Genomic DNA, 63,559 nt, shown 5'->3' on the forward strand with positions numbered 1-63,559 from the left:
TTTTGTATTTTGCTGTGAACAGGAACTCTGGAGGAGATGTCTTTGGCAACATGTATGTCAGGTGTTAGCCTCCCGCTGTCATCAGTCACAACTTCAACCTACAGCTAACAACCTGCAAAGTCACACATCAGGAATTAAAATACTTGAGCACAAAAGCTAATAATTATTATCATAATGATATATATAGAGGTCTAAAATGAGTAAACCTGCCTGAATGTTCCTTCAACATTGCATGTTATATTAACCTTAAACTCCCATCCTGAATTTGGTTTTAAACTGATTAAATGCTACATTATTTAAAGGTATATGAGATTTATCATAACATCAACTGAAGGGCTGAAGAGCCTGAAAATAAGAAAATAGGTACAATTGTACTTCTGCTTTAGTTAATATTAACTAGTAAATCAAAAGAATAGACACTGCCTCACAGTGACCTGGGGAAATACAGTTATCTGGCTTTGCAATTGTCGGCACCTCTAAGCCTCAGTAATTAACACATCTGGTTGGTTTAATCTGTACAAAAATTGAGCTGTGGAAAAGATGTAGACATGTAAATTTGTGAGCTTTAGAGGTGCTGCTGGGTATATTTTCTTACCTTCAGACAGACTTTCTGTTTCCAGTCTTTATGCTGAGCAAAGCTAACCATCTCTTTTCAAAAGATTCATATTTGCTATACTTAATTGATTGTTTTTCCTGCATAGAAGGCTATTTGGCATCCCATAAAGATGGTTTATCCATCACCAAAGGAAACTCACCATCACCAAAATGGTGAGAATTCAGAATAATACATATGTTTTGTTTGTTTTGATAATTGGGGTTTCATTACTGAAGCATAATAAACATTTTTGTGAATGAAATGTTCAGAAATACCAGCAAAGTGCACAGATTTCTGTCAAATAAGGTAACACAGATGAATTGACTTTACTGTGTTTGGGTAGATCATGCTCATTGTCCTTTGTTGTAATTCTCTAAAGGATCATTGAGTCTGGAATCATTAGCAGAGCCAGACAGTTTTTATAGGGGTGGCCAAGCTGAGACCATTACTCACATTCAGGTGGCACAATAAAAGGACAAATTGTCTTTTTTTTTTTTTTTTGGTCACTGCTCATTTGGTCATAATAAGCTTCTCTGTTTAACCTTCAACTGATTATAACCTGGAACAGTGCCTAAAGTTATTATTTTTTAAATTAATACATCAAAAACACATATAAAGAAATTCTTTATTTTAACATATAAGTAAAAACAGATGCATTTTAATCCTGTCTACTCAATTACATGAAATCTTGGAATTGCTACTAAATCAGTGTAATTTTTTTGGATTGATCAGAACTATTTACTTGTGTGTGGTTCACTGGGCGGTGGTTGTGCTGTTAAAATGCATCTGTATGGGAACAAGTGTAGAGAAATGGCTCCAGACCAAGTTCTGCAACTCTAGTTCATGTGTACCTGCTAACAGGCTTCACTGTTGGCTATGTGGGGTGGTCACACTTTAGTCAGTGGTGGCTCCGCTCCTGCCATGGAAACCCTGGGATGAAACTCAAATGAACTTGGGGCAAGAAGAAATATGAAACTATTCCTTTAAAATTCTCCTTGAAACACCACACAACTTCTAATAATTATTTCCAGTTTTTCTATTTACTGTTTTACTATTTCATGTTTCTTTCCTATTATTATATTTACTATTATTATATTTCAAGCTCAACCCCACTGTTCTGTTCTCTGTGTATAGCAGCTATTAGATTCCTCAACAGCCTGGTTCTTCCTGGATCACTGAGCACTGAGTCAGTCCCTGCTTGGTGGTCAGTTAGGCTTCGATGCCGCCTTCTCCAGCTCTTGATACGACCTCCTACTTTGCCTGCAGAGCCCCTGAGGATTCACAAATCTTGTAGGAGGCAGAGGATAATTGGATTAGTGTGTATTAATGAACTCAATATGAAATAAGGTTCATTATGCCAATTAAAAGCCTTCACCTCTCCACACTCCACGCTCCGCCCTGTTGTCTCCTCTGACAGTCTGCTGTAGCTGTGCCTCGTTGCCTGTTGGTAATTATCCCTCTCTATTCCTGTGCTTTATCACCAGCAGTTGGCCACCACAGGATGTGCAGAGAAAATGAAGAATCTGCATTTGTTTGCTCAGTCATGCCGGTGAACATTTGTGTACTAACACAGTGGTTATTTGCTCGGCCACTCGTGGCCACAACAGAGGCACAGTGGGTACATTTCCAACACACATAATCATATTGTAGTGCATAAACAATGTAAGCACGAAAACAAACACGTACGTCGCAGTGACACACTCAGCACAAACAAGGAGGCCTTATTAACACACAAAACACACATACCACAAACACCTGCTGCCATAGAGCCACATTAAAATAAGTGCACTGTGTCTGTTCTGCAGTCACTGCAGTACAACTTAACCTTCAGTAGATTCTTCCCAGAAAACTATTTTAGCCTTCTTTAAATAGAGATGATGAGGGTTTAGATGGACACACAGTGTTCAGGACGGGAGGATAATTGAGAGGAAAATTGCAGGACCAAAGGATGCAGAGGAAGCAGAGTCACAAACAAATTCACTGCTGCCTCTACCTGAATACATAAACTGGCAGCAGCATCAGCTAATCCTGCTGTGTCTTTGTGTTTGGGATGAAGCTAATAATTTGTTATTCCTTTTAACACCTACTTTGTGTAGGTGTTAAAAGGAAAAGATTAGTGTTTTGGCTTTGGTAATCTTGCAGATTAATTTGTTGACAGTGTGTAATTGTCTATGCTTTTTTGTTTGCAGTGGACTGAATTCAGAACGGCATAATTTCAGTAATTAAGTGCTTTGATAAAATGCTTTGAAGCTTTTTCATATGATAAAATGTGAAGTGATACAAAGAGGATATTGACATATGAGGCTTAGTAGAACAAGCTCAAAAAAAGACAAGCTTTTTATCACCTTGTTCATACACTTTCTGTGTATGAACCATGGAGGTGGAGTTGGGGGCGGATTAGCTTATCTTAGCATGAAGAGCAGAAGCAAGAATTCAAGGACTTCAAGAGCATTAAATTCCACAGTGAAGAAAGCACAACAACGCCTTCACTTCCTGAGGAGACTGAAGAGAGCCAGCCTTCCAGCTCCCACCCTGACCACCTTCTACAGGGCCACTGTGGAAAGCGTCCTGACTGGCTGTTTCACCACATGGTTTGGAAGCTTCACAGAAGTGGATTGCAGATCTCTGCAGCGTGTGGTCGAGACAGCGGAGAGGATCTTCAGTGCCTCCCTCCCGGCTCTCCAGGACCTCTACAAGGAACGCAGCATACACAGGGCCACCTCCATCATGAAGGACCTCTCCCACCCCTCACATGGACTGTTTGTTGTCCTCCTATCAGGAAAGAGACTGCATGGCTTCAAAACCCACACATCAAGGTTCTGCAGCAGCTTCTTCCCAGAGGCAGTCAGACTGTTGAACACCCTGCGGCTACAACACACGTAGACCTGCACCCATCACCCCCATATCCAAAAATGCAGTCACATTAATCTCACCCATTATCACCCCAGTAGCATGTTTGATTGTGTTCGATGTGTGCTTGTGTTTTCTTTTTTTGTTTATTTAGTCTTTTTTAATTTATCTTGTATTTATTTTTACCTTATATTTATTCTTAATTTTTTGTAGTATTATTTTCATTTCTGCACTGCAAATGGATGTGAGAAATGATGAATGACAATAAAGGTGAAGTTGATGGACGACTGGGCTGGCTGACCAAAGGAGGAATATTCTTGATGCTAATGCTCCAGTATAGACGTGCACATAGACAGCTGATTACAGCTGCAGACTTTCACGGACTTGTAGCTGTTGTTATTATACTATTTTTCTAGTCCACAGAAGTCCGCCTGGAAGACTTTCTTGCATACATGTGCAGTAGGTTGCTTCTACATATTCAGTGCATACATGACTTGAGCGGATGTGCAATGTTGCCCTTGTAGGGAAGAAATGTACATCATTTTGATATTAGTAGAAAGTGTAAGGCCAATTGCTGTCCACTTTGCATGTGCAGGCCGATTTGGACTTGGATTTGAAAACAGATAGTGTAGATGCATCATCAAGTAAATGACATGTAAGCACACAAAAGCATGTACAACAGCATAAAGCCTGCTCAAAATTTGTGTTGTCAGCCAGGAGCAGCAAATAACCAGCTGCAGACAACATTCCCTTTGCTTTGAAGTCAGAGCTGCAGGAACTTGCTACTGTGGTTACTGTGTCAGGAGGCACAGGTGTCTCGGATTGTGTCTGTGGCCAAAGAAAGAGAGTCTGGTGGTGCTAAAACCAGCTTCTTAGGAGCAGGAAGAAGTGGTCGGTAGTGTCTTTCACACCTCCTCTACAAGCTCCTGCTGCACAATAACCATCCTATGAATTTGTCCTGTCCTCCTGAAAACGTGCAGGGATTGACAGAGCAGGACTGGCCTGCTCACAGTCTTGGCATGTCCACAGGCATAAACATCCTCTTTTGCTGACTGCCTGGACTAGTGCTGTGTGGATTGGTCCGAGCCATTTTGTCTCAGCCAAGGCTATGTATGAACACAAAATCATTTTCAGCTCACGTACAGAACGGATAGCGGGCAGATGGTGAGGAGATATTCACTGAGTTTAACAGAAAGCAGACTGGATTAGAATCACGTACTCTACATTTATTCTATGTAGCCCCTTTAAAACAGTTTATGGTATATTTATGTATGCTATAACAGTAATTGTGCCATTTGCATACGTTTGGGAACCCTATTGTTAGTGTGTGATAACGTGTGAATGCTTTTGGCAGCCAGATAAGAGTCTTTCTCTTCTTCATTTTCACAATTCAAGAATTTTCACACACTCTTTCTTGTAGTAAATGAAATCAGTCAGTTTGCATTACAAGCTATTCATAAATCTATTACCAAGCTTGTATGTGAAATTCCTCCTAAGTTCATATTGAAGACTAGCATGAATTACTAATTGTTAAGACTTAATATTGTCTTAGCTTTTAAAAACCTAATTAATGTGTAAATCTGTTGCTAGGAAACATCTCAATCAAAAGCATTTAAATCCAGCTGTAACAGAAACTTGCAAATCCATGTTAAGCCCCATTCAGTCAGTATTAACTTTCCACGGGGAGGAGGGGGATTGAAAATTCATTTATTCCTCATAATTTGACTCATCGTTCCGGAGGCCATTTTGAACACTGTGAAATTACAGGATGTGGTCTGACATTACAACAGCACATCGGAGGGCTCTTGCTCTCCTGATAGCTTTAATTGCGCTTTGGATGTCCTATTGGCTTCTTCCTCTCGCTGTTAGTGTGAACACATTTCTGTCCATCAGATCAGCAAAAACTATTTCCGACTAAACCTCCATTTTCCTCTTCAGCTCCTCCCAGAGATTCACTCTAAATCACAAGGAAGTTGCTCCGGATTGGATTTAAATTACATAAAAACCTGCCAATACACAGAACGAAGAGCACATAATTGCATTTGTAATTATTCTTGGAAGGCTGAGAACACATGTATGCACTCCAGGCGAGATTAAAACCATGACCCGGACAGGCAATGTTTAAATGTCTCCACCATCCCAAGAGAAATAAATTTAGTCTTGGGGCAATGCGACTTGACAGGGGCATGTAATATATTACTTTTAAGTGCTAATGCTTTGTAAATATATAGATTGAGTAATAAGGCCATACTCATGTCCTGAAGGAGGGGAGGCAATAACAGGAGGTTCCCATGTGTACGACTTCACAACATGATCGTTCATCGGTGGAGCTGCCGGTCTCTTCCAGCATTCGACACATAGACATAGTTTACATTTCTTCTTGCAAGCTAATTATAATGTTGAGTGATGGTTGTGTTGCTGCAGAGTTCTGCTTGTTTAGGATGGTGTTGTATCCAGTACATGATGACCCAATGAGGACACTCCTCTGTTCCTACACCTCAAACACACACACCTAATGTACACTTGCTAAAGGACATTGTTGTTGGATGTCTTAGCCCTAACTGTGACATTCCTCTTTTACAGCTCTTCATTTTCTCCAGTTACTTTTATTCTCTCCCTTCAACAACTGTCTTTATACAACAGCGAAATAAAGTAAATACACCTTTAAATTTTATGCAGCAGACAGAGTTTGTTCAGGCTCACATTTTCTTATGTTTCCCTCAAAACAGTGTCTTTAAAATGCCACTTTCACTGAAAAAAAAGAAGGAGGCTTTGCACAGAGTAACATGCAGTTAGCAAAAGTGGAGGAGAAAGCCGCATGAAAAGTGCAGAAAATTGGGCAGCCCAGAATCCACATCCGGTTAGTCAGATATAACAGATGGGTTTAAAATGGTGACTTTCTCTGTAGTAATTACAACTTGGACACTGCTGTGGATGCTATTTACAAGTGGGAATTCGGTGACTACTTTGCAGTTATACCACTGATATGAAGTGAACATGCCGTGTTTCTGAGTCACATTGTTTGAGAAATATTAGATTAATCATCTGAAATGTCTATTTAACCTGATCTTATTTGCAAACTCCTCACAGAAGGACCAACCAGCAGGCATGAGCTCTTCTTGCTGTGCAGCATCAGTGTAGCCATTGGGAAAATTTTAAATTACATATCATAAAATAAAACTATACCACAAATCATCATTGCCTTGCTATCACATTGCGGCTATGATTAATTAATTACTGAATTCATTATTATGATTATTGAACCTTCTGATCAAGTTTATGTGTGTCAACCACAACTACTCTTCAGTTAAAGGCCATACTGCTAATATTATCTGTGTCAGCTAACTGGTTTCATTTTGCTACAGAACTAAAGCTGCAGGTAACTAGCAGTGGTTTGTGCAGTGCAACCTGCTTATTGATACTAAAGCTCCATTTAGAAAATGTTAAAACTATTTGTAACTCCAAAATACCAGTCAGCAGACGCTTTAGTGCAACCTTCACTTCCTGCTTCTTTGCAGGATGTTTTTGTCATTGAGTTTGGTCTTATGCAACTGATAAATCACCATCATTTCACTGTTTGGCTCCTAAAACACCTGTAATGGTCTGATGTTGACGAGTACATTAATGTGGAGGGTGAATAGTTTCAGTTAATTCTGTTTAGATGGTTTGTGTTTCTTTGGTGTTCTTTTTTAAGGTCGACTGGATTGAGTGAAGCGGGACCTCACTTGTTTTTCTGCTTCCAGCAGTTCATTCTGGCAGTTTTATTGTTTAAAGGCTTTGGCCCTGTTTGCTCCAGAACATCATTACATGAACTGGTTTAACACCAAGAGCACACACTGTGGCACCCACTGTTACTCCCAGAGTTATAAATTATATAATCAGCTTTCTGTTTGGTATAATTTGGTTGTCATGGAAAACACCTGCAAAATTCAAGTTGTCATGGAGATAAATCAGTCTGAGTCTGCATGAAAGTTGCATCAAATTACACAATGAAGCAATAATCATGACCCAGAAGGTGTTATTTACTGCAACATCAAATATATTTTACATATTTGTCATGACAGAAGTGTTTCAGAGACTCGCAGGTGCTGATGTTTAATTTAGTTTCACAAACAAAGAGACAAAGCCTAACAACCTGTAAATCACTGTGCTTTATGGGAATTATCGCTTTATATTGGAACTGAAACATTATATCTAATATTAGTTCCTGAATATCCAGATAACTGAAAAATCTTTCCAGTTAGTTTTTCACATGCACTCTCCTCACTGATATGACTGCTTTGAATTATTGTCTAATAGACGGTGATGTTAAAAGCAGCACTCAGGCAGACAGAAGCAGTGATTACAGAGTCTACTTTGAAGCAGAGCAGCAAAAACCCACATTTCATCTTTCTGGTGAAAAAGTGCAGCACTGGTGAGAGTAATCACTCATGAGTCAGTTTCAACTTTTAAAGTGTGCAATATTAAAAGAGCTCTTTTAAATTTGGAAATGGACCAGATCAGCTGCATTTGTCTCTCACTTAAATGTTTTGTTACAAGAAATTTATACATTCCAGCTTTACTAAAATAAAGGTGTTACTATACCAATGATAACTGTATATATCAGATTTTTTAAATAAATTGCTCTGAAAATGTTGAACTGCCACCATGAATGAAAAGTAGATTTGGAGCTTTTTAAGGAGGCTTTTATAATCTGTAATTATAGCTTAAAGGAGCATTGTTATCATGTATTTTTAAATCAGTACCAATAAGCAGCTCCTGCTGCAGTGTCTTCTTCATATTCTTCATCTATTTTAATTATCAACTGCTGAACAACAGAGAACAGTTTTACCTGTGATTGACCTGCATTGCAGGATAATGTTCCCTCAGCTGGTTCTTCTCTCTCTGCCATAGTGCAGCCCAGCAAAGCTCACATTTTCAGCCACTGTCAGTAAACAGCATCCACACAGAAGATGGGATCAAAGCTCACAGGTATGAGTCACCCAGTGACATGGAGACAATGGGAGCTAATGCTGACCCGCATGTCTGGACAGTAAATGTGGGATTCACAGAACTCCACTGACCAAATCTGTTGTCCTGCTGTCTGTGACATGTGGCTTAAAACCTCAAAGACAGTTCAGAGACCAGCCACTGAATTGGCCCAAAGGATGAGATGAAATATTTACTCGTGACCTCAGAAACAGTGTTTGACACAGACTGTCTCACCCCGAGATTCACCCACCAGCTGATCTGGAGCTTTTGAACTGTATCACAATCTTCGTGTGCAGATGATGAATTCTTCAGGGTGACATTGCTGTTGTTGTGCTTTGTGCTGTTGAGCTAAAGTTTGTGTCTCTCTCTGTCCTCATAAAAAGCCACATTACAAAAAGATGCATCCAAATGTTCAGTTTCTTTGACTCTTTTATTACTGGCAATTACTACAACTGGTATTATAATTTTACAGCAGAAGTTTACATATTCAGGTTAAGAGTCTACAGAGTTGAATAAAGGACACATTTATCTGACTAAATAATTTTCTTGTTTAACCAAGAAGTCAAAATTTGCAAATAACCAGCCACACGAGATCTTTACCTCAATATTATAGACTACGTAGTCAATTGAAACCATGAACTATCTCCAATATATATATATATATATATATATATATATATATATATATATATATATATATATATATATATATATATATATATATATATATATATATATATATATATATATATATATATATATATGGCATATTCAGTGACTCATTGCAATCTATCTATATGTTGTTAAGAGAATTCAGGCTGGAGTTAACAGGCTAATGGGGAACTTTAAAACCATGCCACTGACATTGTCACGGACTTGCTTTTGTGATTCATCCATGTGTTTTCCTTCTGTGCTACTCATGTCTATGTGTAGGTTTCATGTCCATTTTCAGTTACAATTTTCAGTTTCTTTTCCCTCCTTTTCATTGCCTGGATGAGTTTCACCTATGTCTTGTCTCCACAATTAGTTCTCAGTGTTTAAATAGTCTGGTCTGTCCCTGCCTCTGGTTTGCATATGCAGTTTTTTTGAGGCTTTTTGTGTTTCTTCATTTCTTGTTTCAGTTTACGCCATGCTTTTGCTACCTTAATTGGATTTTTGGTTAATTTCCACCGTGCATTCGATTTATCTGGACTGCGGTTTGTTTTTTGTATCAGCTTTTGATTTAAGTTGGCTTTTTGTCCCTTTAATACCTGCCATTAGTGTCTGCATTTGAGTTCTTAACTCACTCATAAACCGGTGAGTTCTTAACTCACCGGTTTATGCCAAACATAGCTGAAAAGGTACTAGGATGCTTTAACCGGCCCTGACCTTTTTTTCTGATGTGTCCTCCAGGCAACCAGAATCACTTCCTTTATACTGAGAAGAGCTTTTACACATTGCAAGGTCAACATGGCCATCCTGCTGCAGGCTGCTACTGAGAGCCCACAGTGATGATGTATCTATCAAGATGAACGGTGCTACATACATCATCAGGACAGATTGCACGACTGCATAAACAGACGAAACATTTTCCTCTAATTAGCTAATTTACTCAGCAGCACTTCACAGATGTGACCACAGTGACAGAGGGTAAACTGAGGGTCAGCAGTCAGGCTTCGTGAAAAGATTTTTCTTATTGTTTTGTTTTGAAACTAAGGTCATAGTGTCCTTAGCAGTGCATTTTTGAGTGCATATGCCTGTATGTTTGGAAGAGAACGTCAGAAGTGTACATCCTGACATTGCTTTAATCATGAAAGCTTTTCAACTTTCAGAAATAGGTCACACCACAAAAGAGACAAGCTGAGAAAAAAAGATGCTCTGTTTGTTGATGGAAGGTCAGTACATGCTGTTTTGTTCATGCTGAACTGAAAAGCTGAAAAAAACCCAAACTCGATTCGCCGATGCAATTTTTTCCAATATTAGGTGTAATATATGCTGGGTTACGACCTAGTGAAAATGAAAAGAAACACATTTCACCCATTTTCCTGCACAGTTCTCTGAATTACTGTAATAAAGAGTGTTTCATTATTGTAAGCAAAAAAATAACACACACAGGCAGTCGCTGTGCATATAACTGGACTGATGTAATCAAGAAGTCATGCCTCCACTCACCTCACCATCAGGATGTAGCTGCCACTGTCTGATTCAGAAAATCTCCAAGCTGAAAGGGATAATGTCCATCCCGAGCTAAGCCCAAAGCTTTGGCCTCCTCCACTCCGAGCCTGGAAGAGCCGTGGACTCTGACTCATAAGGGTAAGCAAGATGTGAAACTCACCTGTTCCCCCCTTTCACCTGAGGCCCTCCAGCTAAACAACAAATTTGCAAACTTGGACGACGAGGACCTCCCTCCTCTCGCTGGTCATCACTCCTCCTCATTATCCCCAGAGTCCGATGGTCACTTCCCCTCGGCTATGTCCAAACCGTCAGTACAACCTGGTAACCACCGTTATTTATTGGAGATTCTATAATTAGGAAAGTCCACTTCTTCAATGCTATTATGCATTACTGGGCCTGGGATCTTTCAGTGTAGTTTGTATGTTCTTCCTGCATGTGTGGGTTTTCTCCCGGTACTCTGGTTTCTTTTCACAGCATCCAAAAGCATGCTGAGGTTAATTGGTAATTCTAAACTGTCCCTCGGTGTGAATGTGAGTGTACTTTGTTGTCTCTCTGTGTTGCCATATTAGACGGGCGACCTGTCCAGGGTGTCCAAGATCTTATTTTGATGATGGGAGAGTCGGACCACTGCACAAAGTCTTCTCCAGCACATCCTAAAGATTCTCAGTGGGGCTGAAGTGTGGACTCTATGGAGGCCAATCCACGTGATGTCTCATGCTCCCTGATCCACTCATTCTCAATGTGAGCATCATGAATCCTGGCATCGTCATCTTGGAACATGCCCGTGCCATCAGGGAAGAAAAACTCCATTGATGGAAAGACCTGGTCATTCAGTATATTCAGGTAGTCAGCTGACCTCATTCTTTGGGCACATAATGTTGCTGAACCTGACCAACCCCAGATCAGAACCCAAACCCCCACAGGCTGGTAGGAACTAGCCATGATGAGTGCATCACTTCATCCACCTCTCTTCTTACCTTGATGTGCCCATCACTTTGGAACAGGGTAAATCTGGACTCATCAGACCACATGACCTTCTTTCTATAGCAAACTGAAGCCGTTTTTTTCTGCTCAGCCTCACTGATCAGTGGTTTTCCCGGCGCTACACAGCTGTTTAGTTCCAGTCCTTTGAGTTCCCTTCGTATTGTGTGTGTGGAAACGCTCTTACTTTCACTATTTAACATAGCCCTGAGTTCTATTGTTGATTTCCTGCAATCATCTAAGAGTTTGTTCCGACCACTTTTGTTTCTTGAAGACAACGGTTCACCACTATCCCTCAGGTTTTAATGACGCATTGGGCGGTTCTTAACCCGATTTTAGTAGTTTCAGACATCTCTTTCGTTTTCTTTGCTTGATGCAGGCCAATAACTTGATCCTTCTGAAACTGATTAACATCTTTTCCATGACCACAAGATATGTCTTCCGACATGGTTGTTTAAGAAATGAGAAGCTACTCTTTGCATCAGCTAGGGTTAAATTGTAATTGCAGCTGAAATGTATTCATCACTGTAGTAATTATCCAGTGGAAGGCTATTACCTGTTTGCTTAGTTAAATCCAAGTGGTGACTGTTTTTTGGACAGGCAGTATATATATATTATTGTTATAAAGCACTTTGATATTTTGTATCTGTAAAAGGTGCTACAGAAGTAAACTCTACTGTACTACATAATAAGAGGCACAAAGCACAAATAAATATATTTCAATTTAATAATGGTGGCACAGGACAAGTGATACCTGCTTGTTATGAAATATGGTTCATTTCTTTCCTCTAACAAATGAAACTGCAGAACTGAACACTTAATTACAGAGCGAGGACGCAGATAAAAAGGGTGTGCAGTGCATTTGTCACTGATGAATTGAAATGACCTGAAAGCAAAGAGGCAGCAGAAGAGCCCCTGATCCGATGATTCAAATCCCTCTTTAACACCTGGCTACCACTAAACAGCCATTATATTGTCATGCTGTCATGTTGTGTTCATAATGAAGGGTGTTTTTATGACACAATGTGATCTAGAAGATGTACTAAAATGAAATATATTTCATATACTCCCTCCAGCAAGATACGACTGTTAGTGATGCTACATCAGGTAAACTGTAGTACAAACATCATTGTCCATTTAATTCACCTCACAGACAACATCAAAGTCCCAGCATGCTGCTTTATATCACACATTTTTCAGTCTTCACCTTGTTTTCCAGGGTGTTTGAAGGCCCCACTGAGCACAACAAACTGGACCAAGTTAAACTCAAAAAAGTGCTTCGAGTTTTTGCCAGAACTCTTATGTCCAACCAGAAATACTGTTGCATTTCTGAGAAAATCCCTCAGGTAGCCATGTCAACAGAACACCAAATCACAAAAATGTTACTTTTATATACAGATCCTAGTAAATACTGTTTTCAAAAACCAGTTTGTGATGCATCCTCAAAAGAAAATTAGAATTCTTTGAGTACAACAACCAATTTAAGTTTGTCTGGAAACCTATATTTATTATTTACATCCCACAAATATTCTTCATTTCTCTTCCGACTATCTCGCGTTGCATTTTATTCCCTCAACAGAATGAGAGCAGAATATGTTGTGTAATCTTTATGCTGCTTGTATGTAAACTTGACATAAAAAAAACAACCTCTATATAACACAAAAAACATTTTAAATTTCTAGTTCAAAGCCAATTAAGACTGTGTGGAAACTGCTACTAGTAACTTAAGTACAATCTTATTTTTTTCAAGAAAACCACAGACACCCAAAATGTGCAGAAGGTAGACAAAATAATGAAAACTGTGAAGCAGACAGTATGATATTTGTGAAAAATACATGTATTTGCTTTCTTTCTGAAAGTTTAATGACAAGGGCATAGAACTCAGACATGCACATGGACAACTATTTACTCCACGGGTGCATAGTTGTCGCTTTTACTACTTTCTTGTTCATTTGCAGTCTGTTGGTACAACTTTGCTCCATGCATAATGTGTTTTCCATAAATATGTATTCTACGCATACACATTAGTGCCGAGCCTGTGCACCGCTGCCCTTGTAGCGTCTGCCCAGACACAAATTTTGGCCGGCATACAGAGGTGTCTGCATGGATTCTAGGGGACTTGAGTGGATGCAAAATATTTGTAGCACAGAACTTTGTGTACAAATGGATATAAAGTATAACATTATTGATACCAACTACACGTCCTGTGGTGCCTGCAGCTGCCCATGTCTGCATAAGAGCATAATCAGGACTTAAGGCCGAAGCCAGGAGAAACTTAGCTTAGCTTAGCTTAGCATAGAACCAGGGACCAGGCCTTGTACAAAGAACAAATAGCACTTCTAAATCTCACTATTTAATACATGACATATAAATATATGTGTTTTGTGTTTTATTAACCTTAATCTAACTGTTGGACAGAGCTCAGCTGTTTGCCCATTTCCTGTCTTTATGCTAAGCTAAGCTAAGCTAATCAACGGCTGGTTGTAGATTCATTCTTGAGCAAACAATTGAGAGAGTGATGCTGATCTGCCCACCAAACTGTCATCAAGAAAGCCGGTTTGTTGAAGGCAACACTTGTGACTCAATCTCGACAAAACAGATCACAACAACAAAGAGATTTGTTGTCACATTGATTAAACTGTGAGGTGTTTCTGTTATTTTGTCTACCCTCTGTGTCTTCCTGCTTCATTTTACACAGATTTGACTTTCTGTTCTCTCCTTCCACATGACCCTCAGGAGCTGTTCTCTGATCAGACCCAGGCGTGGACGCTGCCCGCCCAGTCCAGCAGCCTCCCCCTGTACCAGGCTCGTGTGATCGGCTGAATGAAGAGCAGAAGTCGGAACCTCCGGAGCAGGCCGCAGAAAACTGCAGCGGCCACGACCACGAGCGGAGACATCATCACAAAGCCCAGGATGATGAGGGCAGAGCAGCTGTTGTCGTCAAGGTAACGGCAGATGGCAGAGGGGGCATCAAGGACCTACGAGGGCAAACACAGAGGGAGAACGTCAGACTCAACAAAATTGGTCCACAGACAGTTTGGCCTCAGCTGGAGCTGCTTCTCTTCTGCTAAAAAGCAAATAGATGGGATTTGTCATTCATTAAATATGATTACTGTGTGGATGTGAGCTCAGGGTGCAGGAGGGACTGTGAAGGTGGTGAAGTGTGACAGAGTTTCTCCCTGCTTCCCTCCACGTAAGATAAGAAATGGCTCAGTGCTGTCAGTCAGAGAGAGGAGGGGGGGCAGCAGGAGGCCAGAAAAGCAAGAAAATGAAACAATGAATGAGAAAAAAGAGCATGGAGTGAGATCAATCCACAGCTAATACACACTGACGTAGTCACAAGAACCCACCAGCACATGAAGCACATCATCTCCTTCTCTTTCACAAACTCACTCAGATGCACTCGAAATCCTTTGGCTACATCTGAAGCCCCTTCACTAAAACAGTTTCCTATTGTAAGCTTGTTCAAAAAGGAACTTTGCCTCCTACAAATGCACCCTAGCAACAGTAGCTTAATAGGCAAACACACCTCTGGGAAGTGCACACTGCTCTCACAGAGTACATTTTCCTCCTGCTGTCAGTGTGTTTGTGCACAGCTGGTGCTGGCACCAAATCAGACAGTCTTGTCTTCTCGCTGCGTCCCTCTCCGCATGTTCAGTCTGTCATCACAATAGCAACAACTCTGACTAAAAATGTCTGTAATTATTTGCACCGAATTGACATTTTTGCTCACTTGTCTACACTTCCAGAGGAGATAAAGGAGATGGAGCGGGCAGGAACAGCGCTGATCCCTCCCTGTAAATGATTTGTGAACATATTTCTGCAGTTGTGTGCAAACACCGGGGCAGCTCCGGGCAAACATTTTGTTGATTTTTGAAGTGAGAAGAAGTAAATACAAGCCCTGCAGCAAAGAGAGCTTTTCTTTGAATGTCAGCGCACTTGTGTTACATTTAAAAGGTTACTTTATAGTGTGTAAAAGCTTGGGCAAACTTCCCAAGCACCCTGGCAAGCAAGCACACAAAAGTTTTTCAAAGTACAAAAGGCAAAGGTCAAAAATCAAAATGTGCTAGAAACAATAGGAAATACAAAACAATACAATGACTTTAAAGCATACAAAATGAATAAAATGCACAACAGTTTTACTTAATAATTGAAGCTTATTGACCAACAGTGAAAATAGACAAAAGACAAGAAAAATAAAAACATGAAGATAAAGTATACAGTAAATAAGAAAAAAAAAAAAAAAAAAAAAAAAAAAAAAATATATATATATATATATATATATATATATATATATATAAAAAAATTACTAAATAAATGTTTTTTAAAAAAAAAAAAGTACAGGCAGTTTAAATTAGACTTCATCAAAGCATGAATGAGTTTTTCTAAATCTTGCTTCAAAACAAAGTTTCTCTGGTTGTTTTTCGATGCCAGAAAGACAATTTAGTTCTTCAGCTTTAATATGGCAACTGAAATTTAGACCCTAATCAATAATTACATTGAGATTCATGACCTGGGTGTTCGTTTTTAGAGGCCTGGATTCGAGTGATAGCCTTCTTTCTTTAATGCCAAACGGAGTTAATGCAACCTTTGATTATTTAGTTGAAGGTTTTGTTAACTTCCTCAGGACAAAGACAAAGTAGGTCTACATGACCGTATCACAGCCTGCAAATTCTTTTTGTAGCAGTTAAGAGTCTTTCCATTCTGGGTTTAGAAGTTTCACCCACTCGTCTTGCAGATTGTTCCAAATTCAATCAGCATGGTTGAGACGTCCCCACAGATTTTTAATGATGTTCACATCAGAGGACTGACAGTGACACTCCAGAACCTTCAGCTGCTGTTTCTTGCAGTAGCTCATGGTGGATTCTGACAATTCCTTTGGATCTTTATCTGTGCTAGTTTCTTGACTGATTTAAAGACTAATTCTACATCTAGAATTTGCTAAATTCATGTGCTGCTGACTGTCACACAACCCCAAAGCAGAATATTTGATTTTCAACGTGAGCAGGGTGTTCTTTTCATCAAATACTGCTCCTTTTTCCAAACATGCCTTTGGTGAGGGCTCAGTTTAAACTCCAGAATTTTAGTTTTCATACTTCCAGCTGTGATGAGTTTGCAGGTAGTTTCCCTCTGATGACTCTTCCATGTCAGCCTGGTTTGTGCATCAACTTCCTGCAGACGTTTTACCTCGAAGCCTTTTCACTCTTCCAGATCTTGTCTTGACTTCCACAGTTCTCCTTAACTGCCATTTCTTAAAAGTTCAGAAAGTGGAAATTGCAAGCTGGAAGCTGTTTGATATCGTTTTACAGCCTTCATCCAGCTTTCCAGGAATAAATTGGTTTCATTGTCAGATCCTCAGATCAGCAGCTCAGTGGAGCTAATGGTTACTGAGGTCAAAAGCATCAGAGAAGTTATCAAACTGTGGAGCTGGACAGTAGTTGTTGGCCTTATCAGTTAATTAAACAGGAGGGTGCCCAAACTTTTACACTTGTTGCAATTACTATTTATTTGTTCCTATTTCTTTAGGTTGGTAAAATCAAAACTTAGTAAAAGTAAAAACAAATTTTTAATGTCTGTTCACTGCAGCGGTTGTACTTACCTTTTAGAATAGAGATACTTTATTAATCCCCGAGGAGAATTTCGGTTGTATAAAATATAAAATTCAAAACATACAAAAAGTGTAATATACACTCTTACTTCAAAAACCAACTAAATCTATCATTTGTGTTGATCAAACTGTTGCACACACTGACCGTATTAAAGAACTTGGAGGCAGCAGAAAGGAGCAGTAAACATACCACTGATAGGGCATCAGCAAGATGCTTATTTATGCATCAACTGGATATGGAGCAACATTAGCATTTATTTGAAGCCGTTGCCACCTGATAAATGGAAATCCAATATGCACTGTCCATTTATTGCTCTCCACCAACTCCCTATGGGAATACCTGTCTCTCTATATGCTAAATGCTCCACTATGTTCACCAGCTAGCCGCTAATGCAGGAAATTTATTGCAGTATTCCACTAGACAGAACTGTATGGCCTCAGGGATCTTCCAGATCATTAACATGTTACTGATAATGTTCATTAACTCTCATTTCAAATATAAAAAGCAGTACTGTGAGAGAATGCACACTGGACACTATGTATATTTGCATCCAGTAAATCAGGGCAGTGTAGAGGTTTGTTTACTTGACATGTAAATTTACTAAGAGACAGAAAACTATCCTAACAGATGAAACAGGCACATTTTGTTGTGAAACATGTAGAGTATTCCATATTTTATTGCAAAACGCAGCGATTTCAAATCTTTATACAGCTATGTTGCTTTGTAAAAAATACCCTACTGTTGGGTCCACTGTGGATCCTGCTAGAGGTAAACAAGAGTTTCTACCCTTTGCAACTGAATCTCTGTTTATCTCTGCTCAATATTCTTTAAATCATCATCTAGATGCAACTTTACAGCCTAAATCTGGGGGTTACAGTGATTCCAGTGGTTAAGCTGTAATTTAAAAGTCTACTTTTCAACTCAGTTTGTCCCTGCTGCAGAGACAGCAAACAGCAGAGTCAGATCTCCTACTTTTGACACCACGCTGCTTCAGGCTACTCACCCTGGAGTGACAGAGGAAACCAGCGTAGAGCAGCAGCACTGCAGGCAGCAGCACCACAGAGAAGACCACAGCCAGGAGCAGAGCGCTGGCCAAGACCACGCTCAGGTTCCAGAGGATCAGAACTGCCCCGCAGGCCACGCAGCCACACCTGCCCCTGCGGCTGCCCCACGCACTGCCCCCGCTGTGGGCCACGGGAGGAGGCAGCATCTTCACTCCCTCCCCCATCCAGAACTCCTCCTCTTTCTCCTCCTCAGCTGAGCCTCCGTCTTCCAGGTCCACATCCACGCCGCACATCCTGAGAGACAGAAGGCTTCGTTTAGATTGACACTGTAGGAGGGTTCCTTGATGTGATTAGCTTTTAATTTACTGATTACAAACGGATGAGCTGCAAAATGACGCTGTGCTGCTGCTGCTGTTGCGAGTCTTTAACATCCTGCAAAACGTGACTGAGCTTGATTAAATTGTCTGCATTGTGAACGTTAAACACTTGCATATTTAGTCAGTCTATTCCTCTGTTTGCCACCAATCCTATGGTGAGTCCAGCAGCAGAAAGTATCCTCTTTGCTTCAGGTGTATCCAACATTTGCCCAATTGCTGAATTTAAAACCTTAAGTAAAAACAGAAAAACACACTGCATGTCCTGCTCTTCTGTCCCCACAGGCAGCCAGTAAGTTATTAGAATATGTAAATGAGGAACCTATAGGCTGGATTGACTTTACCTACACACACATGCACACTTTTAAGCTGTCTATCACTCCTCCAGTCGATTTCTTCGATCAGGGCTCTGTCACTGATGGCTGGATTGCATGCCATTTTAAACCTTTTAACCTGGATAACCTGCTGCTGAGCTGCAGACACAAAGCGCATGTGGACATACTGTTCTGTTCATCTCATTCAATTCATAACATTAACTGTGTTTTAGGAGAAATCTTGTTCTTTGTTTTTTTTTTTTTTTAAATACAATTAGATATAATAATGCATACTTTGTGTTTCAAATTACTTATTTCAACCCAAGATATTTGCTTTTTCTCAAAACTGGAACTAGACATTCGCTACATGCAGGATATAATAGGACAGCTTTATTGTGCATTTAAATAAGAAGAATTTAATTGCTTACCTCGAAGTAGCAGTAAATCCCGGTTATTCCTCTGTCTGCTGTATTTCTCTCCCAACAACTGACCCGCAGCTTTGAGTTTCTGTACAAAAGACAAAACAAAACAGTTGCGATGCCGGTTCACGAAGAGACAGCGGGAGAGAAAATCACCTGTGAGTTGAACCCTGCGCTGCTGAACTGATGCTGCCGTCAGGATCCTCTGTGCGTCTGCGGGAGCGAGCGGCTCCGGGCCACGCGCTCTGCCGACAAATGCGCGCTCACGCGGTGGCAAGAACATTCACCTGCCCCCATGAAAAATATTCTCCTTTTGTTGCTTTTCAACATTGAATCATGGTCAATCCTATGCACTTTTTTTTAAAACAAGAATTTACAAAGAAGAATCTTACATGTCAAATTGAAAGCAGATTTCTACAAAGTAATGTCAGTTCATTAAAAATCGAAATAGGAAAGAAGTGACTGCAAAAATATCAACCCCCCACCCCCTTAAAGTGACTCACCTAATTCAACACAGGTACGTTCCAGTTGATGCTAGAAGTCACACAATTAGTGAAATAAAGATCAAGAGTGCTGCAGATGTGTGTCAGGTGATTGTAGCATGAAGACTCCTGTATCTGAAAGGTCCAGTCACTGGTGAATCAGTACTGCTGGTTATAACTACAAAATGAAGACAAAAGGAAATGATGCAAGAGCATTTCCAAGTTACTGAATATGTCTTAAAGTACAGTTAAATCCATCGTTAACAAATGGAGGGAATGTGGCACATGTGTAAATCTGCCCAGAGGAGGCTGTCCTCAAAAAAATGAGTGAGAGTGAAGCAAGAAAGACACACGTGAGGGAGGCCACCAAGACACTTATGACACCTCTGAAGGAGTTATAAGCTTCAGGAGCTGAGATGGGAGAGACTGAACATACAACAGCCTGTTTTTCACCAGTGAAAGGATTATTAAGTCAACTGGAAGAAGATTCTTTGATCTGAAGAGAACAAAAGTGAGCTTTTTGACACCAGACGAACACGTATGTTATCACAAACACACCATCTCCTTCAGAGGAGTCACATGGTGGGTGAGCAGGGGGATGAATACTTTTTATTTACTGTAAGCCTCTATAGAGGATTTATACATTTTAGCTCATGGCTTAATCTACTATTATTCACCGGCTGTCTCGAATGGGCTGGCTGCTAGATTGTGGAAAATCCTCCTCCACCTAAAAGCTACTTTTAATCTTTCTTTAAAACAACAATGCACTGTTAGACTATTTAGGCTGCATTTCAGTTGGAGTGCTGCAGAAAATCTGGTCCAAAAAGCATTTATTGGGAAACTATTAAACACTGACAACTGCAGATTTGATGGATTGTGGTGAAAAAGACTTGCGAATATTTATATATTTACTGCTGATTTGATGCTCATCAGAAGCATAGAATAGAATAGAATAGAATAGAATAGAATAGAATAGAATAGAATAGAATAGAATAGAATAGAATAGAATAGAATAGAATAGAATAGAATAGAATAGAATAGAATAGAATAGAATAGAATAGAATAGAATAGAATAGAAGACAGTGAAGTTTACCAAAGGTTTGGTGATCATTCTTCTGAAAGCCCAGTATTTATGATAAATGACTGTTGTGTGGAGTCATCAGACAGGAAATCACCATCCAAGCAAACAGCAGATAGATAAGAGAAACCAGTAGGCACCACAATAATTACACATTCATGTAGTAATCACATTAGTGGTTTACTGGCATTCAGACCTGCCCTATGTAAAATAGAAACTATAAACACCAATCAGCCGAGGCGGTTGCTCTTAGAACTGTCTTATGAATGCTTTGTGAAATGTTACTTAGTGCTGTGAAGTAGGCTGTTAGCTGCAACTTATAGAAAATTGTGTTTCTACCACCTTAGTTTATTAAGCCCTTTTTAAGCGCAACGTTTAAGTTCTGAACTACTGATCCGAAGGTCAGAGGTTCAAACCACGATGCGGTCACTATCGGGCCTTTGTGCAAGGCCCTTAACCCTTCCTGCTCCAGGGGCATTGTACCATGGCTGACTGCACTCTGACCCCCCTAATTGGGGGGATATGCAAAAACAGAATTTCCCTCTGGGGATTAATACATGTAAGGAAAAAAAATGGTAGTAAAAGCTTTAAAATGATGGTAAAGGCAAATCTCTCCATAAAAGCACTGATACATCTTTGTTGGTCTGCTTGTTTGGACTTTTAACCATCAAAGAGCAACTGAAAATGTCATTTTTAACTACCTCACTTTGCTCCAGTGATGTAGAAATGTCATCCAGGAAGTTGTCAGCACACTGAGACATTACTGCAACGTGCTGAGGTCAGATATGTAACTTTCAAACAGATACAGGAATAAAAACTGTTCTTAGCGGATATTATATATTATTGTTTCAGATCTAACACATTATATAGTGATAGATAATAATAAATAATACTTGATCAATAGACAATGATACAGGTCTGGCATTGTCTGCATCAATGTGTTTTTCCCCTGAAATTTTGATTTAAATAGGTTGCACAAAATTACTGTAAAGGCTGCTCTCGACCTAGACCTGTTTATCTTGGTATCTGTTCAATCAAGTGACCTTTGTTGAGCTTTAAATAAGTAAATTTGTGTCAGTTTTGTAAGATAATCAGATAACATCTCAAGAAAATTAGATCAGTGTGCACTTAATTTCATACAGGGAGCAGATGTTGTGAAGCAGTGGGCCTGAAAATTCTGAGAAATGCTGCTATAAAGAGCTAAAGAAATAAAATGTTGTACCAGTCACCTTGTGCAACTAAATTAGATCAGAAAATGTGTGTCGCAAGAGAAAAAACAGGCGTTTGTTGTGCCAGGAGCACAAGGGTGAAACTCAAAGAAAGCAGACGAGTTAAAGTTTCTAATGGAGAAACCAAATCAAAGGTTGACAAACAAGTTAACATATGACAATAAGTCGTGATATGTGAGTTTCTCCCTCTGCAGTCTTTTATGAACCTCAGAACATTGTCAGCTGTGTGGCTCAGAGATAAGGGGATGATCGATTTGTTTTCCAGCACAGGCAGACAGTCAACCTTTTGCTGTTCAAATTTAATTACACAGAACAAGAGAAAAAGATGGGAGGATATGGGACGGAGCTGGCGAGTAATGGCAGAAAAGATAATGCCTGGATATATAGAGAGAGAGATGAAGGGTTGATTGATGAAGGAGAGACGCTGCAGAGCGTCTGTGAGAAGATATTGTAAGTAACTAAGTGAGGAGCTGTGCAGTCAATGTTGCCTTTTTAGATTGTACCAGCAACATCTGCTGACATCTGCTGGACATCTGTGAAACTGTAAATGCAGCACAGACATGTTTTGGTTGGCAGTCACTTCCAACAATGTTCTTCAATAATGTCCTCCAGCTTGTCTTTATTGACTGGACTCTGTTTGTTTTAACTGTAGTCTTTGTTTTGTGTGAGGTTCAGCTTATTTAACCTGGCAGACCATGAACTGAATATCTTCCTTTGTTTTCACTTTGGACTGCCGAGCTTTGTGTGTTTGCAACTCTGACTCTTGCAATCTGTACCTTGAACTGTCTATGAGGCCATGCAATAACCGAACAACATCCTGGTCGCCATGGCAATTCATCTCAGTCCAGACAAACAGCAGGCCAGTGAACCCTGATAACAGGACACCATCCATCCATCCATCCATCCATCCATCTATCCATCCATAAAAGTTTGGGGTCACCAAGGCAATTTCATGTTTTCTGTGATAACTTACACTTATATTCATGTGCTAATTAGTCTTTCACCATGATTAGCTAACACAATGTAGCATTAGAACACAGGAGTGATGGTTGCTGGAAATTGCTGGAAATGTTCCTCTGTACCCCTAAAACCAGCCATTTCCACCTAGAATAGTCATTTACCACATTAACAATGTCTACACTGTATTTCTGATTAATTTAATGCTATTTTCAATGAGAGAACTGCTTTTCTTTCCCCCTTTTCTTACTTTGCAGTTACATTATAGAGGGAGGAGCCACCCAAATCCTTTAAATAAAAAGTACAAATTCTAGACTGTAAAAATACTCCATTGCAAGTAAAAGTGCTTTGAAAAGTTAAAGTATGTATGTACATTGAGAAAAAAAAATGTTAGTGTTTAAAGTTAAAGTACTCTATTCAGAAGAATGTTTACAATTATATATGTGTAGTTAGATTTATTTTCATTGTGGATACGTCTGTTGACTATTTTATCAACTAAATGACTGATTATTCTGTTCTAATGTGACCTAGAGGAAACAACTTCACAATGGTCAGATTGACTCACAAGGAAAAAAAGCAATTAAAATTGTCAAGAAAAAGAAATGTTTGGAAGTTTTGTATGAAAAAATAGTTTTGATATCTTGTTAGTGGCAAAAAGTTGATGTGTAACACTATTTGATAAATGTAGTGGAGCATAAGTATGAAGTGGCATACAAAAAAACACTAAAGTACCTCAAATTTGTGCTTATTTGTAGTACATGAGTAAGTATACTTGGTTATATTCCACAACTGACTGTCGGTATGAAGTATGCTAAACAATAACACTGTTATTGTTATTATTCTGATCATTTATTTAAGTAAAAGCCCCGATACATAATGCAAAACGTGAAAAATCCAACTTGAGTAGAAAATGCTGCAAATGGGTCCGTGTACGGATCTGGTAATTGGATTTTCCGTTCTGAAACGGGTATCGAAAAACAAAAAACGAGTGGTTATTTGATTTTCGTTTTAAAATACAAAAATTAAAATTGAAATACAAGGCGTTTTTCCGTTTCATGATCAAAAAGGGATATACGATTTTTTTTTTTAATGCTTTGATTTTCGTTTTATATTTAGAATAACAAGAAAGTAAAATCAGGAAGAGACAGAAACGAAAAAAGGTCCGTTTTTTTCATTTTCTGAGACCGGAAGTGGTCATCAGCAAGTGTGGAGCCAAACGACAACAAGATTCTCAGAGGGCGGAGCCAGAGAGCAGTGATTGTTTAGACCATAGATAATATAGAAGACAGCGCGCTAGCGGATCTAGTCTGTGTTTATCTATGGTCGGCACGTCTGGTAGCATCTCTGGCTGCTGTTGACCTTGTTTTTGGAGTAAAACACGGTAAGAAGATAAATACTTCTAACTTGTGGCGTTATTTTATTGTACGTTAAGTCAGCGACTTGTGAAGAGTTGTGTTTTGTCGTGTTTGAGCAGCTGGTCCGGACGCGTTAGCTAGCTAAGCGGCTAAGTTAGCTAGCGGGCTAATTAACACAGGTGGCTAACTTACCGCTGAACACCTGTTAGTTGCTGCCACAGCTGTCCGTCATTATTAGAATGACATTCTCAACCTGTATTTCTCTGCTGTGTATTTTAGCTTTTAAAAAAGTTATTTTACTTTAAGGTTAACTGAAACCCGTTCAGCTGCACTGGAGTTTAACATTCAGCTGGTTTGAATTAAAACGCGCTTAACTTAACATTGCGCAACGTTACCTCTCTGAATCTCCATAATTTCATTAAATTCCTTCTCTCTTCCACTGCTCAAGTTCAATCCAGTATATAAAATGACATTAATAGTGAATAAACTAACAACCAGCCATTGTGTTTATTTATTACTGTATGTATTTGTAGTAAAACATGAGTTGAAACATCCTACTTTTGGATCTAGAACTGTACAAGCCGTTCATTTTCAGTCACCTGACGAGTTAAACTCCCCTTTTTCTGTGAGGTTGAAGCAGAAAGTCTGAGTTAACAAAGAAAGTTGTTTATAATTTGCGATACCTGTTATCTCTGACTGAGGCTTTAGTTTTTGTTGAGCCGATTTACACGTAGAAACTTTGTTCAGGAAAATTTCTCAGTAGCTCAGAGGACAGGCTGCTTTTTACACAACCTCGTAAGAGAATGTCTGTCAATGCTTTCAGCAGAATTTAGAAACACAACACTTCCTAAACAGATATTTTGAGGCTGTGAGGTTGAACATTTGAGAGTCTCTCAGTGTGTTTGTTTGTGGTCTTTCTGTTTCTAGGTGGAAGCTGAATTAGTGAGGATGACTCCTGCTCCTGTCATCTCTAAGCTCCTCCCACATCTTTACCTGCACATGAGGAAAATCACTCCTGTAGAATGCAGGTATGTTTGTCATTATTACAAAAAGATGTTGCCTGGTGACCTGTCAGAAACCCATTATACAGAGTCACCCAAAATAATGTTTACACACATCAGGAAAAGAAAAACTTGCATAAATATTTCAATACCAAATTTATTCAGACATCACGAGATTAATAAAAGTTATCTTCGTCCTCTACAATTACAAGAGGTGCTCAAAGTGGTGGCCACTGGCTTCCAGACATTTCTGTTGTGTTGTAGACATCACTTGTTGATGCTCCATTCATGAGGGTAGCGCCATCTGTTGGGAAAACATCGTTCAACAGGACACAGAGTTATCGTGATTTGATCAAACTTAGAAAGAGGAATCTATATGTATAGAAGTACTTATACAAATGAAATATTTATAAAAGTTTTTCTTTTCCTGATGTGTGTACATTATTTTGGCTGACTGAACTTAATGAGACCAAAACTGTCATTTAATTGTTGCTTTGAAAGCTTCTTTAGTGAAAACCAGCTGGTGTTCTGCTTTGAAACAAACTGCTGTTGAGGTCTGTGTTTTTAGGTTTAACCCCACAGTTTCTGAATGAACTGATAGTTTGTTTTTTTTTCCCTGATCATTGTGGACGTTATAATTGATGGTAACATTTACTGATCATATAATAAGCATGACAATATAACAGTATAACATTCTGACCACCTGACTAATACTGTGTTGGTCCCTTTATGCTGCTAAAACTCCTCTGACCCAGTGGTTCATCAGAACCTCTGGGGATGTCCTATGGATTCTGTGGGTTGCACATTAACGTTCCTGTTTTAATCACATTTAAGTTTCCTGAATGTTACATTAATGTCAACCAGCCACAGTTTTATGAACTTAATGAACCACATTACAGTAACACAACACACTTCAGCTGTTTACATGAAACTCAACACATTAGCTTGATGCTACGTTAGCTTTAATCAGACTACGACTGAGCAGCTAGCTCGGTTAGCATCGCTAACATTAAAGCTAATATTTACTATGCTAACTTTCTTCTCTGGTCAACACACACTGAAATAAACTCCACCAACATCTGGAGTGCATGGCACACATTACATCTGACACTAAAGCTGCATATAAAGTGCATTAAAAGCGGCACCGATACGAAAATAAACATTTACTTACCGAACTGTCAGAGTCCTTTCAGTGTCTGCTGGTAGAATCAGCCAAAGGTAGAAAACTGGTTAAAACAAGCCAACGGGCAGGAAAACTGTCTGTGGAAAATGTTCTGCTGCTCCACCGATAAATAAACCAACAGTTATTATATCAGAATTAATCCAAACGAGGAGAGCAGAGGGTCTGCTTCCTCCCCCATAGGACCTGTCAATCATTCCAGACCGGACTGTCAATCAAGTAGTCCCACCCCATGGCTTCGCAAAACTTTGACGCTCTATAAAAAAAAAAAATCAGTATTGATTTATTTTAAGATCAGCCACCTGATCTCTCATTTTGACCATGAAAACTAACGAAAAAATAATTATGTACAGTCTATGTACCGTACTCTGTTTGGCTCCACACTTGCTGATGACCACTTCCGGTCTCAGAAAATGAAAAAACGGACCTTTTTTTGTTTCTGTCTCTTACTGATTTTACTTTCTTGTTATTCTAAATATAAAACGAAAATCAAAGCATTTAAAAAAAAAAAAAAAAAAATCGTATATCCCTTTTTGATCATGAAACGGAAAAACGCCTTGTATTTCAATTTTAATTTTTGTATTTTTAAACGAAAATCAAAGAACCATTTTTTTGTGACAATGAAATAAATGTTGGGACAGAATGGCAGAGAGATTATATGAATACAAAACACAGACAGGTACCACAACAACAGGATTTATTGCATTCAAAGCAGATTAAAAGACTACAGCTTGTTAACAGACTATAGTCATGTCTGGATGCACACATGTGCACGTGTTAATCAGCAAACAAAAGAGTGCAAAGACTGGTGTGTGTTTGAGTTTATATACAAAAGAGTGTATTCTGATAGCATGACTGTGAATGTGTGTGCGCCCTTAGAGAAACATTTTAACACAAAGTGAAGTCTTCAAAGTGCCTTTACAATACTACACATCGGTACAGAGGAAGACAGGGCGGCAGAGATGAGCAAAGTCACAGAAGCGTTGACACGGATGACGGATCTACCCTCCGTCTGATGTGTGTGGCAGCGTGTGGTGGTGTGTTTGCGGCTGAGCGGGTTTATCAGAGTGTTTATCTGAGTAGGGCAGAGGGTGAGACTGGATGCTGCTCAGGGTGTCGGATAAAGACGGAGCTGCGTCCACCACGTTGTCTGCGGGGTACAGCTGCATCACCGCCCCCTCCTGGGCGCCTTCCTTACTGCATGACTGGCAGCTGCAGTGGAAGATCCTCTCCACCAGTTTATCCACTCGAGGAGAGTCTTCACTGCCCGGACAGTCCAGAGTCACCTGTGTGCGCATAGATGCATTCATACATTAGGGCTGACGTGATGCCAGATTCTTACTACATGACTGATGCCACCAAAAGAACTCATGATAACAATATTTTTGCTGCATCAGTAGAAAGCAAAGTACTGCCAACTGTCAACTTCTTCTTTAACCCTTTGATGCACAACATGGGTGAAAAGTGACCCATATTCAATGGAATATGGCTATTTTTTGATCTGTGTTGTGCATCAAAGGGTTAAGTTGGTTTATTGTATGTTTTGTTGCTTTTTTTGGCAAATAAATTACACTCAAAATACAAGTGCAAGGAGGTAGGCAGATAATCTGTAACCATAACTGCACTTTATGATGTTCCTCTGTGTCAATCAGATATTTACTGCTGCTGGATTATTTACACACCTATGTGTATTCCTGACATGATATCAATATTTCATTTCACTCATAGTTGCAAATAACAGTTCTCATGAGTACTCTGCTGCACTGAGAGCAAAAAAGTAGACATTAAATTAATCAGAAGAGCTGTTTCAAAAGTTTTATAAATGTATCTTTACTCTATTTACATTTACAGTATAGGTTTATTTAAAAATAATGTAATTTCATCGTGTACTGACACATTTAGTGAGATGTGTGACTGTGGTTTTCCTTATTCTCCTAACAAAATATGCTTGTTAGTAGGAACACTTTTATAAATCCAAGTCCTTCACAATGCAGCCAAATAAAACAGACAAGTCCTAAAGTGATGAGAATTTAAAAGACAGCTTAAAAAAACTCAACTTGGTGCAGAAAAAACAATACAGTGTTAGAAAAAGTAAGAAATGCTATCGAAAGAAATAAATGACAGCTCAAGCTAAATTAAAAATTAACAAAAATTAGGAAAGGCTCTTCAATAAAAGTGTTTTAAGAAGAGATCACTGTTTAATGATTTCCTGAGCAGATTGTTCCAGAACAAAAAGCCGAGCTGTCAGAGTGTATATCTAAAAAGTTATGTAACTAGGAGAGAGGCCTTACAAGTAATTGGAAAAATGTTAAAACCTCTCCTAAAACATATTGGGGGTCAGAGCAAAGAGACTAAAACTGGAGTGATGTGATTGCGCCTCTTGGTTCTGGTTAAAATCCAGGCAGCTGAAATCTGTCCAGTCTGGAGTTGATGGATAGTTTTCTGGTTCAAGCAGGTCAAATTATAATATGTGCATGTGAAGTTTTACTCCTTAGTGTTATGTTTTGCTTTGTGTATGTTGTGTTTTCATACTTAGAAAATATTTGTGCCATGAATGTGTGATGTGAAGTGGAAAAAATGGGAAACCCCTCAATATAAAGTCAAGTGAAAATACACAATTCTCCCCCTGCAGACCTCAGCGTTGCACAAGCTCAGTCTGCTCTCCAGACCTCACACAACTTCCCCTCACTGTTTCTATTATCCATTGAAAATGATCATTCAGCAATTTTATCAAGAGCCCGAGCAGCGAGGAGCGGTATCCTCTTTCATGAGAGCTCACTCTGTTTTGCTTCAAACTGAATCTTGTTTAAAGTCCTGAAACAACAATCACAGCCACAGACATAAACGCCCATTTCCAGATAATTAAAAGTAAGGTGAGAGTAGAAATGCACTTTATCTGGCCTTCTCATACAGCACAAATACTTTGAAAATTAATTAAACTGCCTGGTAACAATGATCTGCTCCAAGAGGTACAATATTTTCCAGTGAAACATGAGGTGACCTCACCTGTGGTCCCCACCCGCTTAGTCTACCTGGCTGCTGTCCAAACTACATACACCTCACCACAGAGCCTTTGTTGTCACAGGAGTGGATTCCTTCTGGCTACGACGGACAATGAACTTTAAAAGAATATAACATACAGGCTTAACGTTCACATGGAACCGGAGAAATTGTGATCTCTTCCATTCCTCCTCTATTTAATATCCTCTGTGTTTTGTTTCGGTAGCGCGCCGTGCATGCCTGCCATGCTGGAAACTTGCGGTCTGTGTGTGTGAGTTTGACAAGTCGGTGTTGGTGTGTGCCTGCTACATGAGCTAATGTGCAATAACTCTTACCACTTCCCACTGTGTCTGGGCAGGCATGCAGGAGTCACAGTGCACCAGAGACTCGGTTGACTGTGGGAACGTGTTGGGGACGCTGTAGCTGAAACACTGGCCCAGACAAGCTCTGCAACAAGGAGAGAAGGAAGGATATTTTTATTGTCCAGAAAGACACAGTGTGCTTTATTCAACACTCAACCACAGCGTTCATGTCTGTGTAAGCAAGAGCTGCAGGTAAGAAACAAACAAAACAGTCTGAAATGTGAACTGATTAGCCAAGTCTGAGGACGCCCGGAAGCCTCAGGCCAAATGCACAGCCAAAACGGAGACCTGCTATTCATAAATGTTGGATGAATCAGTGGCTGGCTTATGATTAAGAAAGAAAATTATGATTAAGATGATGAGTATGTGTCCCTCCCCGAACACCACTCCAATAGCCATGGGAAGCAGTGGGCACAGACATGAGGAAAAACACGTTAAGTTTTGTGAGTGAGCTTAACAAGAAGAACTACTGAACCGAGCTGTGCTCCGTAACATGTAACCAGAGAAGAAACTGCTTTTCCCATAATATTCACCAGTGTGTGAAATCCTTGGCTGAGAATAGTCCACATTAAATACAGCATTTACTCCTGTGTGAACCTTGTCAATCATTTACCTTTTCTTTCAAATTAAAGTATATTCGTGACCTTTGTTTTTAAAGATTTGAGGCTAAAGCGGCGGGCTTGGGCCTGAGTGTGAGAAGTCAGAAAGAGAGATGGAACGTTGGTTTTGGTCTTTTAATGGGATTTGTTGAGAACAGGAAAAATATGAATATCTCTCAACCTTACCCAATAATATCAATGCCTGTGGTTTTCTAAGGAGCACCTATGATTAAATGGATTTTTGAAAAGCGTTTTCCCACCATGCAGGCAGCCACGGTTCACATGGATGGAGAAACAGTAGTGTAAAACCAGGGTGTCTATTTTCTTTAAAATACATATACACTACCGTTCAAAAGTTTGGGGTCACTTAGAAATGTCCATATTTTTTAAATGAAGATGGCATTAAATTAATCAGAAATACAGTCTAGACATTGTTAATGTGGTTGGACTATTCCAAGAGGAAACAAATGATTTTTAATGGAATATCTGCATAGGGGTACAGAGGAACATTTCCAGCAACCATCACTCCTGTGTTCTAATGCTACATTGTGTTAGCTAATGGTGTTGAAAGGCTAACTGATGATTAGAAAACCCTTGAGCAATTATGTTACCACATGAATACTTAAAGTTACCTGGGTGACCCCAAACTTTTGAACGGTAGTGTACTTTCAACATTAACACACCATGCGCACAAGAAGGATCCTTAAGTGAACAAACTTAAAGAATAAATAAATCATACGTGTCTACAATGGTGTTACTATCAAACTAAAAGGGGCACGGGAACAATCTTACCTCACGATTCATTTAGATCCATACAAAGCAGTTCCTTATGCATAAGTTTAGCTTGATTTTCAAATTTTGAAGTAATTTCTAACTTGAAACACACACATATTATTTCCTCACTCTGCATTTAGTACTTTAGGTGTCTAGTTAAACGTTTTAACTTCTAGTATGGTGAGAATAAAAAATATATCTGTGTAAAGTAGGCAAATCCAACATATTGCTTCAGATTGTGGCATGGAAAAAAATAAATATGTTTGAAACAAATTGATTTCTATGCAACACACAAAATCGCTATAGTCTGGTGCTTTTTTTTTTTTTTTGCAGTACAAATACTTTAAATCAATGCCAACCTTACGGTGCCCTCCGCACTGAAGGAAATGTGATTCTGAATGTGTAACTTATTGATTTCTAGATATTTCTGCATTGTTAATTTTTCCTCCAGCGGCACTGACAGATTGTGAGACAGACAGAGAGGGCCTTCATCCTGACCTGTTTTGAATAGAGCGAGGCTGACATCCCGTGTGCCCGACTATCTGCGTGATGTTCTTGGCTTCGCACCAGGCGCTTTTGTCAGGGAACAGCGCCAGGCGGTTGATGTGTGCAGGCGGTGCCGCTGAATACAGTGCAAACAGTGCGCAGCATATCTGAATCCTCTGCCACATGACTGCACCTAAAGGAGCAGAAAACACACAGCATGTTGCCTCTCTGGTTCGAGACACGTCCTCCCCAGTCTGCTGCTTAAAACGCCGTCTGCTTTCACAGTTAAAACTTGCCATCTGAACTTTGCATATCCCTGCTGATGTGGATTGACAACTTCCTAGTGATTAGCAGCTTGAAACCCCCAGAGGTCCCCGTGTATCTGATTTTTGTCCACTTTTGCGGGTTGGCTCACATGAATGATTAGAAGAGACAACTTCAGCAGCTGCAGAGTGAACAACGTTACGCTGAGTTCTTAAAACGAGATAAAGCAAGAGGCACATGTCCGCTCCATACCTCCTGACTCTAACAGTGTGGCCGTCCCCTGCTCTGGATCACTCTCTTCTTTAAAAATGCCTCAACCAGTCACGTCATTTACAACCTACAAAATCGTTTTCCCCTGCTGCTCATAAAAAAAAAAAAAAAAAAAGCGTCTGGTGGTCACCCACATCCACTGGTTTACACACTTTTCAGCACTTCTCTGTGGCTCTGACATTCTCAGTGAGAACTGAGACATAAAAGGCAGAATTAAGTTATGATACATTTTTAAAAAGCGACTTTTTTGACGGATATTAAGAGTCCAGGTTTGGATTAAAATGTCTTTAAACACACCACACAGAGGCAGCATCCGTAGTGTTTAAATGGTAACGCGTTACAATAACTAAATACTCCTTCAAATACAGTGTTGACGCATTTCCATTTTTTTTAAAATTTCCTACATATTAAACAGTTCAGAAGACTGAATCTGAGTTTGGATATAGTGCCATAATCTCCCGCTACGGAGCGCATGCGTTACATTAGGTTAGTTGCCTTTAATGGCTATAGTGAGGTTAGGAAATCGCACTTACCAAAGTAACTAAGTATTTTTTGAGTAGCGTAGGTTAGCTGAGGAACTTACCACCGCTCACAAACGCCGGGGAACAGCCAGTTGAGCTCTGCGCCGTGCGCCCTCACCGAAACCTGGACTCCAAAATAAGGCAGAGGATGCGGCTGGTCGTCGGATATAAGTCCTGGTAATTAAAGGAAAACACTTCGGAGTCTGTCTTAAAGCAGTTCAGTTACATCATCCGGAAAGAAAAAGAAGCTCCGTCAGTCCGAGTCCGGGGAAGGATGGAGGAGGTGGAGTAGGTTATGGACGCTATCTCATCTCCGAGTCCATCAGCTCAGACCGTCCCTCCCCTTTGTTCTCTCCTCGTCCGGTGTTAAACTGCCATCTAACTGCACTGAACAACTCTCTGCAAGTTGTTGTCTTTTGTTGCAGGACTGTGCAGCACGGTGTAGGCGCGGCTGAGCCCTCAGACAGGAGTCCTGCTGTGCCGTTTCTGGACGAAAAAGAAAAATGGGGAGGGAGTTGTTGGAGAGGTTTCAAATGTTCCCCCCAAGCAGGACAAATCATATTTACTGAACAAATACGCAAATATGTGAAGATTTACACAAACAGGGCATGTTTACAGTCATGCACGTACATCTGTCATTGCTTTAATAACGTGATTTCTGGGTTTCAAAATTGAAACATTATTAACACTGTAGTAATGCAGAACAACTGGAGCACAGATGTGAATCAGGGCTCTGCTCTCTTTTTTTTTCTGCAAGTTTTTCCTCAGTAGGCACATTAAAAGCAGCTTTAGGATGTTGGAATGACACGAATAGCTGGTTACTAACCAGAAGCTCATGACAGTTTGATTTAGTTGAGGTTCCTTAACATGTTTGGAGTGGAACCACAGACAGACCCATGAGCACATGAGTGACTGAGAGGCATTAGGATCTCTGGTTTTGCTGACCTGTGAGTCAGTGAGCTCCTTTCACATCTTATTTAAATGGGAATATGGAGAGAATAAGTCTACATTTTTGGGCTTTGGAGTATGAAACCCTTGCATATGAAACCCTTGCAAGTCAGTCATGCCTGTGTAATTTCTGAGAAAACCACTGACAATAGCCTACAGCAGCATTCAGCCGAGAATAAAGTCATCAGATTCTCAAGGAACTGACACATGTAAACCACAATATTAGAATACACTCCATTTATACATTCTGCATTGCAAAAATCACTTGCTGTAAGAAAAACCTCAAAAGCAATATAAGAAAACTACACTAAGATGCCAAAAAATAACACAAGTATAAAATAAATTGAACTAATGTTTAGGTACATTTACCCAAATACTGTACTTAAGTATAAATTAAAGGTACTTGCATTTTACTTTTGCTACTTTATACTTCTGTATCACTACATTTCACAGTAGTGACATTTATGTGACACTTAAATTTCCTAATAGTACTTTACAAATCAGTGTTTTACAAATAAGACATATGATGAAATATTTTTTTAAAAACAGATGCATTACTATAGATAACTACCCAAGAGTTAAAAACTGTTTAATGTGAACATTGATATAATATAGTGTAACTCTTGCAGGGTTGATTTTTCTGCATTGCATAGTTATTTAGAGTATCCGTTCAGTTTTGTAAAACATCATGAAGGAATTTAATGAAATCAGCTCATTTTTTTTCTAAGCTTACTTCATGTAAATATAGAACTTTTGCTCATTTCTAGGTAATTGAACTTAAATGTCTAATTTATATTTTCTGGAAACTTTAGAACAAACATGAATTTTTAAAACTTGAGGAATTTAACTTAAAATGATGAATGAATGACCAGCTGAACCTATTCAATTTATAAGAAATAAAATAAGCAGACTTTCCAGGATACATTGTTAGAGAGTTAGAGATTTATCACAATAACCAAAACTATTTTAACCACGATACAGCTTATTACTGAATTCTACATTGGTATACAATTTATTTCACTGTAACCAGGAGCAGCTTTAGACTGTGTTCCTGCTGACTCTGGTCAAAAATGGTTTCAGCAGCTGTGGCTGTAAATTCTCAGTGTCAAATGAGAACGAAACTCTTTAAACTTTGAAAATGTGAGAGGAAAGCAAATCTGTCTAAAGCTGTTGTCTATGTGAGTAATTGATTCAACTTAATATCTTACATTTATTTAACTTGTATTATGAAGTTTGGATGGTTTTGCATTTGCACAATTCATAAGCGTGCAGTTAACTGACATTTTTAAAGCAAATGATTGTCAGTGTACTTTTACTTCAATCAATCAACGTTTATTTGTATAGCCCTTTACAACAGCCTAAAGTGTGACCAAAGTGCTTCACAGTAAAAACAAACAAGAAAATAACTTAAAAACTTAAATGAAAGATCGGATTACTTCTGTCACTAAAAGCTGTTATAGGTGGTATCAAGTCAGAATATGGATTCTATTAATGTATAACTGAGAAACAATGGCAAAGTTGCTCAACCGTAGTTTCATTGTTAGGTTTCATATATCAAATTTTTAAGTCATACCCACAGATATAAAAGTGCTCTAGCGTAGCATAAATGACAATATTTCCATCTGATCATTTTAAAGCTGCACAAAAAACGGTAAATTCCACAACTCAAAATTCCCCTGAACTAATTTTCATTTTCACCTCTGGCTCATTGAATTTTTACGGTAACACCATCAACAGCTCTGAGCTAGAGTCACGCAGCAGCACCAACATGACATGTCTCATCTTATATTTCATTCCAGAAATTCATCAATACCGGCTTGACTCTTTTTAACCATTAGATGAACAATTGTGACTACGCTGTGTTACTGAACTTGTAATTATGACTCATCACAGATTTGCAGACAGGTACAGCCTCTGGGCTTTGGCAGCTCCACTGAGCGTCAGCTGCGTCACCAAACCTTTTTTCACACACACACCCCATTCCTCCTTCCAACCAGCGTACCTTTGCAGGTGTTCAGCCTGGCTTGTGTCCATAGGCACCCGTATCGGTTTCACGCTTCACTTGCAAACAAATATTTTAATGGACAGGGGACGAGTGACATGGCTTAATTTCTGACAGGGTTACTCTGTGCCTGATGCATTACAGCGTAGCAGCCCTGAAGAAACAGGCCTTTGAACATACTGGAATGAATTTGATTCTATTGTGTGCAGGAATGTATGTGCTTACACTCCTGAGAAAACTGTGCGATGAAAAGGGAAAATATGAGCGTATGTAATAAAGCGTGTGCATGCACCAGTGTTTTCTTTGATGTCGAAGTGTGCAACATGTGTTATGTTCAGATGTGCAAAGTGCAGAACTCACCTGTTAGTAATAAGACCAAGCTCCAGTCCAGAAATGGCATTTCTCTGCATTCCACAGATTCTGCTTCACCAGGGGGCTGGATAAACGTGTGCGCTTGCACACACTCACACCAACAATCCCTCTTCTCTGCTCGCAGGCCCATGCAGCCACACGTAAGTGATCAATCACACTCAAAACAATCTTGCCAAACAGACACAGCCAATGAATACACAGGACGTAAGAGATTCCTCCTGGTATGTAGATGCGTGCTTTTCAACTCCGTGATGAACACAGTCACAGTTAGTGCAAACACTCTTGTTCTGCTCGCACAGCCTAAAATAGGACTACAAAGCATGCGGTACCATGTTTGGTCTACTGTGAATTAAACCAGACTCAGTTTCTGTCCTGTCTTGATATCAGAAAGGGATCTTCCCATTCATGGCGTACATTCCAGGAAACCAGAATCTATTCATAGGAGGACTGGTGTACGAGAGTTCACGCCACACAAATGAATGCAAAGAAAACTTTCTTTTCTTTAAAATGTGTCTTTCAACACTAGCTTTGTTCTTCTACCAACTTCATTTTCTTTATTCCATCATTCAGTTGAACTTTTTAATCCTCCCACTCGCTAAGAGAGCAGCAGATGCTGAACCTGGCCCTCATTCCAAAACAGCAGGAGTTCGAGTCTCCCAGCTCATTAACACACAAAATTACCTCCCACCCCTAAACCACATTTCATTCTTCTCAAACATTCACACAGAAAAACAGAGAAGAAAGACAAAAAACAGAAAGAGTTTTCCACAATGACTTTATTAAATATACATTTATTGCCCTTTGCTAAACACAATTAGTGCCAGGACATAACCAAGCTGTGAAAGAACAAGGAACACAAAAACAGATGAGAAACTCCTCGTCATCTTCAGTCCTTCATTACTGGTCCTGAGAACGAACACAGAGAAATCACGTAGAATGGTGTCTCTGTGTGTCATAAACCTCTTATAAACAACACATTTCACACCGTGTACTCACCTTAACCATGCGGCCGTGAATCAGATACGGCAACCTGAAGTCATTCTGGCAGTTGGTGTATCCCATGCCCACTCCCAAACCTGAACCAAATGCAACAGGCCAAGTACGACCTGATGGAGAAAGCAATCACTCTTGCACGTTTTTAAAATTACAAAAAAAAACCTCTTTCCTTATTACTTACGTTTAAAGAGAAGGACAGAGAACACGATGCCAACACCGAGGCCTGTTACTGCAAAGAGAAAGGAAAAAAAAGTATGAGTTGCACATCGAAATGATTTGACTTCAGTGCTGAGGTAATGCAATCATGTCTGATCCAGGGTGAAAACTGGCCGGCTTAGATGTAAATCTGCAGTAATGAGGTCAGTGGGGTGCTGCTCCAATGTTTGGTGCAAAAGTTGGTAAGTAGCACCGCTTTGCAAGAGTTTGCTCATTACAGAAAACAACCATAAAAGAAAGAAAACGGTAAAAGGGGTGCAGGATGGGGGGCGGTGGGGAGTGAGTCAAATAGGAGCAATGACAGTGTCCACCAGGCAGAGGGCAGGAGAGGTGATAGGTCAGTGAGTGCATGCATTCAGGTAAGTAACGTCTCTGACCCAGTTTGATCAGGCCGACTCAGTTAGCGGCGCAGAGATTGCCAAAGTTGTGAAAAGTCCTGAGACCGGAGCGGGATCTTTAGGAGGAATGTGTTTGTGCGCTTAACTTCACCTCGCTGCAGGCCACACCACACCCAACAGCAGGCCAGCCAGCACAGAAAACACATAAAAACAGCCATTTGGGCCCCTCCGACTCCTAATTGGATTCAGAGAGCTATGCAGCATGACCAACGTGCCTGAACCAGAACCCTCAGACTGTTCCCTATTACACAACTTACAAATGTCAAACAAGACCGCAGAAGAGTCGGCACATCCTCATTATCAGCACATATCAACAGTAAATCATTTTCCTCTGCTTCCATTTTGAGCAAAGGTTTACTTGAATGTAAGATTCTTCGTCTGTTGCAGCCCCAGTCTTTCTTTGCTCTTCTGCCAGAGCATTTCTGAAGCCTCTGATTTTCTGCTGACAGTAACACAATAAAAGCACTGGCAAAAATTGAGGGCAGAACAACATTACAATTCTGGCATCTTTTCATTTTTGTCTGGACATCTCCAAGGGGGATGGAATATAATCAAAACATTTGTGCTGGAGTAGATGAAATGTTTAACCCACAGGCCTGAAAATACTCCAGCAAATGAAGTCCAGAGTCAGTTAATTGTATTGGCATTCTTCTACTCAATATTTCATGTATTTTCTGCAAATGGTATCAATAAGACAGTCACTTTCAATCACGGAGTCACTTTCTCATAATTGAGTGAATTTACTTAAAATTACAACTCAAGATGTACAACTCTGGCAAAAGTTAGGGGTTTTTTTTGTTAAAAAGAATTCTATTTTAAAATGACATGATTTTCTTTTTAACATGACAACAAAAGTGCTTACAGGTGAAGTCTATAACAATGATAATCTCGTTAGGATGCAATGTTCTGCTGGTAAACTTTGCTTCCTGGCATTTAGTTGGGTGTTATTTCGACATGTATCACCCACTAAACATTAACGCAGACCAAACACACCCCATGACAACACCAGTACCAGCTGCATCCCCCAGTAGGACAATGCATCCCGCCACACCACAAAAACTACTTGGGAACACCATAAAGAGCCCTAGGTATTGATCCAGCCACCATTCTCCTAAGATCTCAACCTAATCAAGCAACCTCACCAGACCCAAAGGACATGCTGCCAACGTCCTGGTGCCAGATAGTAAAGAACACACCCAGAGATCTCATGTTAATGCCCTGACCGTTTGGGAGCTCTTTTGGCGGCACAAGGGGGACCTACTCAATACTAGATGGGTGGTTTTAATGTTGTGGCTAACTGGTGTAAATATTTGGTTTTAACTGTGCAGCTCTACCTAGAACTGCCCATTATTATTTCCAGATTTCCAGTTTTAAGTCTACTTAGCCAGATAGCTGTACGCATTGCAGTTAACTTTTGGCCCATATGTCAACAACTACTTGATGGATTAAACCTACAGACTTTGGTGAAACCCTTACTATACAGTAGCATTTGTATGTTAAAATGTGTGTTTCTGAGTGTAATGCCCAAACAGTCATGGTAATCTATCAAAGGCATTTACAGGACAAGGCATAGATTTCTGTCTGATAAGGTAACTCATTGCCTGTATTGTACACAGACTTGTTACTGACGTCCACAGTCACCCCCTCAAGGGCTAGCCTGCGCCAGGAAAAACCCTGTTTTACATATGAACAATCGGTTTGTTGGTCCAGTCCAGTTATAATACGCTGTCACAGTGTATGGAAACAGTCTGCAGATACTACGAGAGCTGATGTGATGCATTTATTGGTCATTACTCATTTAAAAAAATGTCTGACAGAATACAGCTGCTGGTTGTGAGCACAGCTCCAGTTGCCCTGTCTGGCTGTTGTAGTGAACCTGTGGTTGAATCTATGATGGTATGGATATATCTAAATTTACTATAACTAACTACATGAACCTGCAGTGCTTCTATGACAGACATTATCAGCTAGTACCAATATATCATATTTTTATCATTGCGATATGAACATGCCGAATAAAGACTGAAACATGAAGAGTAACAAAAATCATTTTGTTTTTAAAACCCATGATTCACTCTTTGGATGCAAACATTTGCCCTACTCAAACCATTTTCCCAATCAGATGAAACTCTAGCTAACCTTTAGCTACCTTCAAATTAACTGGTGTCAATTCTGTGACTGCAAGGAAAATGGCGAGAGATTATTTTAAAACATTTTAAAGGGAGCATCAGATAAAATTAAAGTTTAATTAAAAAATAATTGTGTCATGTATAAATTAATGTTTAAAATTAGTTTATTTCGGAGGGTCTTTATGTGGAACTTCAATAAAAATCCAAATCAGGATCTTTGGTTCAAAATTGGCTAAAAAGGGTTAGCCAATGTTTGGGATCAATGTCAGTGGTGTACTATTAAAACAGAAAGATAATAAAACTGCATGGCTAATTTAAACACTTCAGTATCTGTTGATTTATAGCAAGTCATATAATCATCACGGTAATAAAAAATGTTACCCTACATTGCAGATTTTCCTCATCTAATGCGGCCTACTACCAACATACCACAGAAACCCAGAATACAGTAGTTTCAATACAATACTTAACACAAGCAAAACCATTACTGTATGCATGCAACCACGTAGAGAGTGTTATACCAGTTATAAACATATAATTTGGGCAACTACACAGCACAGTCATAGCTACAGTTTATCACAATCAGTCACAGAAGTGGTCAGTGAGAGAACTGGTGAAACAGTTCCTCTAGGAATGCAGTGGTATAGATATGTTGACTGTGCAGCCACAGTCGAGTGGCCACAACCAGTCTCAGTCTACGATGCAATATTATATCACAACACAGCTCAATCGTTCTCGGTGAATCACAGGAAATACAAACATTATTGAAAGGAAACATAAAATGTACTTTCAGAGAACATGACATATACTACGATCAAACACTTATGCAGAGCAAAGAAAATGACAGCAGTGTAACGTTTTGAGGACTCAACATGCAAATTGAAGTGAATAACTAAGATTTTTTAAAGTATATGATTTTTACGATGCCTTGAGTGTTTTTCAGTTCTTAAAAGACAACATCACTGGATTAAAGACAGTTACAGCTTGCTACATAAATGCCTTATTTCATCTGTAGGACTGACAAGGATATTGACTATTAACAGTCTGCCTAACCAGCATTGTTTACCACTTCCTCAAATTAAATACCACATTTCCAATAAACACAGTTGTTTCTTGTTATAAAAAGGATGTTGTTGGTTGCCTCCCTCTGTAGCCTCATTCCACATCCAATTGGCTTCTCATTCCTTTTACAAAAAAGAAGTTGAATTTGACCTCTCTCACGGTCTTTTTATTTTTATCACCGGCCATAAGACAACTGTGTAAAATTCTGACCTTTACGTATGTTTAGTGGGCTATTACAGAAGCTACGATTGTCTTGTTTGACTGTGTGCCATTTGGAAGATACCCAAACATTTTGCCACATAATCTGATCCTGTGGCACCAAATGTAAAAATATACTGTATAGGCATCACACCTTTCTGTGGTAGTGTTACATCTCATTTGATATTTATAAGAATGTCTAAAAACAAATGATTTATATCAGTAAAATGCTAGGAGTCCTTAACACACTCACACAATGCTACGCAAAAAAGTTAGGACCAATACAGTGACTTTTCTTATCCAGCCCCTCAGCAGAACACATGCTACACAATTTCTCTGGCTACCAGGGACACCTTGGCACAGCTGGCAGTGTGTTACACTGAGCTCAATGCAGATGTTTTTCCTCACAGCAAGAAGCGTGTTTTATTCTGCCAAAGTTTACATCATTAAGTGTCTTTTGAGACTAATAGTTTGCCAGTCTAAGCAACACTGAACCAAATACCACAGATAAAGTAAAACTGTAATACCACTCTGCAAAAAGAACTCATGATGATCTGCTCAAAGCTCATTGCTGACCGGTTAAGTGTGGGAAACTAAGAAATTGATGATTTTAATTTTACCTCCTTACAAAATTTAACTGATGGTTTTGGCATGTCAAACATGTCTGTTGTGAAATGTTAAGTACTGTGTTTTGTTCTTTTGCCATGAAGTTTAGCAATACTCTGTAGTTAAAGTAAATATTGTTCAAAGTTTGCTGTTTTCAGTGTGAAGCAACAGCAGACCAGCAAAAGAAGTGATACTGTTGTTGTCAACAAGCAGAAGAGAGACGTGTAATATTACTAGTCAGTTTGTTCTCTCACTTCTTCTCCTCCCTCTGATAATGGGCCAAGTTCAGCCAAATAGTTCATATATAACTATGGTGTCGAGTTGATTCATTACTTAGGTTTGTGAGTAAAGTTCATGCCTGAATTGCCAGTGCATCAGCTGCAAAGATGTACTTACTGAAAAGGTCTCAAAAAACATGACAAGAAATGCCTAACACAAGAAAAAAAAACAATACTGACGGGGAATGTTAGTCACTAGGGGACCACCAACATGACAGAGTACAATGCAATACAAAAAGAATACAACTTTTTCTTCCATCCTACATGGTTAGTGAGTCTGTGATTTCTACAAAATGGAGGAATCTTACACCTCATTTTTTTGTATAGACAACGAAATAATTCACACAGGCGTGGAGACTATTACCCATTTTAAATTTGTATCCATATAACATCTATGTAAAAGAAAAGTTGCATGTTAATACCTAGTTTAAGTACAATCTGTAACAGCAAGTCCCCTTTCTATAAACAAACAAACAAAAAAAATCTGTCCCATGAATTAAAATGTCATCTCACCTAAAAGCAAGCAAAAGCTGCAGGTAATAGCAACAGTGTCAACCCAGCAGGGGAATAAAACAAAGCCCAGACCGCAATGTTGCATCACACGACATAGGACACTCCACGTGGGCACAGTTAAGATGACAAGAGCGCATTATAATACCAGAGGAAGACCCATGGATCAGATGTGTGTCTCCAGATTTAGATCACATGTTCTTAACAGGGACAAATGTCACAAGGGCAATTATCTGTTGCCTCTAATGTTCCCTTTTCTTTCCTGTTTAAATGCCAGTGCAGACAATGATGTCATTAAGGTGCTTGGTTAACATTGGCACATACAAGAAAATTTAATAAACCTCTATTTTATGCCTACTCTGTGTGAAAACAGTCAGTCAAAGTGTATGTGGCATTTTTAGACTTAGTCAGCTAAGACTGGGTGTAATCTGACTGGAGAATGCTCCTCTCTTTATCTTGACTAAACAGGTACTTCTGTTGTTTGGTATATCTCATTTATGCCTCAGAAAAACTCACTGGAGACATGGTGTAGCTGTAAGAACTAGATGATTTATGAAGTCATAATGCTCCCTCCTGCTGCCATTCAACTGTAAAATTAAGATTCAGGCTGTGGGTGAGGGAGAAAGTGGTTAAAGATAAAAGAATATGGAAAATCTCAGACTGGATGTAGCCAGAATTAGCCTTTGAGGGTGTGATACAACCTTCCACTCCCACAGTCCACTCCACGGGTGACTTTGTCCATACAGTCTGCTCAGAACACGAGTACTAACGTTTGTCCCAAAGAATGTGAGCCTTTTCTATCAGACATTTCACCACAACTGACGAATATATAGTTTTATTCATTCAGTGTCCAACTTTGACCTCAGTAACGTTGAACTGTCCCGGCTAGCCAGATTAATGTCACGTTAGAAAAGCACTTCGACCTGCAGCACACCTTATTTAGCTGGTATAATATACTACTGAAAGCCTAAAGACACCACCTGTTAGTTACATTACATGTATGAACAGATATTAACCTGTCTTCACCGCTGTATCAGCGAGGCAGCGGTCCCACTTCCGTCCGTGTTCCTCCGCCATGTTTCCTGCTGTCACCGACACAAATATCGCGAGAACTCAAACTCTACCGTCACAGTGCTTCTTCGTTCACTGTTTCCGTGTGATTGAGAACATTTTGCTTTTGTGCCTATGATTTTCTTTAAATAATATTCAGAGTAAGTGACCTTTACTTTTTGGTATCTTATTAATTTTTTTTTATAACATTTGGATTCATATTTAATAGGCAGTAGGTATCATACTTTGGAAATATTTGCCACATAGTTTAAACTAGTTTTTGAGACTGTAGCTGAATTTCTCTTTGTCTCATGAAATCCCAGCAGAGACAGAGTGCTGCTTCCCACACACAGTCAATAATATACAGATGTTGGTGTAGTTTACAGACAGGTTTCCCATTTACAAACAGTCCAGGATGTAAGCACAGCCTCAGGGCAGAGGGCACATTTGTATAATGTCATTTTTTGACATGGGATTTTTTATTTAAAATGCAAAAAAGAAAAAAAAAACACACGGAAGCACATTTGTACATTTGTAGGGGTTGCTATGTCTTTTTTCCACACTATAAATAACACTTGAAAAATGTCAGCTTGGGGTTTTAGGGACAATTATACATTAACTCACAATATTCAAAGTCAGGATTATCCCAGGTTGCTCTCTTACCTTTACAGCATTTCATAATTAGCACAAAATAAATACTTATAGTAAGTAAAAATATTAGTAGTAAGTAAAATTAAAAGATTTTTTGTTGAAAGAGCAGAATGCATGTTGCAGTTTTTTTTTCCGAAAAAGGATCTGAATCAGAATACAATATATAAAAGTTTTTTTTTTTTAAATTGCAAAATCAAAGCTGTTATAGGGTAATAATAATAATAATAATAATAATAGTAACACTTTTATTTATATATATATATATATATATATATATATATATATATATATATATATATATATATATATATATATATATATATATATATATATATATATATATATATATAGTGTTCTCTAAATGAGACAGCTCAGAAAACAGAAGTGAAAATCTCACCATCAAACACATGAAATAAGAAATCAAGATGTGCATCATTTACCACAAGAAAGTGTTTTTTTTTTAGACAGAAGAAGGCAGTTTTTATTCATTATTTTTTTAGGCATTGTAAACGTCAGATTCAAACTTTTTTCCAGCTATCGTTGAGGAAATGATTGCTTTTTTTCCTTTTCTTTATAACTCCATCGGTACATTTGTGAGTCTACTGCCCTCTCTGCTTGCATATTTGCTGCACCACTCCTCTCTTTCCATACTTGGCAATGCCTTTCTTGCTTCTTCGCCATTGGCTGCTGCAGAGAAAGCCCGGAGTGACCCGGACATGTTACCGCGGCCTGTTTTCTCACTGCAGCCTCCTTCCTGTAGCCCGGTTGAGGAAGTGAATTTCGCTGACAGGGCTGGGTTCAGAGGGAGAGGCGAACAAAACATCTTCCGCGGGGGACTAAAACGACAACAAAACAACAAGAGACGAGAGGAGCGATTTGTTAAGTCACAGTAAACCCAAGGTGTACACTCGTCGGTGAAATCGTGCTCCCCTGCCCCGCTGAGACCGCCGCAGACATGGTAAGGGCCGCGGTGGGGATGCTGGGAGAGACGGGGACGGGGTACGAGGGTTTTGGTGGGGCTGCTGGCTACTGCTAACGGAGCGTCAGCGGCTAGGGGTGCTAAGCTAGGCTAGCGCTGGCTGGAGGGGCTGGGTGGTAACCCGAGAGGGGCAGCAGCGGAGGGAATAAATCACCGTCCAACCTGCACTGTTAGCAAAACTTCTCCGCTGCTCTCCGATACCAATGAATTAGCTTCGCGGCTAAACTAGCTGTTGTTTCTTCCTGCTAGTTAGCTAGCAGCTAGCTGTTTGTCATGTTGCATGCCCCGTTGGCATACAGTTAGCACAGGATGTTTTGGATTTGACACAAGTTTAATAGTAATGGCGAGCAGTCCTAATATGACACACGGTCGTACACACACACTTACACACAGGCAAAAATAGTCAAGCGCCAGGTTGCCTGTAGCTAAAATAAGACTGCTTGCTCCTCCTATTCCCAACAAGCTGACAAGCTGTCAGTCTTTTCCCTGCCTTATGGGTTTGAGCGTGTCTTTGCCAGTGTTTTCTCTTGGGGAAATCTTTCACTCGGTCAAATCAATACCAGCAATAAGTATTTTCTTATTCCTCGTGTTTTCAAATATACCTTCCTGCTCTTAAAGCTTGTATGGCAGTACTCTTGCTTAGCCAGACATTCTACATTACAGAATAGTCACCACTCTGCGTAAGGAAAAAAACCCTTAGGCTTATTTGTATTTCCTTAAACCAATAAAAGTTTAGTTGTGCAGAGCTAAGCAAGATATGCATCAACATTGTCCTCTGCAAATAGTGATGTTGGAGTTGTTTTGGTGGAATATTTACATGCGTAGAGGTGATAACTGATCAAAATGTCTAATAGTCGTCTAACTGGATTTAGATTGTAACTATAAGCTTGCCATTGGCTGCACTTTTTAAATGGCTTCATCCCCTCTATCTGCAACAACAACCTCCAAACAGCAACATACCACAATGAAAACTTCAAGTTTTGCTGGAGATTTGGATGATACAGTAAAGGAATCCTGTTACTTTTTTGCAGTGATGGTCACTTTATTTACAGTTCTGCAAATGTTACACCAAAACAATCCCCCCTCCTATAATAAGAGAACACCAAAACTGCATACTTCGCTTAGCCCAACCTAATATGATTATGATTGGGTTATAGAAATACAATAAACCAAATTTTCTCTCTAATAGCTGACAAAATGCACGGCCAATGGCAGGTTTGTACCCAAAGTCTGTCTTGTGAGTCAGACTAATATGGCAGTAACGCTACCCTAACTGGACAAGTATTTATGCTTATCATAAAAATAATATTCGACTTGAACAGTTTCAGCATAATTGAGCACTGTTTATATAAAAGTAGTGACTATAGTTCTTACACATGACTCAAATCGTCCTGTGGCTGAAATGGGAAGAGCAGCTGGTTTTTCTCCTCAGTCGCCCACTCTCCTCGGCCTCACCTCATCCATCCTGCTGGCTCAGCCTCACCGCTCTCTGCTGACCCTGGCGGTTGTTGGTCTGAGCTAGTGTTTACATGGAGACAGGAGTACTGGTAAACACAGCGTCAACTAGCGCAGGTGTCTGATGGAGCAGACTGATTCATCAGCTGAGAGAGATTTTAAGACAGGGAGAAAGAAACTCGGTAGAAAATAAATGACATGAGAGACATTGCGTAGAAACTTTTGTTATGTTCAGGGTCGCCCTCCTGAAAAATGTTTATGGGTAGAAGGTTCTCTACTTTATAACATGTCAGTATCCTAGGATCAGATCGTAGATACATGAGTGTGCTTTGTTAGGTTTACACAATTCAGAAGTTACTTCATAGATAAGCCGAGGCAGATGTCTTTGTTAATATCCAAAGGAGAGGTGAATTAAATGGGTTTAACAGCCAAATCGTGGCAAAGCAGAAGGCTGTTGCTGTTGTAGTGTTGTCGTTGAAGCATCTATTTTCTCTTTAGATTTGGAACAGCATTGCACAGGGCTATTTGTATTAATATTTTGAGCTGCCTTTCTTCAGACGCACAGCGATGTTTGCTTGTACTCCTAGAAATGAGTGCATTTATCATTTCAGGATAGGAGAATTTTAGATAAATTCAGAAACTTTGATGTCTTTGAAACACCTGAATCATTAAAAGGTGACTTTGATGACACTGTCTCATAATGCCCAGATATAAAAATGTGTTCATAGCCAATAAGCTGTAAGGGTGTTTTGTCCAACTCCTATTCCACACTCGCATACATCTTCCTACACATTCCCCAGAGTTTCGTGTCGTGGCTGGTCGGTCGTCCCCGCTCACTAATATCCTGTTGCTCACTGCTTATTTAAGGGAAAGAAACCCTTGGGGGAAGGCTATGCTATGCAGTCATGTTTGTACTGTGTGCTCCGTGGGAATCATTAATAAACTCTTAATGTAGATGTAAATAATTTGCCTGCATAAAGGTAAGTGGATTTCTTTACATTTTTATCATTCTAAAGCTGCAGCACAACGACACCATGGAAAATGAAGAGACTTCCTTTATAGGATGTTACAGTCAGGATACAGCTTATAAAAATGCTAGTCTGCAGGAAACAAAAGGATCTGCTGCTTCACAAATGGTGGATTATTTGAAACACATTATCAAACATGTTGAATGAACAAGTGTCAGTAAACACCTCAAATATGTAGCTGAAAAAGAAGGTGACCTCAGGCAATGCCAGGCTGTACTGAAGACTCAGAATTGCCAGAATTGATTTTGGGACCGTTGGTCTTGTGGACTGCGATGACTATGCATCATTGAGTGATATTTTGTTAGACAACACACATTAACCTTGATCATTCTACAAAGCCTGTCGTCACCTCTTGCATGGATTTAACGTTTCTATGGTATTTTAGCCGTCATTTTATTACCACATTGATTCTGAGATGAGATGCATTATATTCAGTTCTAATCAGCTCAGTAGGTGACTGTTTATTTAAATTTTTTTTTCCGCATTCATGTTGCTGTAACTAATCAGAGCTTCACGTTGCAATGTCAGGGAAAACAAGAAACCTTCTGGGTTTACAAGTTGGCAAAAGTAGAGACAAGCAGCCTGATCAGACACTATCAGGTGTTGACACGTGAAAAAAACACTACTGCACTTCAGGTCAGACACCAGGCTGAAGATGGTCAGAAACACTCTTTAGCAACTTCTTGTGAGAAACATTGGATTTCATACCTTACAAGTAGCCGTTTGTTCATTTCACTTTATTATCTTATCGATCTTTCAGCCTCGCCTTGCACTTCAAACATACCTGGCTATGATCACTGGGTGGGAAGACAGTGAGGGATCATGTCGTTGCAAAACACTTACTGGTCAGAATATCTGTGTATCAGTGTGTAAGGTAGAGGTTAAGAGTGCTGGTTTCAGTCTGTTGCACTTGTTGCTGCATATGGATGGTGAATTATCCACACCGCTAACAAAAAACAAAACTAAATATGACATGTTCACAGTGCATAGTGGCAATAGTCTTACAAACAAATGACTTTCAAATCTTTCAGCTCGTCATGACTAATTCAAACATGTAATTGTGAATATCCCTCATGTGGGATCAGTTAAGTTGATCTTATCTTTAAAACATACTGTACTTCCTTAATCAACATGTGAAAACTGTCCACAGATGGAATCAAAATTATGTTACACCTGTTTGTGGTTCACTTCGGTACACCAACACCTCAAAAACGATGGGACCCTGCCCCACAACTGGCTTCTCTTCGTCTCATCTGTCGGCCTATATTGTGCCATCCCTGCTCCATTTCAGCCTGTATTTCTGTATTGTTCCCTACATGACACTCGTCACACAGCCACTGTCCAACAAAGTGCATCCTTTAACAGCTGATGTACTATATCTGCGCTGATTGAAGTTATTTAGATTTGGCCAGAAGTTTAACTTACAGAATAATTTTCTACACTTTGCAACTATCCAATCTTTGATCCTTCTTTTACTATTCTCTGCAGAACACTCACATGACAAATCATGAGTGCAATTCAGTCTACTGAGCTGAAACTGTGTCTGTAATCTCACAGTGCAAGCAAGGGTTTGCCTGCAAGGGTGTGAATATTTCCTACACAGCAACTGCTGTCATACCCTCATACAAAATGTAGCAGGACTTTATCACTGTGCTGTTTTGGAGAAGGTGAGGAGAGCTTAGTGTAGGCATTTTGTTGAGCAAAGCGCAAGCCAGTACTGAGTCCTGATCCAAATTATGTATATTTTCCTACATAAAACAGCTGCACAGTGCTCAATTTAAAGGGAGGCCACCTTAAAACTAGTAGAGCTAAGTCAGTTTTGCTTTTTAAATAATCCTTTGAGCTTGCAGGGGCTGTAAGTGATGGGATAGATCCACAGTCTCTGTTCATAAAAGTTTACCTGAAAGTAATGTGAAGCTTCAGCAGTTCAATTTGGTCAAATCAAGAATGTGTCTCCTAAAGTTGTACATTCCTGTTGCCCTCTTAAATTTCAGATGACAGACACACAATAAGAAAATTTGTACTAAAACATTTGACTGTAGAAGATACATACTTAGTGTAACTAACAGCTTCATATTCAGATAAACAGCATCTCAGGAATCTTGTGGAGACCTGTGCTGCTGTCTGTGACCAGAGCTGTTGTAACATTAGCAGTTCAGTAAGCAGCAGGAATACTGAGGTGTGGCACACCTGTAAAATCTTGCTTAAGTTGACACAAGAGATGTAAAATTAAAGCTTTTCTTTTCAGCTCTTACTGGCTCTGCTTGCTGGTACAAAAAAATGCTTGAAAATGTATATATTTTGTGCTGCAATGCCAATGTTTCCAAACAGCCTTATGATAGCAATAGATCAGTGAAATCATGGTCTGAGGTTAATCTTCAGTGCGGGGCATTCTTAATATAATTAGAACCTAAACTGTATAAATTAAACAGTTGAGAGCAACTACTTACAGACAGTTAAAAACCACTTACACATGAATCTGTTTTCTTACTATGATGAAAAATTTCTTAATGGTCTCTTCCATGCTTATAGCTGAACCTGCAGCATTTCTCTGTGAACTGTAGTGATAGACATGGTGCAGAATAATAATATTGTAACTTTGCTTTTAGTTACAACATGTACTCATGAAAGTACAAAAGTGGAACCATGTGTGATATTGAATATTTGGCCTCCCTTTTAGTGTTGTGCATTTAATTGTCTTTGTTGTTATTTTTTTTGTAAATAGCAATTGTATATCGGTTATTTTGCATGATTAGTTGCTTATTAATTTTTGGTTCAAAAAAATACCAATGCAGTGTGTTGCAGTTGTCAAAATTATCATAAGGAAATTAACTATTTTTCACTGGAGTTGAAGTGTTTTGATATTAAAGACATGCACATTCTCCTTGAAGACTAAATAACCATTTGTTTAAATTATAGAAGATATTCTTTGATAATGTGAAGAAAATAATTTTGATTTCTTTGTTCCATTCTTGATATAAAAGTGAGCTTAGTGATCATAACAGATGTGGTATGGCAAACTGTACAGACAGACAGGAAAGCAGCTGGTTGTTTGTGAAGCTTGAACTAACTTGCTTAACTGTGATCTGATTGTACACTATGATGAGGGTTTTCTTTGCTGGTTGTGTGTTTCAGAATGACCAGCAGCTGGACTGTGCTCTGGACCTGATGAGGCGTCTGCCTCCTCAGCAGATCGAGAAGAACCTCAGTGACCTCATTGACCTGGTGAGTTACTGTCTTTTCTAATCTGGTAAGGTTTCTTTACAGACAAAACACACACGCCACGTCAGGCTGTGAGCTGCGTTAAACCTGAAACCGTGTTTTTGTTAAGTAAAAATATCAGACCATTTGTTGTTTAGACCAGCTGTTGGAGTGAGAGTTTGATTCATTAGCTCGGTAATCCAGTAGCACCTTGGGAACAGTAGCTTGGCAACTCAGAGTGAACACTGAATTTACCTGAGGAGGGAAATAATTAGTATAGAGAACTAAATTAACCAAAGATAGCTAAAAGACACAATAAATAATTGTTTATCGAACATATAAGTTGCAACAATAGTACAACTATCGGGATGTATTTGTGGGACCATTGTGGAAGTTTGACTTTTTATACTGTAGCAAGATTAAAAACAAAGCAATAAACTTGAGCTTACACAGAGGCACGGCCAATCTGATTTAGAGGAAGAAATTTAATATAATCCCTAAAAAGTTGCCATATCTTATAAAAGATTTTGTGTTTTTTTCCCTTCTGAACATTTTAGCAGAGCAGCTCCAGCTAAGGTCGACAAATTAAGCCAAAATCGGACACAAATCAAATCACACTTGTGCCACTGTTTGCATTGCACCTTGTATTGTGGGTATATCCGTTCATGTTCAGCCAGACCCCCACCTGCTCACCTTCCTTTCCCCTCGCCTTTAACCTCTCTCCCCCCAGACATCTGCTCGCTCCTTACCCTGCTACCACTGTGTCCGGTTGTTAGTGATTATTATCACAGACGTCAATCACTTCCACTGCCGGGCACTTTTTTTGGCTCCATCTCTGCTCAGATTCTTACTTGCAATTCAGAATCACCTGAAATCACCTCTTTCTTTCCTGTTTGTCCCACATCGCTTGTCATCTCCTCTCTTATCTATGTTTTCTCCCCTACAATGTTCTCCCCTGTGGGTTTTGTCCACCCCTGCTTTCCTTCTCAGCCATCCTGGGCTGCCGTGTGTGTGTGTGTGTGTGTGTGTGTGTGTGTGTGTGTGTGTGTGTGTGTGTGTGTGTGTGTGTGTGTGTGTGTGTGTGTGTGTGTGTGTGTGTGTGTGTGTGTGTGTGTGTGTGTGTGTGTGTGTGTGTGTGTGTGTGTGTGTGTGTGTGTGTGTGTGTGTGTGTGTGTGTGTGTGTGTGTCAGCATGGGGGCTTTTTCAGGATAACAGGGCTTCCTTTGTGTCTATGCTCTGATGCAGCAGCATGTACAGAGGGGGCTCCATGTCAGCCTGTGAGAACTAATTTGTACCCCCTTATCCTCCAGATATTATGTTTCCCAATGATATTTTATTCCAAGTCCTGTCAGTAACCACTGTTTATTGGGTGAAACTGGAATGTGAGAAAGACAAGTATTTTTTTTTTACCCAAGAAGAGGATATCAAATGCCTGTATCTTCATGTTTTGCTTTCTGGTCAAGTAATGTTTGAATTCACCAAAATATCTTGTTCTTGTGTCTCTTGCTAACTGACAAAGTTGTACAGAACATACTTAATCGGACATATGAAAAGTGCAGATGTTGTACAGCAGCTGCATTTAATTATGTGCGCTGAGCTTTTCTGTGTGTTTGCATTCAGGTGCCCAGTCTGTGTGAGGACCTCCTGTCCTCTGTGGACCAGCCCCTGAAGATCGCCCGGGACAAGGTGGTGGGAAAAGACTATCTGCTCTGCGATTACAACCGAGACGGCGACTCCTACAGGTCGAGCTCATAAATGCACTTCAGACATAGAAAAGAAACACTGAACTGCATCAGGATCAGTTAACCTGTAATAGCAAAAACAGGTCACAGAGAGTGGCTGAAGCAGCTGTCTGTTTAAACTTCTGAATTCATTTTTCACTGCAGTAGAAAGACTGAGAAGCTGAAAGCCATTAACTCAACTCAGAGAGAACTCAAAAATGTCTTGTGCGGTGTACAATGTTATAGTGCTGCAAATTATAAAAAGAGAAAAAAAAACAAACCTGTTTTTTTTTTCTCTTCAAAAATCACAATTAACAAACATGGCTGAAATAATTTAATTCCTCTTTTCATTCTCAATTCTTTTCTGGTTTTCATTTTGGTGTTGGCTCTTACCTCTTTGGAGTTTGCCAAAAATTCCTCCATACAGGAAAAACCCTGACCACGTTGTTCAGTGTGCAGCAAGCGAATTGGCATTTTGAATGATATTGACACATATTTAGATTTTGATTTATTAAAATTTCTTGACTAGTTTACAGTTAGTAGGTTGACATGTGTAAAGCCAGTGTAGTTAGCAGCCTGATGCAGAGTAATAACAGTGTGACGGTCATTAGAGACACAAGTAGATGTAAAACAGAGGGGGTCCCATTTAAGGAAAACAATGTCACTTTTCAAGAAGAAATCTGACAATTTTCCTCTTACAAATTGAGTTTACAAGCAACAAAGTGCGTTGTTGTTCACTTTAGTACGGGGTTGAAACTGACAGGTGGATTGTTTGATCAGGTATTCTAATAACTGACTAATTGTGTATTTCAAAGCATGTTGATGTTGGAATTGTTGCTCAGACAACAAGGACGTGTTGCACTTTGGGAAATCATGGCAGTCATTTTTCCCAGTTTTCTGATGTTTTATAGACTAGTTTTATAAATATCTGTTTAACCCACAGACTAATCGAGCCCTACTCCAGTACACTCTGCTCTGCTTTTTGCTGTCACAGTCTTGCTTGGTCTGATACGATCTGTAGTTCCGGTGACTGGTGTCTGTAAAGTTTAGATGGATATTTTGTTTTTTAACTTACATTGTTAGAGTCACTTTGCTGAATTATAGTTTTTCCCAATGTGTGCTACTGCTGTGACCTCGGTTAGCATGTCACAGAAAACATTTTGATGTTATTAGAAAAATAAAACAACGAAACTTACTGTACCTCAGCAGGAGACATGCTTGTTGTTTCCTGCTTGTGGTGACAAGCATCTTGGGAATTTTATACAAATCCTTTATCCTGTAAATGCTTACCGTCACCACAGTGAGCACTGTTATAATCACATGGACTCATTAATGATTTAGCTACATAAAAGGTTTACAAATATTTCATGCTTGGTTGATGTTTATGTGACCCTGTAGCCTCATATTTTGCTGTCACTACAGCTAAATGTTTAGTTAGACGCACATTAACACTGAGCTCTCCTAAACATTTCATTCATCAGATCCCCATGGAGTAATAAGTATGAACCTCCCATTGAAGATGGTGCAATGCCTTCAGCTCGCCTGAGGAAACTCGAGGTTGAAGCCAATAACGCCTTCGATCAGTACAGAGATCTGTGAGTACCAGCGAAGAAATCTAATTGGAACTTTTTCATAAACTGTCAGTGTCTGCCTCTTGTGACCCATGATATTGGTATTACTTAGGTACTTTGAGGGTGGCGTGTCTTCCGTGTACCTCTGGGACTTGGATCATGGCTTTGCCGGAGTTATTCTCATTAAGAAGGCCGGGGATGGATCCAAGAAGATCAAAGGGTGCTGGGACTCCATCCACGTGGTGGAGGTGCAGGTGAGAAACGGCTGAATGAAATGATTTGACATCTGAACTTCCTTTTGCCCAGTCTTTTTTTTCCTATTTTTTCTTATCTTCATTCTGTTTAGCTACAGAGAACAGTTACAGTGTGTCTCCCAAGAGTTAAAGCAATGTCTGAAATATCAAATCACTTTAGCAGACTGATTGGGCAGCAGTGTTATGTATCACATTTCTGAAAATGATTCCCTTACTGTATGTTAATATGTACTACACACTAATCTCTTTTTAAAATATTGCACTGGCAGTTTGTATACAAAAAAATCGATCATTCTTAACTGTTTTGTAGCAACTACAACTCATTAAATGTTTGCAGTGAAGTACACCATTTGAACTCTGACTCTAAAAGGCCACTGCCAACAACAATGTGCTGAGCACATCTTTTGACAGCACATTTATGAATCACGAATCTATTCAATAAACATACAGACTGTTTGAAGAAGTCCGAACTTTCAGTCAGGTTTCCAATGTGAACACGCCGCATGCTCAAAACCTGCTTAGAATAAGTACGTAGTATGAAATTTAATACAGCTATCAACACAAATAAATCTCTGCATTTTACCATTATTTATGTTAAACGGTAGCAAGGTACCGTATCATTTTTAGTTACCGTATGTATCATTTCTCGTTGTGTCTGTGTTGCGAGCAGGAGAAGTCCAGCGGTCGTACTGCTCACTACAAACTCACCTCCACTGTCATGCTGTGGCTCCAAACAACCAAGACCGGCTCTGGTACCATGAACCTGGGTGGCAGCCTTACAAGACAGGTAGGATGTTGCACTGTACAGAAGACTGCTGCTGACTTGTCATGTCACGCTGTAGTTACTCATTAGGTCACCTTGTTTCATCTCTTCACAGATGGAAAAAGATGAGACAGTTGGAGAGTCCTCACCCCACATCGCCAACATCGGCCGCCTTGTTGAAGTCAGTATAACTGCTAACATTCTGCTTGTTTGATGTTTTTGACTGCCTGCCTAAAGCAGTGATTTAGCTCACTTGCAGTAAAATTACTGCAGTGTGTTTTTCCTCATGAACAAGTCTCCTTTGCAGGATTCTGCTGAGATTTTAAAGGGCTTTAAAAGTCACATTATGCACAGACTGTTCCGCTAGCTGATTTATGGTTTGTGCTCTCCAGCAATGCCTCCCTTAATGCGGCGGCAGAGTTGACCTGAACACATTTTCATAGAGAGTTAAAGCATCGAGGTCTAGGTTAATGCAGTCGGTAATTCCAACAGAGTACATATGAAGTCAAGATGTGAAGCCTTCCAACAGTGTGAGACTGTTTCTGAATCAGGCTTTGGAGACAATAACATTGGCATACCACTTTTATCTGAAATCCACCGAGGCTGCAAGATTATGGCAACAGTTATAATCAGCATTGTTTCAATCAATACTAAAATCACAATTGTTTATTTTGTTTTTATTGTATCCTGACACAGTGCAACTCCTAGAAATAGATAAAATTGTACCAGAACTGTGTATGCGTACTGCTTTACTTTCATGTTGTGGGATACAGGAACGCTCTGTGTACATATGTGAGTTAATGCTGGACGAGGGTTCGTGGAAGTAATGTTAACGCCATTATTCTTCTTCATCCTCATGCATTCATTGTGCTGCAGTTTCTGTTTTTTATTCAGCAGCTTACACAAGTGAATTGTGTTGCTTTGCGACACAGACACAAGTATCATTAGTTCTTTGTATATGATTTGTTCTTGTTTAACATCACTTACCCTAAATCCAAAAATACATCTGAACAACTGATCATAATCCGTTTGGAGGAACTCTTCACCTTCACCTTCGAAAGGGAATTCATAACATCTTGGTTGCTCCCTTTTGGCTGTGTGTTCATTTTGAAAGTGCTTCACTTAACATGCAATGGAGTTTTCTATGTGCAGATCAACCATTTTAAACATCAATACTGTAGTCGATCAATTGCGAGATGCCAAAATTGTGATGCAGATTCATATTGGATTAATTGTGCAGCCATAAAGTTCACACAGCGTGGGCAGGAAATGGCTGTGTGATAACTAAACTCGAGCCATCTTTACTGACATTATAAATCAGGTGATGTACAATCTATTGGTTTTTATGCTGTGATGATAAATATACAATGTGAAAAAAATTCGAGCACATAAAATTGTAAAGGAGGAATAGTATCCAGGAAATATATGCGAATTGGCTCTGTAGAGTGATTTTGTAATGTGGGTGGTTTTTGACAACATGTAACAGAACATGCATAATGTTCTACACAGTTTTATTTAATCAAAAACAGTTTGTAAGACAAATCCATTCCATGCATTACACAGCAAGCCAGACTAAAGTTTGCTTGTTTACTTCTCTTTTCAACCTGGATTCTTCTTTTGTTGTCCATACAGTGATTTTACATTTAGTATTACTGGTAAATATAATCCTTTTGCCACTGGGACACTGTTCAGCTCTATCACTGTGTCATTTTCAGCACACTGATCCCACCTCCACTTCTCATCAGAAAAACAGTTGCCTAGTAAAATGATAAATAAAAATTGGAATTATGCATTATATTACAATGGAATTATAACTGATTCTAATGTCTTCTATCTTTTTTCAGGATATGGAGAACAAGATTCGCTCCACACTGAATGAAATCTACTTTGGGAAGACCAAGGACATCGTCAACGGCCTAAGGTACTGCTACAGGAGTTGTCTAAATGACAGGATCATCTTCTCCTTCTTTTACAGCACTTCCAAGCAGCCGCTCTCCTCTGATTGTATCAGTCTTACACAGTCAGTTTACCTGTTGACCTGTTCATCACAGACATTTTCTTGCCTCTTTTGTGTCAGTTTCTGCCATTTATTTGAGATTTTATTCAGTCCCATCTTTGCTGCCCTTCTCTTCAGTTGCTTTTTTTGCCTCTTCTCACCCACACCTCTCCCTCCCCATGCCCTCTCCTCAACCTTATTGCCTTTTGTACCACACTTCAGCTGCCACTCTTATCAGTGTCTTTCCTCTTTTTAATCCCTCTGTCACCTCTCCTCTCCTGCTGCTTCTCCCCTGTGCTCCAGATCTATTGAGTCTTTGCCTGATAACCAAAAGTACCGGCAGCTCCAGAAGGAGCTGTCGCAGGTCCTCACCCAGCGTCAGATCTTCATTGACTAGGGTCAGAGGTACAGCCTGGCATGGACAAGTGTGTGTGGGTCTGTATGTGCCTGTATGCTTGACAACATTTTTGATAAGTGAAGACATGAGTGGAAGACAATTTAATAGAGACCCTTTTCAAAAACCTTTTTAAAACATTGCTTATTGAGGTATTTTACCTTTATTTAGACTTCCAGGTGTATAAAATGAAGCAATGCAGAACTAGTCTCTCATAGCCAGACTACTCTACAGCACAGAATAATCTGCTTATTCATCTTTCTGCTATACAGGGGGAAAAATGCTCTGGTTTCCTTATATTTCTTTAAATTAATCACAATTGTATTTTGCGGCACTAAGCCAAAGATGCAGCAATGAAGTTCCCTCACTGTAGCGATGGGGACATTTTTATGATGGACCTTTTCCCCAAATTGTAGTGAGCACTGTCATTAAAATGGCTAATTCACTAAAAACTAGCAGAACTTTCTGAATGCAAATACTCTGCAAACTCTGAATATTCAGTCTGCTAGGTTGCAAGCCTAGAGGTGGTTGTTGTTTACTGTAATGAAGGTGTTTTTTTTCACAGGTTACAAAAAGAAGCGTAATTGTAAAGAGGTGTATGAAATTTTGACCCTACTTCTCACTTGATTTGTTACCTCTGTAAACGTTTTCCTGATGAGTTTATGGTCACAATTGTTCATTGTATAAATGTTCTATTTACTGTATTATCATCAGTGTGTGTAATGTCCTTAGGTTCTCAGTCAGTTCCACCTCTGATTACATCAAGTTTCCAAAGACAGCCATATTCCAAACCCAAATCTTCAAAGGAGCACTCCACAATCTAATGGATGACGTCAGAGTGGCTAAATCCCTTATTTACAGCCGATAGGTTGACAAAGTTCAGACCAAATATAAACAAAAGTTTTTTAATGCTTTCATTATGTGTCATAGTTGTCAAATCTACTTGGCAATTAAACTCATTCTGATTAAGAACTGCAGCCTACAAAAGGGTTCAGGATCATATTTGAAGGGGAACAAAGACATCTACATATAAATAAAACTTTCTTTTTTAGATAAAATTACAGCCACGTTGGTTTTTGTCCACTCTGTACGAAGTATGTGTGTGAGAGAATGGATGCTACATGAACATATCTGCATGCTCCTGATGCAGTGTTGTAGCTCGAGCAGCTGTGCAGGCATGTTTTACGGGATTTGTTTACTTCTAACAGATGATCTCTGAGGGAGTAACACACTAACCATGTCAGAGGATTCAAACAAGTCACCCGCTGTGTTGTTTTGCAGTTTGTTTGCCCTAATAAGGTTTTCTGAGACGGTGTGTTTATTCTGCATGTAGCATTTTGTCCAACTGAAGAAAAACACTTCTGGAGAAATGTGTGTGGACGGCACCGCGCTGAAATAGAAAAAACAGGAAAAAAGTGGATTAATAACAAGTTTAACAGGCTGACATTTATCAGAAACACTCTACAGAAGTCAAAAAAGTCAGGATTTCTGTTATTTTAATGTTGTATTTGTACACTTCTATAAATTTGCTCTCAGTTCATCGTGCCTCAAAAATAATAAACACTATGAGAGATTGAGCAGGTAAAATTGAATTGAACTGCATGACAACTAATAAACTGTTTAATTGGCTTGACGTTAATGTTCCATGTGTGCAGTTTGTATACATTTAATATGTGTTGATAATGCTCATTTCCTCCCTCCACAGACGCTCTGACTGTGATGTTTGTATAACTAATACTTTTAAAGGGATTCAGTTTTTGTGTTGAACTTACAGACCGGGTGTTTCCGTCTTGCTGGAGAAACTTTTCCAGTCTCTCCTTGTTTGACTTTGCACTCACTGATTGTGTCTTCTCTCTTTGTGTCTCCTCCACACAGGAGCGTTCAGACTCTGGCTGACAAGTCGAAGCAGGAGGCTCTGAAGAACGACCTGATGGTGGCACTCAAACGCAAACAAAACCTCTAGAGATGCTACTGTTGTTTTTCTTCTGTCTCTCTCACTCTCTCCGCCTCATCTCTGCCATCTTTCTCTGTTTCTTTACGTCTCTCCCTGTATGCCTGTTTCAGTGCTGCACTCTTGTTTATTTGTGGAAAAACAAAAAAGGAGAAAATGCTTAGCTTTTTATTTGTTTTTGTCATTTTTTTTTCCTGTCTGGTTTTTTGTTTTCATGCATCTCATCTGCCATGAAGCCATTCACCCACGCTCCGTCTGTTTCGCTCCTCCCCTCTCTTCTCTCTTCTCTCTCTTTTCTCTCCCATGTTATGAATATAATGATAATATTACCACGGTTAATGATAATCTTACAGTGTGAGGGTCATTGTAGTAATAATCCCTGATGTTCTCACAGCTGATGGTCAGTTTGAAATGAGCGACTTTGGCCCCGCTCTTTCCCCGTGACGAGGAATCGGACTGTACTTTAGGCGGCGTAGGCTCGGCGGTGGTGTCATTATTATGTTCATCAAATCTATTTCTTGCACCTATTTTTGTCTGACACCCACCTGATATATTTGTATAGAATTATAACTGTCCATGTATAACTGTCATTCTTCTGGGCGATGTAAACAGTGCAAACACGAGGGTGGCCTTTCTGTGTGCAAGGAGGTTTTTACACTTTATTCCACTCTGTCCACATGTGAGCCTGAGGGAAGCATGGGGGCCGCAGGAGATGGAACATGTAGACTTCTCAAACATGGAGATGGACTGTTATTATCACCCGGTTACAACCCTCGTCATCAGCTTCCCCCCCTACACTGTGTATAACATGACAGTTGCCTCCCCTCTGTTCAGCTTATTCAACTCTTCTCTCTCCTCACCTGCTATGTCTTTGTTGGGGGTCACAGTTTGTCTTTATGTCTCAGTGGAAACCTTTGACTGTTTCCATTTTTTTGGAGGGGAATCTTTTGTTGTATTTTTTTGTTTTTATTTTGTAAAGCTTATGATTCATATTGTATTAGAGCCTCCAGCAACAATAAAAACAGTAAAAAGCTACACTCGATCTTTTTTTTTTTTTTTTAATTATTATTTATTCTTCACATTAACATGACACACACTGCAAAGTAATGGATGAAATGAACTTTAAAGCAACCACATCATCACTGGAACTGCTACAGAGCTGGGCTAAACATTTAGAAGCAGCATGTAAACATTTATAAATACAGGAGATGGATCGCGCCTGTAATGACTTCACATCATCCAATAATTCCTGATAATGGCTGACTAGGTGGCCATTATTCCTCACTAATTTACTGCTTACAACTACCTTACAGTGTGTTTTACACTTCATTATTTCCCGAACAAACAGCTTATGAACACTGAGAAATGGGGCTTAAAGCACCACCCAGAGAATGGTCATATTCAGCTGTGCCTCTGTTAGGAGCAGTGTCAGCCAGATTTTTGGTCATGATTGTGGCTCTGCCTTTTAAAATGATAATAATTGGTACTTTCTGACTAAAACAGCTGCAGGCAGATATTCTGGCCACTCCAAAGCTCTGCTAGTTCATGTCTCATGTTGCCAGGAAAAACTGCACATCAGCGCCTTTATTTGCAGGCCACAATTCAGTCTAAAATGATCCACTTTTTTTGTTTTGACCTCTTATTGCAGTTAAGTTACACCATGGCTGCTGATATTTCTTCTCGGTCTTAAAAGGTGCAACCAGCTCTATAATACGAGCTACTAAATCAAGTTCTATTTTGTTGATCTTGCTCCAAAGAATATCTCAAAAGTTCTAATCTTCAGATGTTGTCTGAACTCTGAGAGAAAATTGTGTGATAAATAATCTCATTCTCTTTTATTACATTTGGATGAGACTGAAAACTGCTTGGGCTACACAGTGGCGTGGTGGTTAGCATTTGCAACTTGCAGCAAGAAGATCCCCGGCTCACATCTCTGCTTTCCCGGAATCTGTCTGCATGGAGTTTGCATGTTCTCCCTGTGGATGTGTCATGTAATAATTTCATAACAGTTAAAAGGTTACACATAAGTTCATAGTGTGTAATTAAATAAGTTGATTTCAGGTTAAAAACTGTTGATGGACGATAGTTAAAAAGTTATCAGAGTGAAACACTTCTTCATAAAAGATCGTCTTGATTATTTTTTTTAGAACGAGTGTTCATCTTGTATATAGACAATCTTTGACGTAAAACCGTACGGCAGAAACAGTTGCAAAGACTACATGTATACGCTGCAGTGGCTAAACGTTTGAGCCTAGAGAAATGTTTGTCTTTGTAAGTCTCAAGTTTACAAAGTACTCGTATAGAGGCCACGAAGTTATGAATTGTTACTTGTTACGACTGCGGTCGTATGGGGTTGTTTTTTTCTGCGCTCTGTGTGTCTTTGTATTTAGCTAATCCAATATGTAAATACAGCTGCGCCGCACCACTGCCCGGATTGGTCGTCACGTTGATGAGTCGGCGCCGGATTGGCTCGGTCTACCACGAGGACGGACATAAAAGGCGGAAAGATGACGTCGCTTCCGGGGTTCAGAGAGCGAGGGAACCAGGTGGGAGAGTCATTCTGCACGGAGTCCCAACCAGCACACAGCAGCACAGTCCATCCACTCATTAGTTCTTTAACAACCCAAGTTTATTTGTAAGAGAAGGGATCGAGCTGCTATCTTTTGTTTCTTTCGTTCCTCTTGTTTTCGGGAAGTTTAGCGTAGTTTTGTTTGTTTTGACTTCAGCTCATCCATACTTTTAGTTTGTTTAATACAACCTTTGTTTATATTCGCTTTTGGAAAATAAATTATTGATTTCGTTGGAAAAATCTGTGGTGTGTGCTGCTTGAGGCCCCAACAGGATGACATTTTCATGTTACATTCACTGACGCCTAGGCTGGGTGTAACATGAATTGGGGGCTCGTCCGTTGTTTTTTTTCGCTTAGTGTTACGCTTAGTTAGGTGAGTATTTTTTCGTGGTTGGCATTTTTCTGTGTGTGGGAGGAATTATGGGGGAGAATGGCTGATTTCTCCATTGATGAGTTGATAGTCCTTCGTGGGAAAAATTTGACAACTGTAGGAAGACAGACTTATTAATTATTGCTGGTCATTTTAATCTTGGTGTGTCTGCTAATGCCCGCAAAGCAGAGATGCAGACTGTCTTGGCTCAACAGCTGGTGGACACAGATGTGCTTCCTGCTAGAGCTGGCAGAGTAAGACGCCACTGCAGGTGGATGCAGCGGGGCCTGAGGTTCCCGGTGAATCCCCTGCTGGTCTGGATCACAAACCGGCCGCTGGTTCTCTGGTAGGTTTGGCTACAGAGGATCTCCGCCTAACTCTGGCAATTAAAGAAGCTGAGGTGAGAAACCGACAGCTGGAAGTGCAGGCGATGCATCTCCGCATCCGAGCTCTGGAACTGGAGCGAGACCAGCCTGCAGCTCACCCGTCAGTGTCCAGTCAAAGTGCTGCATCCGTGTCATCAGGTGGGTTTGACATGAGCACATTGCATTAGTTCCTCCGTTTCGTGAATCTGAAGTCGATTCTTATTTCAGCGCTTTTGAGCGCATAGCCGCTACTTTTGGTCCTTGTTGCTGCAGTGCAAACTTGTTGGTAAAGCGCAAGAGGTCTGTGCTAGTCTGTCTATAGAGCAGAGTTTAGATTACGACACTGAAAAAAGCTGTGCTGCAGGCCTATGAACTCGTTCCTGAGGCATATAGGCAAAAATTTAGAAATCGTGAAAAAAATGCCAACCAGACCTACGTAGAGTTTGTGCATGTAGTTCTGGCTGGAGTGAAAAACTGTGAGGCATATCTGGATGATGTAGTGGCTTATTCCTCCACATGGTCAGAGCATCTGAAGACACTATCTGAGATATTTAGTCGTTTAGGAGAGGCACCTCTCACTCTTAACCTCACAAAATGTGAATTTGGGAAAGGAACTGTGACTTATCTGGGGAAACAGGTGGGGGGGGGGGGGCACATTTCGATAGATTTTTATTTACTTTGTACGTGATTTTTCTCA

The 63,559-nt window shown here is 39.6% G+C and overlaps 4 protein-coding genes across 6 annotated transcripts; 1 reads left to right on the forward strand and 3 right to left on the reverse strand.

Annotated features, from left to right (window-relative positions):
* Nucleotides 1-12,260: 12,260 nt before the first annotated feature.
* On the reverse strand, nucleotides 12,261-19,484 carry LOC111574371 (transmembrane protein 88). Its single transcript, XM_023278922.3, has 3 exons — nucleotides 19,281-19,484; nucleotides 18,164-18,458; nucleotides 12,261-14,529 (listed from the first exon to the last, which is right to left on the reverse strand). Exons 2-3 carry the CDS (start codon nucleotides 18,455-18,457, stop codon nucleotides 14,302-14,304), a joined length of 522 nt encoding a protein of 173 aa, XP_023134690.1. The 5' UTR covers nucleotide 18,458; nucleotides 19,281-19,484; the 3' UTR covers nucleotides 12,261-14,301.
* A 7,749-nt stretch (nucleotides 19,485-27,233) lies between these two features.
* Nucleotides 27,234-33,315, reverse strand: nbl1 (NBL1, DAN family BMP antagonist). Its single transcript, XM_023278925.3, has 4 exons — nucleotides 32,892-33,315; nucleotides 31,787-31,967; nucleotides 29,889-30,000; nucleotides 27,234-27,839 (listed from the first exon to the last, which is right to left on the reverse strand). The coding sequence occupies exons 2-4, from the start codon at nucleotides 31,957-31,959 to the stop codon at nucleotides 27,555-27,557; spliced, it is 570 nt and encodes a 189-aa protein (XP_023134693.1). The 5' UTR covers nucleotides 31,960-31,967; nucleotides 32,892-33,315; the 3' UTR covers nucleotides 27,234-27,554.
* Nucleotides 33,316-36,909: 3,594 nt separating this feature from the next.
* On the reverse strand, nucleotides 36,910-43,671 carry LOC111574381 (MICOS complex subunit Mic10-like). The gene is made up of 4 exons (XM_023278933.3): nucleotides 43,561-43,671; nucleotides 37,329-37,376; nucleotides 37,148-37,257; nucleotides 36,910-37,057 (listed from the first exon to the last, which is right to left on the reverse strand). Exons 1-4 carry the CDS (start codon nucleotides 43,619-43,621, stop codon nucleotides 37,049-37,051), a joined length of 228 nt encoding a protein of 75 aa, XP_023134701.1. The 5' UTR covers nucleotides 43,622-43,671; the 3' UTR covers nucleotides 36,910-37,048.
* A 1,316-nt stretch (nucleotides 43,672-44,987) lies between these two features.
* Nucleotides 44,988-60,593, forward strand: capzb (capping actin protein of muscle Z-line subunit beta). Of its 3 annotated transcripts, none has more exons than XM_023278902.3 (10): nucleotides 44,988-45,203; nucleotides 50,843-50,932; nucleotides 52,529-52,650; nucleotides 54,111-54,224; nucleotides 54,313-54,454; nucleotides 55,125-55,241; nucleotides 55,333-55,398; nucleotides 57,062-57,138; nucleotides 57,517-57,618; nucleotides 59,483-60,593. In XM_023278902.3, exons 1-9 carry the CDS (start codon nucleotides 45,201-45,203, stop codon nucleotides 57,608-57,610), a joined length of 825 nt encoding a protein of 274 aa, XP_023134670.1. In that variant the 5' UTR covers nucleotides 44,988-45,200; the 3' UTR covers nucleotides 57,611-57,618; nucleotides 59,483-60,593. The 3 variants fall into 3 exon arrangements, with proteins under 3 accessions (XP_023134670.1, XP_023134671.1, XP_023134673.1); XM_023278903.3 differs by having other exon boundaries at nucleotides 57,517-57,611; XM_023278905.3 differs by lacking the exon at nucleotides 57,517-57,618.
* The last annotated feature ends 2,966 nt before the right edge of the window (nucleotides 60,594-63,559 follow it).

The sequence above is a fragment of the Amphiprion ocellaris genome, chromosome 5, assembly GCF_022539595.1.
Source record: "Amphiprion ocellaris isolate individual 3 ecotype Okinawa chromosome 5, ASM2253959v1, whole genome shotgun sequence".
NCBI lineage: Eukaryota > Metazoa > Chordata > Actinopteri > Pomacentridae > Amphiprion > Amphiprion ocellaris.

Excerpts from the sequence above, each read along its gene's own strand:
- LOC111574371 (XM_023278922.3), bottom strand. The coding sequence starts at position 18,457 with ATGTGCGGCGTGGATGTGGACCTGGAAGACGGAGGCTCAGCTGAGGAG. Across the intron at positions 14,530-18,163 it reads GTTTCCTCTGTCACTCCAGG|GTCCTTGATGCCCCCTCTGC; the intron begins GTGAGTAGCCTG and ends TTGCCCTCGTAG.
- nbl1 (XM_023278925.3), bottom strand. The coding sequence starts at position 31,959 with ATGTGGCAGAGGATTCAGATATGCTGCGCACTGTTTGCACTGTATTCA. Across the intron at positions 30,001-31,786 it reads CCTCGCTCTATTCAAAACAG|AGCTTGTCTGGGCCAGTGTT; the intron begins GTCAGGATGAAG and ends TCCTTGTTGCAG. Across the intron at positions 27,840-29,888 it reads CCCAGACACAGTGGGAAGTG|GTGACTCTGGACTGTCCGGG; the intron begins GTAAGAGTTATT and ends ATGCGCACACAG.
- LOC111574381 (XM_023278933.3), bottom strand. The coding sequence starts at position 43,621 with ATGGCGGAGGAACACGGACGGAAGTGGGACCGCTGCCTCGCTGATACA. Across the intron at positions 37,377-43,560 it reads TGATACAGCGGTGAAGACAG|TAACAGGCCTCGGTGTTGGC; the intron begins GTTAATATCTGT and ends TTCTCTTTGCAG. Across the intron at positions 37,258-37,328 it reads CTCTGTCCTTCTCTTTAAAC|GTCGTACTTGGCCTGTTGCA; the intron begins GTAAGTAATAAG and ends TTTCTCCATCAG.
- capzb (XM_023278902.3), top strand. Across the intron at positions 50,933-52,528 it reads TCAGTGACCTCATTGACCTG|GTGCCCAGTCTGTGTGAGGA; the intron begins GTGAGTTACTGT and ends GTTTGCATTCAG. Across the intron at positions 52,651-54,110 it reads CGAGACGGCGACTCCTACAG|ATCCCCATGGAGTAATAAGT; the intron begins GTCGAGCTCATA and ends TTCATTCATCAG.